General features: G+C 47.3%; 1 pseudogene; it reads left to right on the top strand.

The window, feature by feature from the left end:
* Nucleotides 1–27,627: 27,627 nt before the first annotated feature.
* LOC138663141 (zinc finger protein 585A-like) lies at nt 27,628–66,041 on the top strand (annotated as a pseudogene).
* Nucleotides 66,042–72,089: the final 6,048 nt, after the last annotated feature.

The following is a 72,089-nucleotide window of genomic DNA, read 5'->3' as shown; positions in this document are numbered from 1 at the left end:
GGCCGGCTATACTGTCATGATCCCAATGGCAGGGGATCACAAAAGGACAAGCACACAAAAAACAGAACAAGCTCTAGGGTGATGGAAACTGAGCTGACCGCGATCCTGAACCTAATTCACAACACTAGCAGTAGCCGGGGAACGTGCCCACGATGATTCTAGACGTCTCGCGCCAGCCGAAGGACTAGCTTCCCCTATTAGAAGAAACAAAGACCTCTCTTGCCCCCAGAGAAACACCCCACAGAAATAGCAGCCCCCCACATGTAATGACGGTGAAATGAGAGGAAAGCACATACGTAGTAATGAAAACAGATTCAGCAAAATGAGGCCCGCCAAAACCAGACAGCAGAGGACACAAAAGCGAACCGCGCGGTCAGCGAAAAACCCTACAAAAAACCATCCTGAAATTACCTGAACTCATGTGCCAACTCATGGAACATGAGGAGTAATATCAGCCCACTAGAGCAACCAGCAACAAGGAATCACATAACTGCAAGCTGGACTAAAACAAAAATAAAGCAAAACGTGGAACAGGAAAATCAAAAACTTAGCTTGTCCTGAAGATTACTGAAGCGGAAAGCAGAGGTAACAAGACACACTGATTACATTGATAGCCGGCGAGGAAATGACAAGAAAGCCAGGTTAAATAGGAAACTCCCATATCCTGATAGAACAGGTGGACACCAGAGACCGCAGAGAACACAAGTCACCCAGTACCATCTGTAACCACCAGAGGGAGCCCAAAAACAGAATCCACAACAGGTCCGTTAACGCTGCCATTAACCCTGTGTGAGCGCTGACTGGAGGGGAGTATGGAGGGGGCACTGACTGCAGGGGAGTAAGGAGCGGCCATTTCGCTGCCGGACTGTGCCTGTCGCAGATTGGTCTTGGCTGCGACCAATCAGCGACTTGGGTTATCCGTGACAGACAGACAGAAAGACGGAAGTGACCCTTAGACAATTACTGTATATAGTAGATTATAATACATTTTTATAACGCCATTTATTCCACGGTGCTTTACATGTGAAAGGGGCAGATATAGACAAGCACAATGAGCATGAGCAAAACAAGGCACACACAAGTACAGAAGGAGGACCCTGCCCACGAGGGCTCACAGTACACAGGGGATGAGTGAGGATAAAGTAGGAGGGGGTAGAGCTGGTCATGCGGCGGTTCAGCAGACTAAAGATCACTGCAGGTTGTAGGCTTGTCAGAAGAGGTGGGTCTTCAGGTTCTTTTTGAAGCTTTCCGTGGTAGGCGAAAGTCTGATGTGTTGGGAGAGTTCCAGAGTATGGGGAGGCATAGAAGTCTTGTATGCAGTTGTGGGAAGAAGAGATAATAGGGGAGTAGAGAGGGAGATCTTGAGAGGATCGAAGGTTGTGTGTGGATAAGTACCGGGAGACCATGTCACAGATGTATGGAGGAGACAAGGTTGTGGATAGCTTTGTATGTCATAGTTAGGGTTTTGAACTGAAGCCTCTGGACAATAGGAAGCCAGTGAAGGGCTTGGCAGACAGGAGAGGCTGGGGAATAACGGGGAGACAGGTGGATTAGTCGGGCAGCAAAGTGTAGGATGGATTGGAAAGGTGCCAGAGTCCTAGAGGGGAGGCCAGAGAGTAGGAGGTTGCAGTAATCAAGGCGGGAGATGATAAGGGTGTGCAGTAGCGTTTTTGTGATTTCATGGTCAAGGAATGCACGGATTCGGGAAATATTACTGAGTTTGAGTCAAAAGGAGGAGGCAAGGGCTTGGATATGAGGCTTGAAAGAGAGGGCAGAGTCGAGGATCACCCCGAGGCACCGAGCATGCGGGACTGGGGAAAGTGAGCAGCCATTGACATTGATGGATAGGTGTTGTGAATTCTGTGGCAGAGCTCCCTCCTGTGGTCACAAGTGGTACTTCGGCTGATTCTCTCTGTGAGCTTCCGTTGGTGGAGGAGAATGGTACTGCGGCTTCTGAGTTTCCTTCCTCAGGTGATGTGGTGAAGTTGTTAGGTGCTGCTCTATTTAACCCCACCTAGTGCTTTGATCCTGGCTTCCAGTCAATGTTCTAGTATTGGACTTGTTTCCTCCTGGATCGTTCCTGTGGCCTGCTGCTCTGCATAGCTAAGTTCTACTTTGCTATTTTGTTTGCTGTTTTTTCTGTCCAGCTTGTCTATTTGTTTGCTGGAAGCTCTGGGACGCAGAGGGTGTACCTCCGTGCCGTTAGTTCGGTACGGAGGGTCTTTTTGCCCCCTTTGCGTGGTTTTTGTAGGGTTTTGTGTTGACCGCAAAGTTACCTTTCCTATCCTCGCTCTGTTCAGAAAGTCGGGCCTCACTTTGCTAAATCTATTTCATCTTTACGTTTGTCTTTTCATCTTAACTCACAGTCATTATATGTGGGGGCTGCCTTTTCCTTTGGGGTATTTCTCTGAGGCAAGGTAGGCTTATTTTCTATCTTCAGGCTAGCTAGTTTCTCAGGCTGTGCCGAGTTGCATAGGGAGCGTTAGGCGCAATCCACGGCTGCCTCTAGTGTTGTTGGAGAGGATTAGGGATTGCGGTCTGCAGAGTTCCCACGTCTCAGAGCTCGTTCTATGTTTTTGGGTTATTGTCAGATCACTGTATGTGCTCTGACCTCCATGTCCATTGTGGTACTGAATTGCCTTATCATAACAGATAGGTCTCGAGGAGGGGCAGATTGAGATGGGGAAAGATGATGAATTCTGTTTTGTCCATGTTCAGTTTTTGAAAGCAAGCAGAAAAGAAAGCTGAAATAGCAGACATTGTGGGATTTTGGTAAGGATGTGAGGTCGGGTCCAGATCGGTAGATCTGCGTGTCATCGGCGTAGAGATGATACTGCAAACTGTGGGATTCTATGAGCTGTCACAGGCCAAAGGTGTAGATGGAGAAGAGCAGGGGCCCTAGGACTGAGCCTTGGGGAACACTGCCAGACAGGGGGCGAGGTGAGGAGGTGGTGTGGGAGAGGGAGACACTGAATGTTCGGTCTGTTAGATATAGTAACATAGTTAGTAAGGCTGAAAAAAGACATTTGTCCATCCAGTTCAGCCTATATTCCATCATAATAAATCCCCAGATCTACGTCCTTCTACAGAACCTAATAATTGTATGATACAATATTGTTCTGCTCCAGGAAGACATCCAGGCCTCTCTTGAACCCCTTGACTGAGTTCGCCATCACCACCTCCTCAGGCAAGCAATTCCAGATTCTCACTGCCCTAACAGTAAAGAATCCTCTTCTATGTTGGTGGAATAACCTTCTCTCCTCCAGACGCAAAGAATGCCCCCTTGTGCCCGTCACCTTCCTTGGTATAAACAGATCCTCAGCGAGATATTTGTATTGTCCCCTTATATACTTATACATGGTTATTAGATCGCCCCTCAGTCGTCTTTTTTCTAGACTAAATAATCCTAATTTCGCTAATCTATCTGGGTATTGTAGTTCTCCCATCCCCTTTATTAATTTTGTTGCCCTCCTTTGTACTCTCTCTAGTTCCATTATATCCTTCCTGAGCACCGGTGCCCAAAACTGGACACAGTACTCCATGTGCGGTCTAACTAGGGATTTGTACAGAGGCAGTATAATGCTCTCATCATGTGTATCCAGACCTCTTTTAATGCACCCCATGATCCTGTTTGCCTTGGCAGCTGCTGCCTGGCACTGGCTGCTCCAGGTAAGTTTATCATTAACTAGGATCCCCAAGTCCTTCTCCCTGTCAGATTTACCCAGTGGTTTCCCGTTCAGTGTGTAGTGGTGACATTGATTCCTTCTTCCCATGTGTATAACCTTACATTTATCATTGTTAAACCTCATCTGCCACCTTTCAGCCCAAGTTTCCAACTTATCCAGATCCATCTGTAGCAGAATACTATCTTCTCTTGTATTAACTGCTTTACATAGTTTTGTATCATCTGCAAATATCGATATTTTACTGTGTAAACCTTCTACCAGATCATTAATGAATATGTTGAAGAGAACAGGTCCCAATACTGACCCCTGTGGTACCCCACTGGTCACAGCGACCCAGTTAGAGACTATACCATTTATAACCACCCTCTGCTTTCTATCACTAAGCCAGTTACTAACCCATTTACACACATTTTCCCCCAGACCAAGCATTCTCATTTTGTGTACCAACCTCTTGTGCGGTACGGTATCAAACGCTTTGGAAAAATCGAGATATACCACGTCCAATGACTCACCGTGGTCCAGCCTATAGCTTACCTCTTCATAAAAACTGATTAGATTGGTTTGACAGGAGCGATTTCTCATAAACCCATGCTGATATGGAGTTAAACAGTTATTCTCATTGAGATAATCCAGAATAACATCCCTCAGAAACCCTTCAAATATTTTACCAACAATAGAGGTTAGACTTACTGGCCTATAATTTCCAGGTTCACTTTTAGAGCCCTTTTTGAATATTGGCACCACATTTGCTATGCGCCAGTCCTGCGGAACAGACCCTGTCGCTATAGAGTCCCTAAAAATAAGAAATAATGGTTTATCTATTACATTACTTAGTTCTCTTAGTACTCGTGGGTGTATGCCATCCGGACCCGGAGATTTATCTATTTTAATCCTATTTAGCCGGTTCCGCACCTCTTCTTGGGTTAGATTGGTGACCCTTAATATAGGGTTTTCATTGTTTCTTGGGATTTCACCTAGCATTTCATTTTCCGCCGTGAATACCGTGGAGAAGAAGGTGTTTAATATGTTAGCTTTTTCCTCGTCATCTACAACCATTCTTTCCTCACTATTTTTTAAGGGGCCTACATTTTCAGTTTTTATTCTTTTACTATTGATATAGTTGAAGAACAGTTTGGGATTAGTTTTACTCTCCTTAGCAATGTGCTTCTCTGTTTCCTTTTTGGCAGCTTTAATTAGTTTTTTAGATAAAGTATTTTTCTCCCTATAGTTTTTTAGAGCTTCAATGGTGCCATCCTGCTTTAGTAGTGCAAATGCTTTCTTTTTACTGTTAATTGCCTGTCTTACTTCTTTGTTTAGCCACATTGGGTTTTCCTATTTCTAGTCCTTTTATTCCCACAAGGTATAAACCGCTTACACTGCCTATTTAGGATGTTCTTAAACATTTCCCATTTATTATCTGTATTCTTATTTCTGAGGATATTGTCCCAGTCTACCAGATTAAGGGCATCTCTAAGCTGGTCAAACTTTGCCTTCCTAAAGTTCAGTGTTTTTGTGACTCCCTGACAAGTCCCCCTAGTGAAAGACAGGTGAAACTGTACAATATTGTGGTCGCTATTTCCTAGATGCCCAACCACCTGCAGATTTGTTATTCTGTCAGATCTATTAGATAGTATTAGGTCTAAAAGTGCTGCTCCTCTGGTTGGATTCTGCACCAATTGTGAAAGATAATTTTTCTTGGTTATTAGCAGAAACCTGTTGCCTTTATGGGTTTCACAGGTTTCTGTTTCCCAGTTAATATCCGGGTAGTTAAAGTCCCCCATAACCAGGACCTCATTATGGGTTGCAGCTTCATCTATCTGCTTTAGAAGTAGACTTTCCATGGTTTCTGTTATATTTGGGGGTTTGTAACAGACCCCAATGAGAATTTTGTTACCATTTTTCCCTCCATGAATTTCGACCCATATGGACTCGACATCCTCATTTCCTTCGCTAATATCCTCCCTTAAAGTGGACTTTAGACAAGACTTTACATAGAGACAAACCCCTCCTCTCCGATTTTTACGATCCTTTCTAAACAGACTGTAACCCTGTAAGTTAACTGCCCAGTCACAGCTTTCATCTAACCATGTCTCGGTTATTCCCACTATGTCAAAGTTACCTGTAGATATCTCTGCTTCTAGTTCTTCCATCTTGTTTGTCAGGCTTCTGGCGTTTGCGAGCATGCAGTTTAGAGGATTTTTTTTTGTTCCAATCTCCTCGCTGTGGATTGTTTTAGAAATGTTCTTACCTCCCTTCTGAGTATGTTTTCCTGGGTCTTCTTTGTTCAAGTCTAATGTTTTTCTTCCCGTCCCCTCTTCTTCTAGTTTAACGCCCTCCTGATGAGTGTAGCGAGTCTTCTGGCGAATGTGTGTTTCCCTGGTTTGTTGAGGTGTAGTCCGTCTCTGGCGAGGAGTCCATCGTACAAGTAATTCACACCGTGGTCCAGGAATCCGAATCCTTGTTGTCCCTGTTGATATGACAAGATCCAGGATAGAGCCAAGTCTGTGATGCCAATAGATGAAAGAATCTGTAGCAGGAGGGAATGGTCGATAGTATCGAAGGCAGAACACTGGTCTAGGAGAAGGAGGACAGTGTAGTGTCGCTTGCTCTTGGCAGTTAGTAGGTCGTTGGTGACTTTAGTTAGGGCAGTATCAGATGAGTGATGCGGTCGGAAGCCAGATTGTAACCGGACAAAGAGGGAGCAGGAGGAGAGGAAGGAGATGGAGATGCAGTTCAAGTAGTTTTGCGGCATAAGGGAGATGAGATATTGGGTGATAGCTAAACACAGAGGATGGGTCAAGGGAGGGCTTTTTGAGGATGGGTGTGATTGAGGCATGCTTGAAGGATGAGGGGAATTTGAGTGAGAGATTGAAGAGGTGTGTTAGGATTGGGATGAAGACTGTGGCGAGGTTAGGGATGAGGTGGGATGGGAGCGGGTCAAGCGAGCAAGTGTTGAGATGCGATCTTGACAGGAGGATGGAGAGCACATCTTCTGTCATGGAGAAGCTGGTTTTGGAGGAACAATGTTGAGCAGCTAAGAGGGGTATTGGGGGCTGCGGGCCAAAGTTTTCTCTGATCGTATCAATCTTCTGCTTAAAGAGGCAAAGTGTTCAGCAGAAATGAGGAGAGGGGGGAGGTGCTGGGGGACGTAGTAGAGAATTGAAAGTGTTGAAAAGCTGTTTAGGGTTGTGTGACAGGGAGAATATGAGAGATGAGAAGTTTGTGTGAGCGTGGACTTAAAGCTGGCAAGGGACTGCTTGTATGCAATGAAGTGCTCGGCAGAGCGGGATCGCTTCCATTTCTGCTCAGTGACCCTGGAAGCCCGCCTCAGTTCTGTGGTCAGGCTGGTCAGCCAGGGCTGCCTGTTGATTGTACGAGTTTTGCTATGCATGAGGGGGCAGCCGAGTCAAGTGTTGATGTCATTGTGGTGTTATAAAAAGTGATAGCAATATCTGTGTCATGAAGGGAAGCTGTCTGTTAGAGGGAGAAGGGACTCGGAGTGATTGTAAATTGAGGTGTTAGATTTCTGCGAGGGTGAGTGAGTTTGTGGAGTAGGCGTTGCACACTAGGAGAGGAGAGAGAAGAGAATGTCAGTAGGTTGTGGACAGACAGGGGGAGGGGTGAGTTAGTGAGATTGAGATTAGTAAGGGAACAGAGGCGGGTGGAGATAAGGTCCAGCGTCTTTGTGAGTGGCCACGGAGGACCATTGAGTGAGGACAAAGGAGGCAGTGAGTGATAGACATTTAGAGGCAGCTGGGGTGGAAGCATCAGTGGGGATGTTGAAGTAGACCATGATGATAGTGAGGATGTCAGCAGAAAGGAAATGAAATAGCCAGGTGGTGAAGTGGTCGAGAAAGGTGGAGATGGCTCGTTCTGGGGGGTGGCATATGAAGGCCAGCTGGAGGTTGGAGGGGAAGTAGATGCAGACGGAGCGCACTTCAAACAAGGGAAGAGTAGCAGAGGGTGGTAGTGGAATTGGGGTAAAGGAGCAGGTATCTGACAGGAGCAAGCCAACTCCTCCACCGCGTTTGTTGCTGGGGCGAGGGGTGTGAGAGGTGGAATCCGCCATTGGAAAGTGCAGCTGGAGAGGCTGAGTTAGAGGTAGTGAGCCAGGTTTCAGTGATGGCAAGGAAGGAGTGGGTATGAGGTTATCATCATTGAGAAAACATGTAGAGGATCGTGGTAGGGTGTTCAAAATGAGTGTGGGGATGTGTTGAGGAGGGCCAGGATTTGGGGATACGTCGCCAGCAACGAGGAGTAGCAGAACGAGCATTAGAAGGTGGGAGCAGGATAGGACATGATGAACTGTCTAGACTGGCCTCTATTCTGTAGTTTGGTGCTGAGGCGACTAGAATTGAGTTTTTCAAACTGTGAGCGGAGTTTTTCCTTGTAGCCTCTATTCTGTACAGTTCATTGCTGACATGACTAGAATGGAGTTGCTGGAGTGGTGTCCTCATAGAATCAAATCTAATCTAGACGGCTCATGACTGAAACTTCCAGAATGGAGTTAATTCCGGGAGCTCCTCCTAGATTCCAATCTTGTGGCATAGGAATTATAAATGTATGCATGTATGTATTGTCACTTTTTGTAAAAAAAATAATTACACACAGCACTGATTGTTCAGTTTTGCCGAATTTGACTTTTACTGTATTCCAACCAGTCCCAGCTCCGACATTTCTGGAGTGGGTGGAGCTAGACCAGCTGATAACCTCTGAAGGAGCATGCGACTTTTGCCATTTTTTTGTGTGCCTGATTTTGCCTATTGGGACTTTAAGAAAAGTAAACACCGAGTATGGATCACGCCAAGAAAAAAACGGATAACGGAGTATTTAGAATAGTTCACTTTTATTTATATGTAGTAAGCAATACATACATGCTAGCCACCTTAGGGAGAGACCCAAGTTGGGCTAAATGTAGCGGGACGAAAGAGACCGAAAAGCCCTCTACTTAAAGGAAATACATAGTGGATGCTTTCCTGAAACGGAAAGTACTTGCAAGCAGCATAATACAAAGAATAGCAGGTTTACCCAGACTCCTTTGCAGTAGGCGGAGCTATGCAAATCATCTCTTTCCACCCCAGTCTAATCCACAGCGCTTGGAACCGCCAAGTGTGCAATGCTGTGGATTAGTTTCTAAATTTACACAGCCAACCAATTCCTACCTGTGGACACGTGTTTCGGGTGTTTTGCTTCCAAATGAGGAAGTCTGGTGAAAGAGGCTGTGGGTTGTCGTTGCCAGCTGGTAATGATGGTGGTGGTGGAGCATCATCTGGTGGTAGTGGGAAAAGCAAAATAGCACCTAAGGCTGGAGGTGTTGAACCAGCGTCATCGTCTGGCTACACAAGTCCTCGAAGGCTCCCTTATCTGGAAGTAGGAAAACCGCTTTTAAAGCCGGAGCAGCAGGAAAAAGTTTTGGCTTTCCTTGCTGACTCAGACTCTAGCTCTTTTGCCTCCTCTTCAGAAAGTTCGAAATATAAAAGCAGCGAGTCGACAGTGGATGCTCCCGGTCAGGAACAAGTCGCTTCCTTGTGTCCTTCACCCAAAGCAAAAGTGAAGGATGCGTCAGGCGACACTACAGTTTACTCCATGGAGCTCTTTACACATACCGTGCATGGGTTAGAGAGGGAAATTGTTAACAGCCCATTACAAGATGAATCGGACGTGGAGTGCCCAGATGCACAGCCACAGCTAGATTATTATTGCTGTTCCATTGACTCAGATCACTACATTGCCCTCGCAGTATACTGAGCTAGAATCTGACCCTGATGAGACTATGGTGCCCCGTCCCTTACACGGTAACACAGAGGAAGGTGCACATGACATTGAAGAGGAGGTGATAGATGACCCAGTTGTTGACCCAGATTGGCAGCCATTGGGGGAACAGGGTGCCCCTGGCAGTAGCTCTGAAGCAGAGGATGATCCGCAGCAGCCATCTACATCACAACAGCTTTCATCTGGCAGGCCCGTATCTGGCCAAAAATGTTTGACAAAACCAAAAACACTTTTAGGGCAGCGTGGCCATCCGGTGAAAGTAGCACAGCGTGCAATGCCTGAACAGGTATTCGATATTAGGAAGAGTGCAGTGTGGGAATTTTTTAACCAAGATCCGAATGATCAGTGCAAAGTTATCTGTAAGAAATGCTCAAAGACCTTTAGCAGAGGGAAGAATGTCCAAAATTTAAATACAATGTGCATGCGTAGACATTTGAACAGCATGCACTTGCAAGCCTGGACTAACTACCAAACGTCCCGTACCGTTGGTGCACCCGCTCAGAATGAAGGTAGTCAGCAACGCTATATTGCTTCCCTCACTGTAAGCCCACCACTTAGGACACCACCAGCAGCAGCAAATGTGGAGGTATCATCGCAAGGCCAAAGCAGTCAGAGAATCACAAGGTTCTTAGTAGGAAACACTGTATGTAGGCCAACATCAAGAATACCATCACCAACCCTCTCTCAGTCTGCCATGTCCACCACCACCCCCGCTAGTTCCACCATATGCAGCTCTACAGTCCAGCTCACCCTACAAGAGACTCTCGTTAGGAAAAGGAAGTACTCATCCTCTCATCCGCGGACACAGGGTTTGAACGCCCATATTGCTAGACTAATCTCGTTAGAGACGATGCCCTACCGGTTGGCTGAAAGAGAAGCTTTCAAAGCCCTGATGGCCTACGCAGTACCATGCTATGACCTACACAGTCAACACTTCTTTGCGAGAAAAGCCATCCCAGCCCTCCACCAGCATGTCAAAGACCACATTGTCCATGCACTGAGGCAATCAGTCAGTAGAAAGGTGCACCTCAGAACAGATGCATGGACCAGTAGGCATGGCCAGGGATGTTACGTGTCCATCACGGCACACTGGGTTAATGTGGTGGATGAAGGGTCTACAGGGGACAGCCATAGTGGGCCTAGCCCACGGTCTAGGAAACAGTTGGCTGTAGGCGTTCGCCACCCCTCCTCCAGAAGCGAAAGCTCATCCACAGAGCGCAGTCGCACGACCACTCCATCCACAGCTGCCAGTGTTGCACACGAGGTGTCCCATTATGGAACAGCTAGTGGTAAGCGTCAGCAGGCTGTGTTGGAAATGAAGTGTTTGGGCAACAACAGACACACCACGGAAGTACTGGCCAAGTACTTGCAGCAAGAAACTCATTCATGGCTGGGCAGTGTACATCTTGAGGCAGGCAAGGTAGTCAGTGATAACTGTTGTGAATTCTGTGGCTGAATTCACTCCTGTGGTCACAAGTGGTACTGCAGCTTCTGAGCTTCCTCCCTCAGGTGTTCTGGTGAGCTCGTTAACTGCTTCATTACTTAACTCCGCCTGATGCTGCTATCCTTGCTCCTTGTCAATGTTTCAGTGTTGGATCTGAGCTTCTCCTGATTGTTCCTGTGACCTGCTGCTCTGTATAGCTAAGTGCTTTTTGCTTTTTTGTTGCTTTTTTTCTGTCCAGCTTGTCTTTTGTTTTGCTGGAAGCTCTGAGACGCAAAGGGTGTACCGCCGTGCTGTTAGTTCGGCACGGTGGGTTTTTTTTTTGCCCCCTTTGCGTGGTTTTGCTTTAGGGTTTTTTGTAGACTGCAAAGTTCGCTTTACTATCCTCGCTCTGTCCTAGAATATCGGGCCCCACTTTGCTGAATCTATTTCATCCCTACGTTTTGTCTTTTCATCTTACTCACAGTCATTATATGTGGGGGGCTGCCTTTTCCTTTGGGGAATTTCTCTGGGGCAAGTCAGGCCTATTTTTCTATCTTCAGGCTAGCTAGTTTCTTAGGCTGTGCCGAGTTGCCTAGGTAGTTGTTAGGCGCAATCCACAGCCGCTTTTAGTTGTGTTTAGGATAGGATCAGGTGTGCAGTCTACAGAGTTTCCACGTCTCAGAGCTCGTTCTTGTATTTTTGGGTATTTGTCAGATCACTGTGTGCGCTCTGATTGCTAAGCACACTGTGTTTCTGGATTGCCTTCATAACACCTGTCATTAGCAAACATAACTTTACAAGGAGCCAAACTAATGATTCTCAATAGAGGGAAAGAAAAAGTTCTGACATCATTTTTTTTTTTTTTCTGCTCTGTGTTCACTTTTTTGTTTTCCCCTAGACATTTGGGTGATTCTGGACACAGGTGTGGACATGGATATTCAGGGTCTGTGCTCTTCAATGGATAATCTCGTTATAAATGTACAAAAAAATTCAAGATACTATTGATCAGAAATCTATGTTAGAACCAAGAATTCCTATTCCTGATTTGTTTTTTGGAGATAGAACTAAGTTTCTAAGTTTCAAAAATAATTGTAAGCTATTTCTGGCCTTGAAACCTCATTCTTCTGGTAATCCTATTCAACAGGTTTTGATTATTATTTCTTTTTTGCGCGGCGACCCTCAAGACTGGGCATTTTCTCTTGCGCCAGGAGACCCTGCATTGAGTAGTGTCGATGCGTTTTTCCTGGCGCTCGGATTGCTGTACGATGAGCCTAATTCAGTGGATCAGGCTGAGAAGAATTTGCTGGCTTTGTGCCAGGGTCAGGATGATATAGAAGTATATTGTCAGAAATTTAGGAAATGGTCAGTACTCACTCAGTGGAATGAATCTGCGCTGGCAGCTTTGTTCAGAAAGGGTCTCTCTGAGGCTCTTAAGGATGTCATGGTGGGATTTCCTATGCCTGCTGGTTTGAATGAGTCTTTGTCTTTGGCCATTCAGATCGGTCGACGCTTGCGCGAGCGTAAATCTGTGCACCATTTGGCGGTACTGCCTGAGGTTAAACCTGAGCCTATGCAGTGCGATAGGACTATGACTAGAGTTGAACGGCAGGAATACAGACGTCTGAATGGTCTGTGTTTCTACTGTGGTGATTCCACTCATGCTATTTCTGATTGTCCTAAGCGCACTAAGCGGTCCGCTAGGTCTGCCGTCATTGGTACTGTACAGTCCAAATTCCTTCTGTCCATTACCTTGATATGCTCTTTGTCGTCGTTTTCTGTCATAGCGTTTGTGGATTCGGGCGCTGCCCTGAATCTGATGGATTTGGATTATGCTAAACGTTGTGGGTTTTTCTTGGAGCCTTTGCGGTGTCCTATTCCATTGAGAGGAATTGATGCTACACCTTTGGCCAAGAATAAACCTCAATACTGGGCCCAGCTGACCATGTGCATGGCTCCTGCACATCAGGAAGTTATTCGCTTTCTGGTGTTGCATAATCTGCATGATGTGGTCGTGTTGGGGTTGCCATGGCTACAAACCCATAATCCAGTATTGGATTGGAATTCCATGTCGGTATCCAGCTGGGGTTGTCAGGGGGTACATGGTGATGTTCCATTTTTGTCGATTTCGTCATCCACCCCTTCTGAGGTCCCAGAGTTCTTGTCTGATTATCAGGATGTATTTGAAGAGCCCAAGTCCGATGCTCTACCTCCGCATAGGGATTGTGATTGTGCTATCAATTTGATTCCTGGTAGTAAATTCCCTAAAGGTCGATTATTTAATTTATCCGTGCCCGAACACGCCGCTATGCGCAGTTATGTGAAGGAATCCCTGGAGAAGGGACATATTCGCCCATCGTCATCACCACTGGGAGCAGGGTTCTTCTTTGTAGCCAAGAAGGATGGTTCGCTGAGACCGTGTATTGATTACCGCCTTCTTAATAAGATCACTGTTAAATTTCAGTATCCCTTGCCATTGTTATCTGACTTGTTTGCTCGGATTAAGGGGGCTAGTTGGTTCACTAAGATAGATCTTCGTGGTGCGTATAATCTGGTGAGAATCAGGCAAGGAGATGAATGGAAAACTGCATTCAATACGCCCGAGGGTCATTTTGAGTATCTAGTGATGCCGTTCGGACTTGCCAATGCTCCATCTGTGTTTCAATCTTTTATGCATGACATCTTCCGTGAGTATCTGGATAAATTCCTGATTGTTTACTTGGATGACATTTTGATCTTCTCAGATGATTGGGAGTCTCATGTGAAGCAGGTCAGAATGGTTTTTCAGGTCCTGCGTGCTAACTCTTTGTTTGTGAAGGGATCAAAGTGTCTCTTCGGTGTGCAGAAAGTTTCATTTTTGGGGTTCATCTTTACCCCTTCTACTATCGAGATGGATCCAGTTAAGGTCCAAGCCATCCAGGATTGGATTCAGCCGACATCTCTGAAAAGTCTGCAAAAGTTCCTGGGCTTTGCTAATTTTTATCGTCGCTTCATCTGTAATTTTTCTAGCATTGCCAAACCATTGACCGATTTGACCAAGAAGGGTGCTGATTTGGTTAATTGGTCTTCTGCTGCTGTGGAAGCTTTTCAGGAGTTGAAGCGTCGTTTTTGTTCTGCCCCTGTGTTGTGTCAGCCAGATGTTTCTCTTCCGTTCCAGGTCGAGGTTGATGCTTCTGAGATTGGAGCAGGGGCAGTTTTGTCACAGAGAGGTTCTGATTGCTCAGTGATGAAACCATGTGCTTTCTTTTCCAGGAAGTTTTCGCCCGCTGAGCGAAATTATGATGTGGGCAATCGAGAGTTGCTGGCCATGAAGTGGGCATTCGAGGAGTGGCGTCATTGGCTTGAAGGAGCTAAGCATCGCGTTGTGGTATTGACTGATCATAAGAACTTGACTTATCTCGAGTCTGCCAAGCGCTTGAATCCTAGACAGGCTCGTTGGTCGTTATTTTTTGCCCGCTTCGACTTTGTGATTTCGTACCTTCCGGGCTCTAAAAATGTGAAGGCGGATGCTCTGTCTAGGAGTTTTGTGCCCGACTCTCCGGGTTTATCTGAGCCAGCGGGTATCCTCAAGGAAGGAGTCATTGTGTCTGCCATCTCCCCTGATTTGCGGCGGGTGCTGCAAAAATTTCAGGCGAATAAACCTGATCGTTGTCCAGCAGAGAAACTGTTCGTCCCTGATAGGTGGACTAATAAACTTATCTCTGAACTTCATTGTTCGGTGTTGGCTGGTCATCCTGGAATCTTTGGTACCAGAGAGTTAGTGGCTAGATCCTTCTGGTGGCCATCTCTGTCACGGGATGTACGTACTTTTGTGCAGTCCTGTGGGATTTGTGCTAGGGCTAAGCCCTGCTGTTCTCGTGCCAGTGGGTTGCTTTTGCCCTTGCCGGTCCCAAAGAGGCCTTGGACACATATTTCGATGGATTTCATTTCTGACCTTCCCGTTTCTCAAAAGATGTCAGTCATTTGGGTGGTCTGTGATCGCTTTTCTAAAATGGTCCATCTGGTGCCCTTGGCTAAATTGCCTTCCTCCTCTGATTTGGTACCTTTGTTCTTTCAGCATGTGGTTCGGTTGCATGGCATTCCTGAGAATATTGTTTCTGACAGAGGTTCCCAGTTTGTTTCAAGGTTCTGGCGAGCCTTTTGTGGTAGGATGGGCATTGACCTATCCTTTTCCTCGGCTTTCCATCCTCAGACTAATGGCCAGACCGAACGAACCAATCAGACCTTGGAAACATATCTGAGATGTTTTGTTTCTGCAGACCAGGATGATTGGGTGTCCTTTTTGCCGTTGGCTGAGTTCGCCCTTAATAATCGGGCCAGCTCGGCTACCTTGGTTTCTCCATTTTTTTGCAATTCTGGGTTCCATCCTCGTTTCTCTTCAGGACAGGTTGAGTCTTCGGACTGTCCTGGTGTGGATTCTGTGGTGGATAGGTTGCAGCAGATCTGGACTCAGGTAGTGGACAATTTGATCTTGTCCCAGGAGAAAGCTCAACTTTTCGCTAATCGCAGACGCCGTGTGGGTCCCCGACTTCGTGTTGGGGATCTGGTTTGGTTATCTTCTCGTCATATTCCTATGAAGGTTTCCTCTCCTTAATTTAAACCTCGTTTTATTGGTCCGTATAGGATTTCTGAGGTTCTCAATCCTGTGTCTTTTCGTTTGACCCTCCCAGACTCCTTTTCCATACATAATGTATTCCATAGGTCGTTGTTGCGGAGATACGTGGCACCTATGGTTCCATCTGTTGAGCCTCCTGCCCCGGTTTTGGTGGAGGGGGAATTGGAGTATATTGTGGAGAAGATTTTGGATTCTCGTGTTTCTAGACGGAAACTCCAGTATCTGGTTAAATGGAAGGGTTATGCTCAGGAAGATAATTCCTGGGTTTTTGCCTCTGATGTTCATGCTTCCGATCTTGTTCGTGCCTTTCATGCGGCTCATCCTGGTCGGCCTGGGGGCTCTGGTGAGGGTTCGGTGACCCCTCCTCAAGGGGGGGGTACTGTTGTGAATTCTGTGGCTGAATTCACTCCTGTGGTCACAAGTGGTACTGCAGCTTCTGAGCTTCCTCCCTCAGGTGTTCTGGTGAGCTCGTTAACTGCTTCATTACTTAACTCCGCCTGATGCTGCTATCCTTGCTCCTTGTCAATGTTTCAGTGTTGGATCTGAGCTTCTCCTGATTGTTCCTGTGACCTGCTGCTCTGTATAGCTAAGTGCTTTTTTCTTTTTTGTTGCTTTTTTTCTGTCCAGCTTGTCTTTTGTTTTGCTGGAAGCTCTGAGACGCAAGGGGTGTACCACCGTGCCGTTAGTTCGGCACGGTGGGTTTTTTTTTGCCCCCTTTGCGTGGTTTTGCTTTAGGGTTTTTTGTAGACTGCAAAGTTCGCTTTACTATCCTCGCTCTGTCCTAGAATATCGGGCCCCACTTTGCTGAATCTATTTCATCCCTACGTTTTGTCTTTTCATCTTACTCACAGTCATTATATGTGGGGGGCTGCCTTTTCCTTTGGGGAATTTCTCTGGGGCAAGTCAGGCCTATTTTTCTATCTTCAGGCTAGCTAGTTTCTTAGGCTGTGCCGAGTTGCCTAGGTAGTTGTTAGGCGCAATCCACAGCCGCTTTTAGCTGTGTTTAGGATAGGATCAGTGTGCAGTCTACAGAGTTTCCACGTCTCAGAGCTCGTTCTTGTATTTTTGGGTATTTGTCAGATCACTGTGTGCGCTCTGATCGCTAAGCACACTGTGTTTCTGGATTGCCTTCATAACACCTGTCATTAGCAAACATAACAGATAACGGAAGGAATTTCATGGCTGCCATAGCCATTTCAGAACTGAAACACATACCTTGCCTGGCTCACACCTTGAACCTGGTGGTGCAGTGCTTCCTGAAAAATTATCCGGAGTTACCAGCCCTGCTCCTGAAGGTGCGAAGACTTAGCTCGCACATCCGCCGGTCGCCCGTACACTCCAGCCGTATGCTGAACCATCAGTGATCGCTGAAGCTTCCCCAGCACCGCCTAATAATCGACGTTGCAACAAGGTGGAACTCCACACTGCACATGCTTCAGAGGCTGTGCGAACAGAGGCGTGCTGTCATTTATTTGTGGGAGGATACACATACACGGGCAGGCAGTTGGATGGCAGACATGGAGTTGTCTGGTGTGCAGTAGCCAAAGCTACAAGACATCTGTCAAGTCCTTCAGTGTTTTGAGGAATGCACATGGCTGGTAAGTGCAGACGACGCCATCATAAGCATGAGCATTCCACTAATGCGTCTGCTGATGCAAAGTTTGACGCACATTAAAGAGCAGGCGTCTGCAGCCGAGGAAGGAAGCCTTGATGACAGTCAGCCACTGTCTGCTCAGGAAACTCTCCTGGACGAGGTGGCGGACGAAGAGGAGGATGATGATGATGAGTATTTATGGGAGGATGCTTCTCAGGGGGCAATAGAAACTGGTGGCGTTGCAAGGTCAGGTACAGGGTTTTTGCGGGAGACAAGTGATGTTGATTTGCAAGAAAGGCTACGTTCACATTTGCGTTGTTGGGCGCAGCGTTGTCGATGCATACCGACGCATGCGTCATGCGCCCCTATCTTTAACATGGGGGGCGCATAGACATGCGCCGGTATGCGTTGTACTGCATTTTACGACGCATGCGTCATATAGATGCACAAGACAGGGCGCAGAGGACGCTACTTGTAGCGTTTTCCCTGCACCGAAATTCCTGATCTGTAAGATCTTATGACAATGCATGCGTCACAAAACGCTGCGTTGTGTACATGCGTTGTTGGTTGTGTCGCCGACGCTGCGCCCAACAACACAAGCAGTGAATTGACACCTGGAACATTAGCCCACATGGCTGACTATGCCTTGCGTATCCTAAAAAGGGACCCCCGCATTATCAAAATGATGACCAATGACGATTACTGGATCCACGATATAAAGGGAAATTACAAAATATCATGCCACATGAGAACCTTGAGCAAATATTGGCCGCCAAACAAGCAACTCTTGTAGACCATTTGGTTCAGGCATTCCCAGCACACAGCAGCGGTGATGGTTCTCACACGAGCTGTAGGGGGCAACATGGCAGAGGTGCACACATCAGAAATGGCGTTGGACAGACGGGTTTTATGACCAGGTTGTGGAGTGATTTCGCAATGACCGCAGACACGACAGGTACTGCTGCATCGATTTAAAGTGACAGGAGACTGCATTTGTCCAGTATGGTTACAAACTATTTTTCCTCCCTTATCGATGTTCTCCCTCACAGGTCTTTCCCCTTTGATTACTGGGCATCTAAAATAGACACCTGGCCTGAATTGGCAGAATATGCATTACATGAACTCGCTTGCCCAGCTGCTAATGTGCTACCAGAAAGAGTCTTCAGTGCTGCTGGTTCAATACTGACTGAAAAAAGGACTCGTCTAGCTACCCAGAATGTTGATGATCTAACCTTCATAAAAATGAACCAATCATGGATTTCAAATTATTTTGCCCCACCTTCTCCTGCTGACACGTAGCTTGCCTGAAAAATGTCTTGCTTTTGGCCTCCTCTTACTGACTGCTCCAATTCCTCCATTTGCAGCTGCTGAAAGTCCACCATAAGCCATTTTTATACCTCCCTAAATGGGCTGACTCCCCCCACAGGGCCGTGGTCAGCACCTGGCGCAAGCACCCGTGCGAGGTCCGTTTACCTGGACAGGTGGGTGCGCCCACTCTTGGGCGACGGCACTGGCACAGGGTCCCTCATAGTACAATGAAGTGTCGCTGACAGTGGTGGTGCACAACCAACATCAGACACACTGTTGTAATATGAGGGGCCCTGTGCCAGTACCGCCGCTCACGAGAGTGTTCCCCCCAGCTCGAAAAGTGCTCTACCACTTGCAATACTTACCTCTCCCTGCTCCACTTCTGTGTAGTCTGTGCAGTTAAATCCTTCAATGGCACTGCCAATACAAATTTGTTGAAATGATAGAGGATAGTTAAAATATACAGGGGCCCTGGCCTCCATTTAGACCAGTTAATACTTTGCGCCTACTACCACTGTCTGCTACTCAGCAGAGGAGCCCACCTCCGTACCTAGCTATGACGCCTGTTTAGTCCTGTTACCAATTTTGAACTGCATTTAGCCTACTTTTTTATTTTGGGCCTACTTTGTCTGCGCCATTCAATACAGCTGTCCTCCACAGAACAAAGCTATGCCACCTGTGTACTCCTGTTACCATTTTTGAACTGCATTTTGCCTTTTTTTTTATTTAAGGCCTACTAAGTCTGACTGTGCCACTCCTTACAATTGTCCTCCACTGAACTAAGCTATGTCGCCTGTGTACTCCCGTTACCAATTTTGAACTGCATTTAGCCTTTTTTATTTTAGGCCTACTAAGTCTGTCTGCGCCACTCAATACAGCTGTCCTCCACTGAACTGTCAGCCTCTCATTACAGCTGAACAAAGCAATGCCGCCTGTTTAGTCCTGTTACAGATTTTGTACTGCATTTAGCCTACTTTTTTGGGCCTGTGTCTGGCCCTCATTAAAGTTGTCCTCCGCTGAGCAAAGCAATGCCACCTGTTTAGTCCTGTTGCCAATTTTGAACTGGATTTAGCCTACTTTCTTATTTGGGCCTATATCTGTTTCCTCCTCGTCCTGCCCATTGGCCAGCCACTGCTAGATGAGTCTGCTGGTACATTGACAAAGACCACAACATTCCCCTTGCACTCTACACAGCCAGAATCTGACCCTGCTGAAAGTCAGGTTCCCCTTCCCGCATACTATACCACCTTACACGGGGACAAAGAGGAAGGTGCAGATGAAAGTGCAGATTCCTTCATCAGGTGTGGGGGGGGGGCATACTTGTTGGCACTGGCACAGGGCCCCTCATAGTACACAAAAGTGTATCTGACAGTGGGAGGTGCCGCCCGTCAAACACACTGCCGTACTATGAGGGGCCCTGTGCCAGTGCCAACTAGTGGGCCCCCCTGCTTGCTCTGGATCACAGCACTTGCAAAGTTAAAATACTTACCTCTCCCTGCTCCACCGCCGTGACGTATTCCGCGCTTCCTGGGCCCACGAACATCTTGAGCCAGCCCTACCCCCACAACTTTAGCCAAATGACCCCGTTTTCAATGCCTAATTATTATTATAAAGTAAATTAAGATTGACAAGCTTCAGTAATAAGAATTGATGTTTTTGGCATTAAAATGGGCACTGTAGGTGTTTTCCTGTCCTCCACTCACTGCCGACTTTGATTCCCCATTGACTTGGCTTGGGTTTCATGTTTCGATCGGCCCCCGACTTTTCGAAATAATCGGCCGATTTCACCCGACCTGACTTTTGACAAAGTAAGGTTCCGCAAAACCCGACTCGATCCTAAAAAAGTAAAAGTAGCTGAACTCTAGTGGAAACCCCCCACAAGTGACACCATTTTGGAAACTAGACCCCTTACGGAACTTATTTTGATGTGTGGTGAGCACTTTGAGCCCCCAAGTGCTTCACAGAAGTTTATAACGTAGAGGCGTGAAAATAAAAAATCGTATTTTTTTACACAAAAATGATCTTTTCGCCCACAAATTCTTATTTTAACAAGGGTAACAGGAGAAATTAGACCACGAAAGTGGTTGTGCAATTTTTCCTGAGTACGTCGATACCCTATATGTGGGGGTAAACCGCTGTTTGGGTGCACGGCGTCGCTTGGAAGAGGAGCACCGTTTGACTTTTTCAATGCAGAATTGCAGAGCTCCTGATGTATCTAAACAGTAGAAACCCCCCACAAGTGACCCCATTTTGGAAACTAGACCCCCAAAGAGCTTATCTAGATGTGTGGAGAGCACTATTAAGCCCAAAGTATTTCACTACAGTTTATAACGCAGAGCCGTGAAAATAGAAAATCTTTTTTCCCCACAAAAGTAATTTTAGTCTATTTTTTTTCTTCACAAGGGTATCAGGAGAAATTAGACCCCCAAAGTTGTTGTGCAATTTTTCCTGAGTACACTTATTATTATTATACATTTTTATAGCGCCATTTATTCCATGGCGCTTTACATGTGAATACGGGGCAATTATATAGACAAATACATTAAACATGAGCAGATAACACGGCACACGAATACATAAGGAGGGAGGACCCTGCCCGCGAGGGCTCACAGTCTGCAGGGGGTGGGTGAGGATACACTAGGAGAGGGAAGAGCTGGCTGTGCGGCTGTTCAGTAGGTTGAGGATCACTGCAGGCTGTAGGCTTGTCGGAAGAGATGAGTCTTCAGGTTCTTTTTGAAGGTTTCTATGGTAGGCGAGAGTCTGATGTGTTGGGGTAGAGAGTTCCAGAGTATGGGGGAAGAACGGGAGAATTCTTGGATGCGGTTATGGGAAGATGAGAGGGGAGTAGAGAAGGAGGTCTTGGGAGGATCGGAGGTTGCGTGTAGGTAGGTACCCGGAGACCATGTCACAGATGTATGGAGGAGACAGGTTGTGGATGGCTTTGTATGTCAGTGTGAGGGTTTTGAACTGGAGTCTCTGGGCGATAGGAAGCCAGTGAAGGGCTTGACACAGGGGAGAGGCTGGGGAATAGCGGCGGGACAGGTGGATTAGTCGGGCAGCAGAGTGTAGGATGGATTGGAGTGGTGCCAGAGTGCTAGAGGGGAGTCCAGAGAGTAGGAGGTTGCAGTAGTCGAGGCGGGAGATAAGGGCATGCACTAGCGTTTTTGCAGTGTTGCGGTCAAGGAAAGCACGGATCCAGGAAATATTTTTGAGTTTGAGACGACAGGAGGAGGCAAGGGCTTGGATATGTGGCTTGAAAGAGAGGGCAGAGTCGAGGATCACCCCGAGGCACCAGGCGTGTGGGACTGGGGATAGTGAGCAGCCATTGACATTGATGGATAGGTCTGGTGGAGGGGTAGAGTGAGATGGGGGAAAGATGATGAATTCTGTTTTGTCCATGTTCAGTTGTAGAAAGCGAGCAGAAAAGAAGGCTGAAATGGCAGACAGTGCGGGATTTTGGTAAGCAAGGAGGAGAGGTCAGGTCCGGAGAGGTAGATCTGCGTGTCATCAGCGTAAAGATGGTACTGCAAACCGTGGGATTCTATGAGCTGTCCCAGGCCAAAAGTGTAGATGGAGAAGAGTAGGGGTCCTAGAACAGAGCCTTGAGGAACACCGACTGACAAGGGGCAAAGTGAGGAGGTGGTGTGGGGGAGGGAGACACTGAATGTTCGGTCTGTCAGATATGACGAGATCCAGGAAAGGGCCAAGTCTGTGATGCCAAGAGATGAGAGGATTTGTAGCAAAAGGGAGTGGTCTACAGTGTCAAAGGCGGAAGACAGGCCCAGGAGAAGGAGGACAGAGTAGTGTTGCTTGCTCCTGGCAGTTAGTAGGTCATTGGTGACTTTAGTTAGGGCAGTTTCAGTTGAGTGATGGGAACGGAAGCCGGATTGTAACCGATCAAAGAGGGAGCAGGAGGAGAAGTGGGAGGACAGTTCAAGATGGACGTGTTGCTCCAGCAATTTGGAGGCATAAGGGAGAAGAGATATCGGGCGATAGCTAGACACAGAGGATGGGTCGAGGGAGGGCTTTTTGAGGATGGGTGTGATCTTGGCATGCTTGAAGGATGAGGGAAAGACACCTGTTGTGAGTGAGAGGTTGAAGAGGTGCGTTAGGGTTGGGATGAAGACCGTGGAAAGGTTAGGGATGAGGTGGGATGGGAGCGGGTCAAGCGTGCAGGTGGTGAGGTGTGATCTTGAAAGGAGGGTGGAGAGCTGATCTTCTGTCATGGTGGAGAAGCTGGTTTTTAAGGAGCAGGGTTGAGGAGCTAAGAGGGGTAGTGGGTGTATGCCCCATGTTTGGGTAAACCACTGTTTGGGCGCACATCGGAGCTCGGAAGGGAGGGAGCACCATTTGACTTTTTGAATGCAAGATTGGCTGGAATCAATGGTGGCGCCATGTCGCGTTTGGAGAGCCCCTGATGTGCCTAAACAGTGGAAACCCGTCAATTCTAACTCCAACACTAACCCCAACACACCCGTAACCCTAATCCCAAACCTAACACACCCCTAACCCTAATACCAACCATAACCCTAACACACCCCTAACCCTAACCACAAGCCTAACCCTAACTCCAACCCTAACTCTAGTTCCAATCCTAACCCTAAGTGCCCACATTGCGGATCCGCACAGTTTTTGAAAAATCCGCAGGCAAAACGCACTGCATTTTACTTGTGGATTTACAATGTTTTCTGTGCGCCTTTCACCTGCAGATTCCTATTGACGAACAGGTGTAAAACGCTGCGGAATCCGCACAATGAATTGACATGCTGCGGAACATACAACGCAGTGTTTCTGCCCGGTATTTTCTTTATTTTATCATTTTGCCTACCTATGGGGGTGATAAAGGGGGGGGGGGGGGGGGGTTACTTATAATTTTTTTTATTTTGATCACTGTGATAGGTTGTATCACAGTGATCAAAATGTACCTGGAATGAATCTGCCGGCCGATTCGGTGGGCGCACTGCACATGTGCCTGCCCTTTTGGAAGATGGCGGCGCCCATGGAGAAGACGGACGGACACCCAGAGGGACACCGGGACTTGGTAAGTATTGGGGGGTGGAAACGGACTGCGGGAGGGCGCAGGCAGAGAGAAGACTGATGGCGGCGGATCGCCGCTGTCAGTCAGTGGAGGGGGCAGGCAGATCGGGGTCTCCAGCCGTGGCCGATAATATTGCAGCATCGGCCATGGCTGGATTGTAATATTTCACCAATTTTCAGTTAACCCTTTCACCCGATCTGCAGGAACGCGATCCTGCTATGACGCCACATAGGCGTCATAGGTCGGATTGGCACAGGTCGGATTAACTCTCTATGTACCATTTTATTATGTTCATTACTAAGCACCGGGCTTGGTATTATCTATATATCTATCTATAGATTTATCTATTATCTATGTGTGTGTAAACATTATTCTTCAATGGAGTATATAAAGGAAAAGGTTGAACAAGAAATGACATCACAATTCTTTTTTTTTTTTGGTTAAATAATAGATCTTTATTAAAATGCACACAAAGCCACATGAAAATCAGCATCAAATCTGCACAGATTTTTCTGCCAAGAGATGCAGAATCTGCACAGAAAATTCCACAGGCAGATATGCAACGTGTGCACATACCTACAAACCCCATGCCCCCTCACAACAGCCACAAGGCACCCTGGATGCCCCTCTACATACCCCATCACACCAGCCCCCTGGACGCCCCTCTACATATCCATGCCCCCTCACAACAGCCACAAGGCGCCCTGGATACCCCTCTACATACCCCATGCCCCCTCACACCAGCCCCCTGGATGCCCCTCTACATACCCCATGCCCCCTCACACCAGCCACAAGGCACCCTGGATGCCCCTCTAAATACCCCATGCCTCCTCACAACAGCCACAAGGCACCCTGGATGCCCCTCTACATACCCCATGCCTCCTCACAACAGCCACAAGGCACCCTGGATGCCACTCTACATACCCCATGCCCCCTGGACGCCCCTCTACATATCCCATGCCCCCTCACACCAGCCCCCTGGATGCCCCTCTACATACCCCATGCCTCCTCACAACAGCCACAAGGCACCCTGGATGCCCCTCTACATACCCCATGCCCCCTGGACGCCCCTCTACATATCCCATGCCCCCTCACAACAGCCACAAGGCGCCCTGGATACCCCTCTACATACCCCATGCCCCCTCACACCAGCCCCCTGGATGCCCCTCTACATACCCCATGCCCCCTCACACCAGCCCCCTGGATGCCCCTCTACATACCCCATGCCTCCTCACAACAGCCACAAGGCACCCTGGATGCTCCTCTACATACCCCATGCCCCCTCACACCAGCCCCCTGGATGCCCCTCTACATACCCTATGCCCCCTCACACCATCCACACAGCACCCTGGATGCCCCATGCCCCCTCTACATACCCCATGCCTCCTCACAACAGCCCCCTGGATGCCCCTCTACAAGACCCATCACACCAACCCCCTGGATGCCCCTCTACATACCCCATGCTTTCTCACAGCAAATTACAACCTCAGAGCACTCAAACTGATTCCTGCATCCACATTCCCTTGTACAAGGCTCCATGGTGCCGCCCGAGTCCTCTCCTCACACAGCTCCATGGTGCGGCCCCACAGTCCTCTCCTCACACTGCACCATGCTGCGGCCCCTCGGTCCTCTCTTCACACGGCTCCATAGTGCAGCCCCTCGGTCCTCTTCTCACAATGCTCCATGCTGCAGCCCCTCGGTCCTCTACACATGGCTCCACGCTGCGGCCCCTCAGTCCTCTCCTCACAAGGCTCCATAGTGCAGCCCCTCGATACTCTCCTCACACGGCTCCACGCTGCAGCCCCCCGGTCCTCTCCTCACACGGCTCCACGCTGCAGCCCCCCGGTCCTCTCACACGGCTCCACGCTGCAGCCCCCCGGTCCTCTCCTCACACGGCTCCACGCTGCAGCCCCCCGGTCCTCTCCTCACACGGCTCCACGCTGCAGCCCCCCGGTCCTCTCCTCACACGGCTCCACGCTGCAGCCCCCCGGTCCTCTCCTCACACGGCTCCACGCTGCAGCCCCCCGGTCCTCTCCTCACACGGCTCCACGCTGCAGCCCCCCGGACCTCTCCTCACACGGCTCAACGCTGCAGCCCCCCAGTCCTCTCCTCACACGGCTCCACGCTCGTCCCCCGGTCCTCTCCTCACACTGCTCCACACTGCAGCCCCTCGGTCCTCTCCTCACACGGCTCCACACTGCAGCCCCTCGGTCCTCTCCTCACACGGCTCCACACTGCAGCCCCTCGGTCCTCTCCTCACACGGCTCCACACTGCAGCCCCTCGGTCCTCTCCTCACACGGCTCCATGCTGCGGCCCCCCGGTCCTCTCCACACTGCTCCATGCTGCAGCCCCCCGGTCCTCTCCTCACACGGCTCCACGCTGCAGCCCCCCGGTCCTCTCCTCACACGGCTCCATGCTGCGGCCCCCCGATCCTCTCCTCACTGCAGCCCCTCGGTCCTCTCCTCACACGGCTCCACGCTGCAGCCCCCCGGTCCTCTCCTCACACGGCTCCACGCTGCAGCCCCCCGGTCCTCTCCTCACACTGCGGCCCCTCGGTCCTCTCCTCACACGGCTCCACACTGCGGCCCCCCCCCCCATCCTCTCCTCACACGGCTCCACGCTGCAGCCCCCCGGTCCTCTCCTCACACGGCTCCATGCTGCAGCCCCTCGGTCCTCTCCTCACATGGCTCCATGCTGCGGCCCCCCGGTCCTCTCCTCACACGGCTCCACGCTGCGGCCCCCCGGTCCTCTCCTCACACGGCTCCACGCTGCAGCCCCCCGGTCCTCTCCTCACACGGCTCCACGCTGCAGCCCCTCGGTCCTCTCCTCACACGGCTCCACGCTGCAGCCCCCCGATCCTCTCCTCACACGGCTCCACGCTGCAGCCCCTCGGTCCTCTCCTCACACGGCTCCACGCTGCAGCCCCCCGGTCCTCTCCTCACACGGCTCCACGCTGCAGCCCCTCGGTCCTCTCCTCAGACGGCTCCACACTGCAGCCCCTCGGTCCTCTCCACACTGCAGCCCCCCCGATCCTCTCCTCACACGGCTCCATGCTGCGGCCCCTCAGTCCTCTCCTCACACGGCTCCACGCTGCAGCCCCTCGGTCCTCTCCTCACACGGCTCCACACTGCAGTCCCTCGGTCCTCTCCTCACACGGCTCCATGCTTCAGCCCCCCAGTCCTCTCCTCACTGCAGCCCCCCGGTCCTCTCCTCACATGGCTCCACACTGCAGCCCCTCGGTCCTCTCCTCACACGGCTCCACACTGCAGCCCCTCGGTCCTCTCCACACTGCAGCCCCCCCCCCCGGTCCTCTCCTCACACGGCTCCATCCATGCTGCGGCCCCCCAGTCCTCTCCTCACTGCAGCCCCTCGGTCCTCTCCTCACACGGCTCCACACTGCAACCCCTCGGTCCTCTCCACACTGCAGCCCCTCGGTCCTCTCCTCACACGGCTCCACACTGCAGCCCCTCGGTCCTCTCCTCACACGGCTCCACACTGCAGCCCCTCGGTCCTCTCCACACTACAGCCCCCTCCTCACACAGCTCCACGCTGCAGCCCCTCAGTCCTCTCCTCACACGGCTCCACACTGCAGCCCCCCGGTCCTCTCCTCACACGGCTCCACACTGCAGCCCCTCGGTCCTCTCCTCACGCGGCTCCACACTGCAGCCCCTCGGTCCTCTCCTCACACGGCTCCACACTGCAGCCCCTCGGTCCTCTCCTCACACGGCTCCACACTGCAGCCCCCTCGGTCCTCTCCTCACACGGCTCCACACTGCAGCCCCTCGGTCCTCTCCTCACACGGCTCCACACTGCAGCCCCTCGGTCCTCTCCTCACACGGCTCCACACTGCAGCCCCTCGGTCCTCTCCTCACACGGCTCCACACTGCAGCCACTCGGTCCTCTCCTCACACGGCTCCACACTGCAGCCCCTCGGTCCTCTCCTCACACGGCTCCACACTGCAGCCCCCTCGGTCCTCTCCTCACACGGCTCCACACTGCAGCCCCTCGGTCCTCTCACCTCCATGCTGCGGCCCCCCCGGTCCTCTCCACACTGCTCCATGGTTCAGCCTCTCATTTCCCTCGTCTCTTCTCCAGCACCAGCTTCCTCCCTTGCTATCGGCTCGTCAATAAAGGAGGCCCCGCCCCTTCCGGTGACATCAGGACTTCAAGGAATCACTCCTCCCCCTCAAGAAATCAACTCCAATCTAGATGCTACCGCCACATATGTGGAGTGCGGCTCTGCAGGTGGAGGTAAGTGGAGATTCCCCATTACTGAGCGCGGGGGACATTAACCCCTTCTGCTTTAAGACTCTTTTGGTGTCGTTGTCACCACTTTATAAGAATCATAACATTTTTGTTCGGTTTCCTGTAATAGATACATACGACCCAACTATGGAGGACAGGAAGTGAGGGAACAGATTGTTCTCCTAGTACAGGGCCCCTTTCCTGGCCCCCACACAGTGTAATGCCCCTTATGCAGTTTATTTGATGCCCCCATTATGCCCCTGTAATCAGGTGACCGGATACAACACACCGACAAACACAAGGCGGAAGTAACCAATATAATTATTTATTTCCTGATAATGGGAATTGTGATCACTATGGCAACAGTGAATAATGCAGAACAGGGTGATTACGAGGTGAAATATACAATATTAGATATACAATGAATTCTCCGCCTCACTCTCACTGTAATATCAGCCTCTAACCACATGTTATTTTAGTTACTGACAAGGGTGATTTTCCTGACTCCTATAGTCGCCAACACTCTACTCTGTGAACACCGGCCATAGCGGGGTCTCCGCCTTCTCCTGTTAGGCCATAAGACACGTAACGGCAGCGTCTTTTCAATGACATGATCATACTGGCACCATGGTATACCCTGATGAGCACAACGAAACGCGCCAGGAAAAAGAAGGAAAGTTTCCACCGCTGAACCTCGATAAAGGGTTGCGTGATTGACTCGATCCACGCTGGTGAGATCTTTCTGAGTTACAAAGTATGCCAGTTATTCATGTCGCGGTAATCCCCTCCTGATAAGGAGAGAGGTGGGAGGTTCACTCTTGAGAATATGCACTAACAGAGTACGATGCTGTATCAATAGGTGACACCACCCCGGGACTGTTTTCTGCTGGTATAGTTGACCCCGATATCCTGCAAATTGTCAGCCTGTTTGGATACATGGCTATAGGAGAGGGTCTTCTTTGTGGCAAGTAGATGGCCTCGATGATCTTTCACAGGGACCCATCTGATATTAGTCATACACACTGATATTAGTACAGGAGGTCCAGGTGAATTATATATTTATTCATGGACTATATAGCCTGCCAACTGAGTTTTCTTTTTTAGACTACCGTAATTATATGATGTGGAGGTCGCAATATGTGGGCGAGACTACACGTGTAAGACTGTCGGCCTAAGTCCGATCCTTCAAGGATAGAGTCTAAAAATCTGTATATGTTTTCTGACTCTAATATAAAAAAACGGATCGTTAGACAAAAATAGGGGCTTCTTGGATAGAAAACTACCATACTCTTTGATTTGCACTCCACAACGATTTAGTGTTGTTTGTGGCAGGCATAGTCTGGACTCCAGGTCTTGACCAGCGAAGGTCTGGTTCTCGGGCCTTTGCTGGCATTGAATGGAGTCTGGACTCGTCTGGTGCCGCCTGGGTTCTGCCGCCACAACCAGCTGCCTCGGGCACTTTACCGTGGCCTGGTACCTCAGATTCTTCCCTGGCACCCCATTGTTTTCTTTGGCGTCAAATCTGTTCTGACTTTGGGGCTATGGTCTTCATAGTAACAGGAAACTACATCATCAAGGTCACCTGACCTTGTGTACCTTCTAGAATCTTTCTTCCTGAAACTCTCCCTCTTCCCATTGATTCCGCAGGGTCCCTTCCTGATGACAGATGGCAGTATTTTTGTACAAATGCCACACAGCCCTGAGGATTTGTTCTTCTTATGACACACCTTTTTACACCCCTTATGCAGTATATATTATGCCCCTCACACAGTATAAAGTTTCCACAGTACTAACATCTCTCACACAAAAGATATTTCCACAATTCCGCCATACCCCCATACATAGTATAATCTTCTCATAGTATAATCTCACAGTCCCACCATTCTCTCCACACAGTATGATGTTTCCATAGTACCATCATCCCACCACACACAGTATAATGTTCCCACAGTACCACCATCCTCCTACATAGTATAATGTTCCCACAATAGCAGGTTCGCACACACACAGTATAATATTCCCACAGTACCGCCATCCCCCTACATAGTAAAATGTTCCCACAATATCTGGTTCCCATACACAGAGGATAATGTTTCCCCAGGACTGATATCCCCCTCACACACAGTATAATGTTCCCACAGTACCGCCATCCCCCTACATAGTAAAATGTTCCCACAATATCTGGTTCCCATACACAGAGGATAATGTTTCCCCAGGACTGATATCCCCCTCACACACAGTATAATGTTCCCACAGTACCGCCATCCCCCTACATAGTAAAATGTTCCCACAATAGCGGGTTCCCATATACAGAGGATAATGTTTCCCCAGAACTGGTATCCCCCTCACACACAGATAATCAGCCACAGCTTAGAATAACCAACTGTTGCACAACTCTCAGGGTAAACAGTATATAGCAGCTAGAAGAGTTTTTCCCATTTGTTAAAACATAACCTTTACTAGTTACATTTAAAATGGACAAACTAAACACATACAATTAAAAAAAAAGTGCTTATGACAAAAACTGTGCTCTAATAAAAAACTGGCTTGATCTCACCAATTATGGATGAAAGGGTCCCCACCCTGGTTATGTGGCGTCCAGGGAGGGTCCACTGTGGCAGAATGGGGTAGAGGATATGGGGACCTTTTCCCTAAACCCCTGTCATGCCCCAGCAGTAACTCCTGTCCTCACAAGGACAGGCCCCGAGTGAGCCCCACTATGGACACCCCCAACAGGAATAGAAAATACAGATGCCTCCCTACCACAGTTTTCGTCATGAGCACTTTTTTTTGGTATTGTATGTGTTTAGTTTGTCCATTTTAAATTTAACTAGTAAAGGTTATGTTTTAACAATTGGGAAAACTCTTCTAGCTGCTATATACCCCCTCACACACAGTATAATGTTCTCACAGTACTGCCTTCCCCCACTTTCTAACATTCCCACACTACTGCCCCGTACATGCACAATATGGTACCATCCACCCCACCAACAGCCTCACAGCTAATTAAGAAATACTCACTTAAGGTACCGTCACACTCAGCAACTTTACAACGAGAACAAAAACGATCCGTGACGTTGCAGCGTCCTGGATAGCGATCTCGTTGTGTTTGACACACAGCAGTGATCTGGATCCTGCTGTGACATCGCTGGTCGGAGCTAGATGTCCAGAACTTTATTTGGTCGTCAGGTCGGCGTGATTCATCATGTTTGACAGCAAAAGCAACGATGCCAGCAACGTTTTACATGGAGCTAACAACCAGCGAGAATGATAAGTGAGTCGCCGTTACGCAACTGGATCACTCCTGCATCGTTCTGGAGTTGCTGTGTTTGACATCTCTACAGCGACCTAAACAGCGACGCTGCAGCGATCGGCTCGTTGTCTATATCGCTGCAGCGTCGCTGAGTGTGACGGTACCTTTAGCCTCTTTCATGGTGCAGATACTAATGAACCCAGGATCTATGAGATGTTTACCATATAATAGTTGGATAAGCAGGAGTGTCTCATCCATAAAGGTAGCCCACTCGATCGCTATTACAGTGGGTACGGAAAGCATTGAAACCCCATTAAATTTTTCACTCTTTGTTTCATTGCAGCCATTTCGTAAATTTAAAAATGTTCATTTTTTTCTCACTAATAATGTACACTCTGCACCCCATCTTGACTGATAAAAAAAAAACAGAAATGTAGAAATTTTTGAAAATGTATTAAAAAAGAAAAACTGAAATATCACATGGTCATAAGTATTCAGACCCTCTGCTCAGTATTGAGTAGAAGCACCTTTTGAGCTAGTACAGCCATGAATCTTCTTGGGAATGATGCAACAAGTTTTTCACACCTGGATTTGGGGATCCTCAGCCATTCTTCCTTGCAGATCCTCTCCAGTTCCGTCAGGTTGGATGGTGAATGTTGGTGGACAGCCATTTTCAGGTCTCTCCAGAGATGCTCAATTGGGTTTAGGTCAGGGCTCTGGCTGGGCCAGTCAAGAATGGTCACAGAGTTGTTCTGAAGCCACTCCTTTGTTATTTTAGCTGTGTACTTGGGGTCATTGTCTTGTTGGAAGGTGAACCTTCGGCCAAGTCTTAGGTTGTTTCATTCAACTTTAGTCTACTGTGTATGGGGGTGTAAGATGGCCACTGGATGAGTCCTTGAGGAGAGATATCTGTCATTGCGGCTATTAGATGTGGTGATGTGAGCTCGGAAGCACGCTCCAACACATATAGTGCTGAGAGAGTTATTAAGCCATTCCATGGCTGGGTTTTACGAGCAGTCATAAGAGATGGGTCGCAATGACTGATCGCATATTCCAACCCCAGGGGTGCAGTTTGGCAGATAAAATGGAGGCCGAGCCTCTCATTCAGTGTCTGGAGCTGAATGTGTGGATCTCCTGTGTGTTGGTCTGTGCTAAAGAATCGGACACTATCCTGAGCAGGCGGACCCGCTGTATGTTGTATGGACTTTTTACTTTACGTTTTCACTTTGTGCCAGAAAAGGCTGTTCTTTTGTTTTGCTATCCTGAGCGGTTTACGAAGTTTAAATAAACTTGCCTGGACGTTGCAGCAATGCCACTGTCTGTGCCGACCTCAACCGCAGCCGAGTGAGTACAAACCTCTACAATTGGTGCTAGAAGAACGGGCACGAATCCCGAGGGGCAGATACCGCATGTCCTGGGTGAAACCAACTGCGGGAGCAAAAGCCGACAACACGGAGGAGTCAGTAAATTAACTGGTGCAGGCTAATCCTCAGTAGCAACAGATGTGGCAGCAGCCTCCGGAGCAGGGGGCGGAGGTCCTGGCACCATATTTAACGTGGGAACCACAGAAGGTTTATTATGACTTGGTGTTGTAGGACGAAAAGAGTACAACAGGTTAAAAGCTGAGATCTTGGCACGCTTAGGAGTGACTCTGACTGTCAGGGCGCAGCGGGTGGATTAGTCGGCCTATCGCAGTGACAAACCTCCCCGATCCCAAATATTTGACCTCCTATACCTGGTCCAAAAATGGTTGCAACCTGAATCCTCCTTCATCAGCACAGATGGTGGAAAAGGTTGTCATGGACAGGTAAATACACTCCCTACCAAGGCCGGTGCAATCCTGGGATGCCCAGGGAGATCCCCGTAATGCCGATGACCTAGCGAGTCTGGTGCAGAGATACCAGGCAGTCAAGAGTTACTTGGGGAAGGTCATGATACTATTGGGCTGCCTGATCATACACACTGTTGTTACCAGTGATGTTAACTCCAAACAGGACGTATTTATCATAATAGTAATATGTACTTGTCATTTTGGCTCAAACTGCTTGAATTTTTACATCATTTTAACAATACAAATTAAAATGTATTTGTTTTAAAATATACTTTCTGCAATGTAGCCGCTTTTCCCTACAAAATGCTATATGTAAGGCTGTGATATTGCAGTATCACCTACCTATTTAACATATATACAGCAATATCTCCTATATATTGTAGTTATAGCAGTCACAATATCACTTATATCATGTATAGAGACTGGTGTATCTATATACATGTTATAGTGGATACTGTGACTGCTATAACTACAATATATATGTGATACAGCTGTATATATGTTACATAGGTGATACTGCGAATATACACACCAGTCACAGTATCACCTATATTATATGTATATACAGCAGAGTCGCAGTATCACCTATATAATGTATATGCAGTCTATATACATTATATAGGTGGTACTGCGAGTGCTGTATATACAGTACATAAAACAAAGTTTCCATATTGGAACTCACCCAGGTCCCTGAGATGGGTGAGGATGTAATGTTAAGGTGGGGCGTGCAGAGGAGCGGATCCCTGGCTGGGACTGGTGGTGAGTATAGCAGTAACCAAAAAAGATGCTCTGACACTGGTACTGGCCAGCGTCAGACAGAAGAGCCCCGCGCGCGCTGAGGCGGCCCTTTCAAACTTGTACTGAAGGCCCTGTGTGCACACTCTGACAGAGGCGGCCGCCATGCGTGCATGTGCTGACAAGCGCCGCCGCAACCCTTGTCAGCGAGTGCAAGCGACAGAGCACGCGCACACAGGGCCTCTATTAAGGCATTTTAAAGGGCCGGCAGCCCACTTTGTATTACAGAGCTGCCTGCAAATCGGGCATCTACCCGGCTAGGCAGATTAGCAATCCAGGCCTGGGCCCGATGCCCTTATGGCGGCCTTGTCTACAGTGCATGTTGGGAAGGGGTTAACTTTTTAAAATCTATTAAATAATTAATTTAAAAAAAGTGACAAGGGGTCCCCGCTATTTTTAAATACCACCCAAGGTAAAGAAGACAGCTGGGGCTGATATTATCAGGCTGGGAAGGTCGATTAATATTAGCCCCATTCCATCCTAAAAATACCAGCTTGCAGCAGCACCAGAATTGGTGCATCACAATAAATGTACCAATTCTGGCATTTTACCTGGCTCGTTAGGGGTGCATATGCAATCTGGGTAATATGTTTGAGGGTTGATGTTAGCTATGTAGTGTAGTTAACAAAAATGGAAGGGACACCACATAATTTTTTAAAATTATTTATTTATTTAGTAACCAGCAGTGACCTTGGAGTCTGATATGCATCCAGGCGTCTTCACCATTCCATTTGAGCACTGATTCCATCCATTTCGGTGATTTTCCTGCCCCCCACATCCCTCGTGTTAGGGTCTACTGGTAAAATGCTTCTCATTGATTTCCATTATACTTGGTACTCAAGTCTGAACTTACAACCTGCTTGATTCGATTAATGGGCACTCAAGCATTTTAGTGGTCGCTCATCACTAGTGAATACAATTAATAACACTTCAGTGAAATTACAGGAATATGTGGCAGATACTTGATGGATCTTCGGCTTTCTGGATCGGTTTCTCCTGTAGGTCCTAGTAAACACTCCAAGAGAAGATCCTGTCAGAACCATGATTTAAGATTCATCAGGTTTCGGTACAAGCAGAGTTTCATGGAGACAGCATGGAAAGGGAGTAGAAGTGTGAAAACGCACCTGTTGCCACGTTCTGCGGTCGGACGCCTTTTTTAAGCATGTGTCATATCTCTTGGGTGTTCCTTATATAGTGATTATAACATGACAAGAAGATCCCGAATGTCAGATCCAATACACATATGTGACATAAAGATAATAAATGACACAAGAAACAACAAGGAAAAGGGAAAGAAAGAAACAACCACTGCACCTCCATAGAGTGACAGGATCATAACTTATTAATACGAGAAATATATTGCACAGGGGATATCGCAGCAAGTTCCCTGGAAACACAGAATTAGAAATGATTCTTTCTCCGCAGTTTCTATAGGACTTAATACATTCCTGAGTCCGGAGAGTAATAGAAATACGGCAGAAAACAGAGGAAGAAAGTTCAGAGAAGAAGCTTCATAGAAAGACATTGAAGTTACAGACGCCATTTAACCCTTTGGGAGAAAGTGATTCCAGCACTTTACCGATTAAATCCCACCAGAACTGTAGCAGGTAAAGACCCCAATATCCACAGGTGTCCCTTCTAATTGGGGGGAAACTATCACCTCTAATAATTCTCGGACATTTCTGACAAACACGGAAAAGTGCCCCTTTATGGAGGTGACAGAAAGTCTGTTTAGTCCCTTTAGCTTCATAGTATCAGCTCTAATCCAATGGCGAGAGAGCGATTTACCCTGAAGAGTCACAGATTGTGGGGTTGGTATAAAATGTTATATTTGGGGGGTTCGTGTTGTCTCCTTATAAGAATCACAATGGTTTTGTTCCTTTTCCACTCATAGATATAAACGACCCAACTATGAAAGACGGGAACAAGAAACATATTTTCTCCTTCGCCACATTGGGGGTCACAGGACCATGGGTGTTATGCTGCTATCACTAGGAGGCTGACACTAAGTTGAGACAAAAAGAGTTGCTCCTCCCCTGCAGTATACACCCTCATGCTGGCTTCCAGAGACCCAGTTCAAGCTTAGTGTCCATAGGAGGCACACTGGATTTAACGTTTTTTACCGGACGAAGGGACAACGGAACCTTTCAAGGCTCCGATCTCCCCGAACCAACAACAGGCGAGTACGGGAGTTTTACCTCTCCGTATCCTTTCCTGTGATGTGGGATGCCACTGCCTGAACTCATTTTTTTGGGGCGACGGGCCCCTTCTAGGGCACCGATCTCCCCCCCCCCCCCTTACAGACGAGCACATGGAGTGTCCTCCATGTATCCTCTTCTGCAGCCAGGCCTATTGCCGGACATTCTGCCGTGCCCACCAGGTTTTACCCTCGGCTGTTCAGAGGCTCTCTACTTTGTGGCATCCGTGCAGCCCCCACTGCATCACCACTGAGAAAGCGGATGATGGAAGGAGGCGGACGGTTCCTATCCACCCCCCTCTTATGGGGATGGTGGATAGAGGCTTCCCCAACCCTGCATCGTCCTAACCACCCCGGGCATAGCTAACCTGCTGCGAGCTGCTCCAAATTCCCCTCCATACCGGGTAAGTGCCACATGGGGGGGGTAGGTCTTTCTGGCGGTTCCGGAGGGCTCATCTGTCAGGATTCCCGCAGGGCTGCTAGGGGCGTTTTCCGGCAGTCCGCAGCCGGGCTGAGGCCATAAATTTAGTCCCCGGCTTCGGCCTAGCGTGGGCCGCATCCTGATAGGCCCCGCCCACCACTCGCATCATCTTGCGGCTCCGCCCCCGGACCTGGCGCTTCTCGCTCTCTGTGAGATTACCCTCACAACCCCTGGCGGCCATCTTTTTTCCTCTGCATGCCACAGCTCCATCAGGCCTGCACGTGCCAGCGCTTTTTCTTCTGGACGCCGGTCTTCTCTTCTATCAGCGCCACCTCATCTCTTTGCGGGACCCAGGATCCAGGTAATGAGACCGCGTTAGGTGCTTCCCTGCAGCATTACCCTCGCTTTCAATCCAGCAGCGTTTCTTGTTACTTATGTTAGGGTAGATCAGGTCGCAGTCAAGGGCCAAAAAGACGACCAAGGTGCATACTATCTTTTTTACTGCGTGTACCACCTGCCAGGCTCCACTCCCTGCCTCAAAGCTCCCCTCTCTGCTCACCCTGCGATGCCCAATGTAACCAGGAACCCTCCACCGCCACCGACCTTAGTCTATCTAGCCCTCCTGAGTGGGCCGCATCACTGTCACAGTCCATGGATTCTTTAGCCAGAGCGATTAAATCCCTTCATGACCCCTCTGGGGAGCGGGGCGCTCTTTTTCCTGGGTTAAGAGATCCCTCCATAACAAGGGAATCGTCGGCTAGCAGGGGCTGCTCTCACCGGAAGGAGGAACGGTCATCCAAAAAACGGATTCGAACTACCTCTCCTTAGCATTCACCACGCCATTCAGCCTCTGGTAGCTTCACTTCTCGCTCACCCTCTCCAGGGGCTTGTAGCGATCACGACTCTGAGTATGAGTCTGATGCATCCTTAGATCCGGATTCTCCGGAGTTTAGATCTACTGTTGACTCCCTCATCGAGGCAGTCAATCATGCGCTAAAAGTGGATGATGACCCTAATTCGGCCCCGGACCATTCGGCTTCCTTTACGAGAACCAAACGTTCTCATAAGGTGTTCACCTCTCATCCAGATTTCCTGGATATAGTCCGGCAACACAGGGAGTGACGGATAAGTGCTTTACGGGCAAAAAGGCCCTGGAATCGAAGTATCCCTTTTCCGCAGAAAAGGGATACTTTTTCTTGTTAAAGATTGAACGGAACCTCCACTAGTAGATCCTCCGGTATCGCGCTTGGCTACCAAAATGCTCTTATCCGTACCTGATGGGGCTTCAATTAAAAATACCACAGAACGCCAGTTAGATTCCCTGGCTCGCTCAGTGTATGAAGCCTCAGGTTCCTCTCTATTTCCTTCCTTCGCTGCGGCTTGGGTCACCAAAGCAATGGTTTTCTGGGCAGATGCCCTTGCAAAATCTATTCAGGAACAGGATCTTCCGTCTGAGGCGGCAGGTCTTGCCAAACAAATTGCCATGGCTGGAGATTATATGTGTAACCATCTTTAGATGTAGCGGACTGTGCGGACAGCAACTGTGGCTTCAAACGCCATCACCATTAGGAGAGCTATTTGGCTTAGAGAGTGGCGTGCAGATTCCTCCTCAAAAAAGTCTCTGATTTCCCTTCCCTTTCAGAGCGGACGTCTCTTTGGAGAAAAATTAGACCAGCTTATTTCTCATGCTACAGGGGGGAAGAGCAAGTTCCTCCCGCAGCACAGGCCTAAAGCTGCCTTTCAGCTCCAACAATATTTTCATTTTCGGCCCTTTCGCAGTAGCCCATTCTGATCCAACTCCACAGCCTCGTCCAGATCAGAACGTTCTCCACACACAGAGACTCTCGACCTTCATACAGGCCGAATCGGTGCACCCTATATTGGACCTGAAGCTCCTAATTAAGTACGTAGAGGTTCGGCACTTCAGGATGGAGTCCCTCCGGTCAGTCATTTCCTCAATGGAGACAGGGAAGTTCCTAGCATCAATAGACATCAAAGATGCTTATCTTCATATCCCAGTCTTCCCACCACATCAAAGGTTTCTCCGTTTCGCCATCCAAGATGACCATTTTCAATTCACGGCCTTACCCTTCGGCCTTGCCACTGCGTCCAGGGTATTCACAAAGATCATGGCAGCTGTCATGGCCATTCTTCACTCCCGAGGAGTGGTCGTGTTGCCATACTTAGACGCCCTACTGATAAAAGGTCCATCTTATCAGGTCTGCGAGGCAAGCGTCCGCATTACCTTGGATTCTCTTTCGCGCCTGGGCTGGTTAATCAACTTGGACAAGTCCTCCCCCGTTCCTGCCTGACAGATCTCTTTCCTAGGCATCATCCTGGATACGTCAAAGGGGCTGGTCTTGCTCCCTCGATCCAAGGCCCAAGAGCTTCAGCAGGGAGCTCGGACGCTCTGTCGTCCTCGTCCGCAGTCCATTCAGTTTGCCATGAAGATCCTGGGGAAAATGGTGGCCGCAATAGAAGCGGTTCGCCCCTTACAACAGGCTCTGCTGGACAATTGGGACAGGAGTCCCTTATCCCTCGATCGGCCATGTCCTCTGTCTCCACGGATCAGGCAAGCCCTCAAATGGTGGACTCTGGGATCATCTCTCTTCCAGGGAAGGTCTTTTCTCCCGATCCGCTGGCTGGTGGTAACTACCGACGCCAGTCTCCTCGGTTGGGGAGCGGTGTCTCGACACCACACTGCCCAGGGGCGTTAGACAATTAGGGAGTCGAGACTACCCATAAACATCTTGGAGATTCGAGCGATCAGACTTGCCCTGAGACGTTTTCACTTCCTGCTCGCGGGTCACCCAATTCAAATTCAATCGGACAACGTCACAGCGGTGGCGTACATAAACCATCAGGGGGTACCCACAGCAGGGCGGCGTTGCAAGAGGTCTCCCACATTCGCCGTTGGGCCGAGGCCAACCACTCCACCATTTCCGCAGTGCACATTCCAGGCGTCGAGAACTGGGCGGTGGATTTTCTCAGCCATCAGGGTCTTGCCTCGGGGGAGTGGGAACTCCATCCAGAGGTTTTCCGGCAAATCTGCCTTCACTTGGGAACTCCGGACGTGGATCTGATGGCGTCCAGACTGAACGCCAAAGTTCCCAATTTCATAGCAAGTTTTCGGGATTGGGGTGGACGCACTGATATTCCCATGGCATCGGTTCCAACTCCCGTACGTGTTTCCTCCGCTTCCCTTACTGCCGTAAGTGATCCGAAAAATCAAGACGGAGGGGGTTCCGGTGATTCTTGTCGCCCCGGACTGGCCATGTCGCGCATGGTACGTGGAGCTCGTTCAACTCGTATCCGACGTCCCCTGGCGGTTACCAGACCGCCCAGATCTGCTTCGCCAAGCGCCGATCTACCACCAGAGCTTAGGGGCCTTACGTTTAACGGCGTGGCTGTTGACACCTGGATTCTAACTCAAGCTGGTTTCTCCCAGCAGGTCATTCCCACCATGATAAGCGCTTGCAAAGCGTCTTCTGCTTGCATTTATCACCGCACCTGGAAAACCTTCTTCTCATGGTGCATGCTCCGTGGTCGCCCTCCGCTTGTTTTCTCAATTCCTTCCATCTTGGATTTTCTCCAGTCCGGCTTGGATTCCGGCCTGGGGCTCAGTTCCCTCAAGGGTCAGATCTCAGCGTTATCTGTGTTGTTCCAACGTAAGATTGCTGCCAACTTGCAAGTCAGGACCTTCATTCAAGGGGTCTCCCACATGGTACCCCTCTACAGAATGCCGTTAGACCTGGGATCTCATTTTGGTTTTGAGTGTTCTTCAGGAATCTCCGTTTGAACCTCTGCAGGATGTCCCGGTCACTGTCCTCTACTGGAAGGTGGCCTTCAGAGTTGGCCGCACTATCCTGCCGGGCGCCTTTCCTTTCCTTCCACCAGGACAAAGTAGTCCTACGCCCATCTCCGTCCTTTCTCCCTAAGGTGGTTTCATCTTTCCACCTTAATGAAGATATCATTCTTCCCTTCTTCTGCCCACAGCCGAAACATAGGGTCAAAAAGGCCCTTCACACCCTGGACGTTGTACGGGCCCTTAGGAGGTACATTTCTAAAACTGCTCCTTTCCGCAAATCAGACTCCCTCTTTGTGCTCCCGAAGGGTCACAGAAAGGGTTTAGCCGCGTCTAAGGCCATGATAGCCAGATGGATCCATTCAGCTATTCAAGAATCCTATCGGGTCAGGGGCAGTCCTATCCCGGCGGGGATTAGAGCACACTCTACTCGGTCGATGGGTGCTTCCTGGGCCATCCGGCACCAGGCAACAGCGGAGCAGGTTTGCAAGGCCGCAACATGGTCTAGCCTGCATACTTTCACAAGGCACTACAATGTCCACATTCAATCTTCTGGGGATGCGGCCCTTGGCAGACGTATTCTGCAGGCGGCTGTCGCACATTTATAGTCAGATGGTACACGGAGTTACTTGGTTGTTTTGTTTCCCATCCAGGGACTGCTTTGGGACATCCCATGGTCCTGTGTCCCCCAATGTGGCGAAGGAGAAATAGGGATTTTTGTGTTTACGGTGAGTACACAAAAATCCTTATACTCTCACAGTACGGGACCCTTTCTTGGCCTGCACGCTGTATTATGTTCCCGCAGCATCAATATCCTCCATACATTATGATAGTACAAGATGCCCCAAACAATATGCTACCACTAGATAATAAATCCTAAATTATCCCCATTGTTGATGCCATATGTTGCCCCTTTCTTGAATCCCATGCACAGAATTATGTTCCCACAGTACATCAATTCACATTTGGGTGTTTTCAAGTAATAGATGAAAGTCTATGAGAAATTACTAAAAAAAACTATAATATCCAGAAAAAAAACACGTTACTTGTTGTTCTTACAAGCAAAAAAATCATTTCTAAAAGTATAAAAGCCTCAAACTTCTGTGTGTGAATCTAAAGTGATAGAAGATTACAGTGCGGGGAAGACGGGAAACCTTCATATAGACGGCCGGTGGTGATGGAGTCAGTGACGGACTCTGGACAAATATGTTTCTAGAGCCATAGTAGAAGATGAAGATGTCGTCCTCATCATGAAGTAGTTATTTCTCCTGTCGCGTGTAATGAATATCTCCTGCAGTATTGCTGATGCCGATTCCAGTGTTGGTAAATGAGACGAGAATTAGCGTTATGGAAGATGAGTCTATGAGAAACGTATTCAGCTGCCGACTCCGAGGAAGAAACTGTTTGTTGTCTGTGGTCTAAATATATAGGTTTTATTAGTAGATGTAAAGACAAAAACTAAATAGCATTGCTGCTTGGGTCCCCGCCAGTCTCTGTATTTCCTTCTATTTCCTTCTTAGTTCCAACTATCTTATGATTCCTACAGCCAATCATAATAAGTCCATCATAATAAGTCAAATGACAGCGCCTCAAACAATGGTGAAAAGCAAGTCTCACATTTTATTCTGCCTCCTTTTCACCATTGTTTGAGGCGCTGTCATTTGACTTATTATGATGGAATGTACTCTCGGATGGACTCCCTGATTATGACGTGCGCCTCTTTGTCTTAATAGGCTTGGAAATTTTTTCAGGGTGCGGGTTAACCCCTCATATTTTGATATTCTACAGCCAATCAGTCGCCGAAGCAGTGAGTAACATAGCCAGTGATTGGCAACATGGAGAAAATGTTATTCAACTTATGTTCCAGTCCATACAAGACTAGAGAATACAGCATCTACATGTTCTATCTCCTGATATGTTTCCCTTATTATCTCCAGTAATTGTGTTATTACACAGGATTTTTATGATGTTACATCGGCTCATCTTCTCATTCAGGTCTCTACAATATCGGATCCTCTCAGTGAAGATCTTCTATAGAACTCATCAAAGATGGATATGGACAGAGACAAGATGGCGGAGAGGATATTACACCTCACCCTAGAGATCCTCTTTTGTCTTACTGGAGAGGTGAGAGATTGTGATGAAGTCACATTACATCATTCTTATCTATGGGAATAACAGATGGAGAGAACTGGAGAGGTGAGGACTCTGGAAATGTCTGTAGTGAGATTTATTAATGTGTCTCTCCATAACCAGGATTACATAGTAGTGAAGACCTCTAGTGAGCGCTGTCAGGACCCTGTGTCTGAGGGATGGGGAAGACCCCTGAGCCCAATCACGGGGCTTCCACCTCACCCCCTGATACATGAGGACATCAATGACAAGAAGATCCTAGAACTCACCTACAAGATGATTGAGCTGCTGACTGGAGAGGTGACACTGCTGGGAATGCTGGGACATTATACAGTAACACTATGAAGGGATCTGGGGATGACGGTATCATTGTATGTGTCAGGTTCCTATAAGGTCTCAGGATGTCGCCGTCTATTTCTCCATGGAGGAGTGGGAGTATTTAGAAGAACACAGAGATATGTACAAGGATCTCATAATGGAGGGTCCACAGCCCCTCATATCACCAGGTAATAGAAAAGACTAAATACAAACAACCTATACATATCTGTATGAATTAATTCCCAGTATGTATTTCATCTAGTTCTATCCAATAAGAGGACAACACCAGAGAGATGTCCTCATCCTCTTCTTCCACAGGACTGTAAACAAGAAGATCCCAATGTTCCTCAGGATCATCAGGTAGATGGAGAGAAGGTGTCATGAGATCTCCCCTATGATGTGTAGACGGCTGTGAAGGTCTTGTGCTCAGTCTTGTTTTATGCACCAGTATTATATGTTTTATACTTGTGTAATGAGAACGGTGGAGATGGCAGGATTAGAGCTGATCATAGATGTGACTTCTCCATCTGTCTGTGACTTTTACAATATTTGTTTCAGGGTGAAGATCTGACCCATATTAATACTACAGAGACATATGTGAGGGGTGATGAGCGGTGTAAAGAGGAGATTCCTACATATGACTACCCAGGTGAGTAGTGACCACTAAATGCAGAGAAGTCACAGATTCTTCTCAGTCACCGGCTGTGGCTGCTTTATCGGTGGTGTAGTCTGGCCTTATCACAATTGTGTGATCACCATTTTGCCTCTAGACCATCACATTCTCCTCCATCCAAAACTGTTCAAATGACTTTGGGCATTAAAAGCTCTTTTCCATAGAAGGTATAGCCTGGAGGATCCACCTACCCCCTGAGATTAGGAGAAACTGACCGTAACCTGCCCTGATCTGTAAACTACAAAGCCAAATGACAGCGTATTTCGAATGTACTGACAAGTTAGAAAATCACTTGAAGAAAATATTATGCTGGGCCTGTAAGAGAAAGTGTATGGTAATGATCTTGGCTTCTTAGATTTCTGATATCTTATTGGTTGAATCTTCCTTCTCTCCCTTCTGTGCTGCTGAATGTGCTCATATGGTCCCTACAAGACCAGGTCCAGTCTTTCTGGTTAAACTTCACTTTTATAATCAACAACATTAAATGTGCAGTGAGACCAAGCAAAAAGCTAGACTGTAGTCCTCTGTTCTGTCCTGATGCTGATGCACACTGTCCTGAAAAAGTAGATCACTATGAACAACGCAGTTCCAACCAAAAGCGCTATATACTCCTCGTACATCTGGATCCGGGTCCTCACTAGACTCTGAATATGCAAGGTCTATTCCTGTATCCACTCCGGGTTTAATAAGATAATATTCGTGTGTGACATTATCTTTCCACCTATATTCGTGCGTGACATTATCTTTCCACCTTGGCATATACCATCGACCAGGGGCTGGCTGGCAAATTTTAGCCTGGGGGGCAAGCACACAGCAGTGGCCCATGAGTAGCGGCCCATCCTTAAAGGGGTTGTCGGATCTTATGCTACATGTCAACAGTCACTATGTATGAATCCTCATATCGTGCGCACTGTGCGCTGTGAAGATTCTCTGGTGCCGGTGCCGGGAAGCGGTGGTCTTGTGACCACAAGCATGCAATATATATATTCCCAGCCACAGTCCGACTAGACTCTTTCTGGCCTTGTTCAATACAGTTGCATTAGGCCATGCAAGCTTAGTCAGCATGTGACCGCAAGTCACACAGCTGCCGAATAAGCACAGCACTGCGAACAATGTGTGGATTCACAAGTCTGCAGTCACATAGAAAGACACAGAGTGAATGCACCAATGACACATGCACAGCCCCACTGTATAATGACACACACGCACATAGTAAATATAGCAAAAACTGACTGAACAGCAATCTAGTCTGAACTGGTGCATAACCAAAAAAGTCATATAGCAAATAGATTAATGGCTGCACTCAAAATGAATCTGTGCTAGAGCAAGGAAATGTGCAATACATGAAATGGGAATAGCATAATGGCTTGTGAAATATATGAAAAAACACATGAGATTCTTAGCACAAGATTTGGCCAAAAGTTGTGAGCCCATCCACAAATCGTCAAAGTAATCTCAGAACGGATGGGTACCTGAGCTGACTGCCTAGTGTGAACACTTACCTATGGCTAATAACATGGTAAAGCCTGCTTATATAGGAAGCTCAGAACCAACTGTGTTTGGATGTAATTAAAATCACAGCATGGTGAAGGGCGGGGCGTTCAAGTCAGAAAAAATAGTACATAGTAAATATAGGAAAACTGACTGAACAGCAATCTAGTCTGAACTGGTGCATAACCAAAAAAGTCATATAGCAAATATATTAATGGCTGCACTCAAAATTAATCTGTGCTAGAGCAAGGTAATGTGCAATACATGAAGTGCCATAGGTAAGTGTTCACACTAGGCAGTCAGCTCAGGTACCCATCCGTTCTGAGATTACCTTGACGATTGGTGGATGGGCTCACAACTTTTGGCCAAATCTTGTGCTAAGAATCTCATGTGTTTTTTCATATATTTCACAAGCCATTATGCTATTCCCATTTCATGTATTGCACATTTCCTTGCTCTAGCACAGATTAATTTTGAGTGCAGCCATTAATCTATTTGCGACACACACGCACAGCCCCACTGTATAATGACACACACACACCACAGTCCTTGAAATGCGCTAGCAGTAAAACACTTTGCCCAATACTCGCTTCCCTCCTCTCCCCTTGTCAGGCCATGTAATCTTCTGCTCATATGTGGATCACTGCTCACCATTCCCACTGTTCGCTGCCCATACCGTACCTCCATAATGGCACCATACAAAACTTCCATAACACCACCATAGAGTACCTCCTTAACATCACCATACAGAACCTTCAAACAGGGCTTCCACTAGGAATTTTGGGGCCCCATACTGGCCAAATTTTCGGGACCCATTGAGACTCTGCCCAGGCGCTCCAACCCCAGCCTCGCCTCCACCCCTCAAACTGTCCACAGTCCCACTGCTCTCTCTTGGAAAAACTCCACTTCTCACCAATCACACATTAAGGCTATGTGCACACGTAAGAAAAGAGGTGCAGAATTTTCTGCACAAAATCCGCATCTCCTGGCAGAATCTGCAGCCGCGGATTTGCTGCAGTTTTTATGCGGATTTAGTGCGGTTTTTGTGCGGAATTGATGCGGATTTTGTGCGGACTTTCTGCAGTTTTTCCCAATGTGGATTTCTATCATGGAGGGGTGAAGAAACGCTGCAGATCCGCACAAAAGAAGTAACATGCACTTCTTTGAAATCCGCAGCAATTCCGCACTGATTTTTCCGCACCATCTGCACAGCTTTTTTTTTTTTTACATTGATTTACATTGTACTGTAAATCACAGTGCGGATCTGCAGCGTTTTTGCGCGGAAAAAAACGCTGCGGATGCGCACTAATCCGCATCGTGTGCACACAGCCTAACAGTTCCCATCACCAGATCACACATATAGCCAGCAGCTTTTCTTTTGGCCAAAAGATTGCCACTGCGACAAGGTAGACTCATTTGGCCAGGCCTTACTCTATTGTAACCTATTAAACATTTGTTAAAATATGCAATACTATTTAGGCATATTTTTATTTATTTTTAAATTTTTTAAATGACCAATAATGTCACATCCAAAGGGACAAATACCACCGTACCATGACCAGACACCATATTACCACCACAGTGACCCAACAATATCACATACAAGGGACAAATACAACCGCACCATGTCCAGACCACATATTACCACCAAATGGTGACCAATTATACCACATACAAGGAACAAATACTGCCACACCATGTCCAGATCACATATTACCACCACATTGACCGACTAATATCACATACAAGGGACAAACACCATCGCAACATATCAAGATCACATATTACCACCACATGTGACCAATAATACCACATACAGGGAACAAATACCGCCACACCATGACCAGTCCACATATTACCACCACAGTTACCGAATAATAGCACATACAAGAGACAAATACTGCAACACCATGACCGGACCACATATTACCACCACATAGTGACTGAATACTACAATACTGATCATTAATGAAAAAAACAACACAATACTATCACCAAAAGTGCCACTATGCACAGGAGATCTGTACTTAGTATGCAGTGTCTGTGTACAGGTAATACAGGGATCACCAGTGACAATATACACAGGAGCTCTGTATACAGTGTCAGTGTATACAGTGTCAGTGTACAGGTAATACAGGGATCACCAGTGACAATATACACAGGAGCTCTGTATATAGTGTCAGTGTAAATGTAATACAGTGATCACTGGTGATATTGTACACAGGACCTCTGTATATATTGCCAGTGTACAGGTAATACAGTGATCATTGGTGACATTGATTGTACATAGGAACTCTGTATATAGTGTATAGTGTCAGTGTACAAGTAACACACTGACTCACCAGTGACGTCTCTAGGTGAAGTCCTTCAGCTTTGCTTTTCATCCTCAACCAGCACAGACCGCCATCACATCTTCCAGCCAGGATGGGTCTCTGCAGGAAATAACACAGTTATCTAGAGCTCTGCTTACAGGACACATTACTTAATTTTTTCCCAACTTTTACACTGCACCAGATGAAGAAAAAAGGGCTCTGCACAGCAACAGGACTGCCCCCTCATTTAAAACAGTATCCTCAAAAATAAAATAAATACATCACTGCAGTAATAATATCCCTTAATTAGCCCCTATGGTAATAATATCCCCCATCCTGGCCCCGTGTATCTCATTCTGGCTCCAGCCATATGTTCTCCCATTCTGCCCTCATTAGGATCCATTCTGCCCCCATATGATCTCCACATCCTGCCCCATCTGTCCCATGATCCTGCCCCCTCTGTCCCATAATCCTGCCCCATCTGTCCCATCCTACCACCCCATCTGGCTCCATCGTATCCATCCTACCCCATGATCCTGCACCATGTGTCTCCATCCTGCACCATGATCCTGCCCAATCTGCCTCTATCCTGTCCCATCTGTCTCCATATTCCTGCCCTATTTGTCTCCATCCTGCCCTCATGTCTCCCATGCCCCCGTGTCTCACATTCTGCCCCCTGTGTCTCCATCCTGCCCCATGTCTCCATCCTGCCCCGTGTTGTTTCCATTCCTGCCCCGTGTTGTTTCCATTCCTGCCCCGTGTTGTTTCCATTCCTGCTCCTTGTGTTGTTTCCATTCCTGCCCCCTGTGTTGTTTCCATTCCTGCTCCCTGTGTTGTTTCCATTCCTGTTTCCAATAATCTGGCAAAAATATGAGTTATTCAATGGGTTGTCAAACACATCCTGGGATATGAGATAAATTACATAAGAAAATATGGGAGTACTTCCCAGAACTTTCCATATGTCAGTGTGACCTAGTCCAAAAGTTGACGTTCTCAGGAAGAATTGGGCTGAAAACAGAATTATGGAAACAATATGTCCTTGACCAATTTCTGGGAATTGTAAGAAAAACCATCAGGCCATAAAAATATCGGCATGTAGACAGATGATAACTAAAACATAGGCCAGTCTATCTATAGAATCGTCTAAGGTCCACTTCCGTCTGTTTGTCTGTCACGGAAATCCCACGTCGCTGATTGGTCACGGGCGGCTGCCGTGACCAATCAGCGACAGGCTTAGCCGGCCGCGAATTCGCCCCTCCCTACTCTCCTCCAGTCAGTGCCCCCTCCCTACTCCCCTCCAGTCAGTGTCAGTGTGTCGCCCCATCCTGGACCAATTTTTTACTATTGATGCTGCCTATGCAGCATTAATAGTAAAAAGATATAATGTTAAAAATAATAATTAAAAAAAATCGTGCTATTCTCACTTTCCGGCGGCCACCGAAGCTGTCCTGCTCTTCACGATGCGGCCAGCAGCTTCCGTTCCCAGTGAAGCATTGCGAAATTACCCAGATGACTTAGCGGTCTTGCGAGACCGCTATGTCATCTGGGTAATTTTGCAATGCATCACTGGTAACGGAAGCTGCCGGCCGCATCGCGAGGAGTGAGACAGCTTCGGTGGACGCCGGAAGGTGAGTATATAACTTTTTTTTTTTTTAATTCTTTTTTTTTTAACAGGGATATGGTGCCCACACTGCTATATACTACGTGGGCTGTTTTATAGACTACGTGGGCTGTTACATACTGCGTGAGCTGTTCTATATACTACGTGGGCTGTGCTATATACTACGTGTTATATACTACGTGGCTGCTATATACTACGTGGCTGTGCTATATACTACTTGGCTGTCAGTATATTGCACAGCCACGTAGTATATAATACAGACAGCCAAGTAGTATATAGCACAGCCACGTAGTATATAATACAATGTGGGCTGTGTTATATACTACGTGGCTGCTATATACTACGTGGCTGTGCGATATACTACGTGACTGCTATATACTACATGGCTGCTATATACTATATGGCTGTGCTATATGCTATGTGGGCTGTGTTATATACTACGTGGCTGTGTTATATACTACGTGGCTGTGCTATATACTACGTGACTGCTATATACTACATGGCTGCTATACACTATATGGCTGTGCTATATACTACGTGGCCTGTGTTATATACTACATGGCTGCTATATACTATGTTGCTGTGCTATATACTACGTGGGCTGTGATATACTATGTGGCTGTGCTATATACTACATGGCTGCTATATACTACGTGGCTGTGCTATATACTACGTGGCCTGTGTTACTTACTACGTGGCTGCTTTATACTACGTGGCTGCTGTATAGTATTTGGCTGTGCTATATACTACGCGGCTGTGCTATATACTACGTGGGCTGTGTCATATGCTACGTGGCTGTGCTATATACTATGTGGCTGTGCTATATACTACGTCGGCTGTGTTATATACTACGTGTCTGTGCTATATATTATGTGGCTATACTATATCCTACACCCCGAACCCCGACATCCTGCGCCCCGAACCCCTGACATCCAGCACCCGAACCCCCACATCCAGTGACCAATCAGTGACAGATGCAGTCCAGCCGCGAATTGATGCGGGATTTGAACAACACTTCGCTGATTGGTCGCGCCCAGCCGCGACCAATGAGCGATATTGGCGTGGGATTTAAACACCACTTCGGTGATTGGTCGCGGCCGGCCGGCCGCGACCAATCAGCGACAGGCACAGTCTGGCTGCGAATTGGCGTGGGATTTGAACCACGCTTCGCTGATCGGCCAGCCAGGCGCGACCAATCAGCGATATTGGTGCGGAATTTAACCCCTACTCACAGCGCGATGTACATACATACATACATACATACATATTCTAGAATACCCGGGCCACCATCTAGTATTGCATAATACTTTTTCTTCTGTTTTATTCAGAACAGAAATTAACCACTTCTTTCACAGTATGAATCTCTGTACATTAACAACAGAGTTTGTCTTTATCATGATTTTTCAATTTCTTTTAAAGCCGACTAATTTCAAGAAGGATTGTGATAAAATACATATAAAACATTACACCTGTGCCATGATATATCGCTAATCTGTGTGGGGCTGATGGCTGTAATATACATTTATTCATGGATTCACTCCACATCATAAATTACATTATGCTTTCAATCCTCAAGAATTCTGATTACTGCACAATCTCTCCTGAAATGGGGAGCACATATACTTTCTCTACTCTTCTGGCCAGGACTCCTATGGTCCACCACAAATGAGTGCAACTCTGGTTTAGTGTTGTTGCTTTCCCTTCATACATACGCTGTTGTTGAGGATGTATCATAGACCAAAAAAAGGGGTTTTTTTATCTGTTCATTTGTATGATAGTTTGATTGTGGTGGGATCGGCCTGCCTCAGTTATCTGAGTCTGTAACTCCATGGTAGTCCTTAAAAAGAGGTCTCCATTGTCTCTTCCAAATGCTTGAGATCTAAATTTATCACACATCAGCTCTGCATTATTATTAATAGTTCTATTTAAGAGTATATTTCTTGTTGAAACTCTGATAGAAAATATTACTCTTTACGATAGTTTATATTGCTAAGAGACAGCAAGCCCCATACTCTAACTACCCCAAAGAGGTTTTACCATTAGTTACTAATTTTTTCTATACTTAAAAAAGACTGTCCAGCTTGATCATTTCAGTAGATGTGCTATTGTCTATAGTCACAGTTTTGCCTATCATCCTTTAACTTCTTTAACCCCTCTACATCTGGAGTTACACACATACTCGTTGGCTTGGGCTATGTTCTTACTTGCTTTTCTATAGTATGAGATGGCAAGAATAATAGTCAGGTAGTCTGGCCACACCTGGGAGGGCAGTGAAAATACAAAGTCAGTAAACAGGCCGGGTGTCAGAACCAGCTACCAGACGGGCACTCACTGGCAACAGCGCAGGAGGCTAGCCTGGATGTCTGGTGCCAGGGACAGCCTGTGGCACCGATGAGCTGTGAACGAGAGCGGTAGCAGCAGTGCTGCAGAGGCTAGCCGTTCTCCAGAGCAGGCAGACAGGACCTGAGATCATGTGACCGCGTGTCAGAGGGGGTAGGCGGAGCCTAGTATCGCTGTTTGGGCCTGCAGTGGCTCTGGGAGAAAGTGTAAAGGTACCGTCACACTAGACGATATCGCTAGCGATCCGTGGCGTTGCAGCGTCCTGGCTAGCGATATCGTACAGTGTGACACGCAGCAGCGATCAGGCCCCTGCTGTGATATCGCTGGTCGGGGAAGAAAGTCCAGAACTTTGTTTCGTCGCTGGATCTCCCGCTGACATCGCTGAATCGGCGTGTGTGACGCCGATTCAGCGATGTCTTCGCTGGTAACCAGGGTAAACATCGGGTTACTAAGCGCGGCCCTGCGCTTAGTAACCCGATGTTTACCCTGGTTACCGGGGACCTCGGGATCGTTGGTCGCTGGAGAGCTGTCTGTGTGACAGCTCTCCAGCGGCCAAACAGCGATGCTGCAGCGATCCGGATCGTTGTCGGTATCGCTGCAGCGTCGCTTAGTGTGACGGTACCTTAAGAAGGAGAGGAAACCTCCAAGGATGTTAAAAGGGATGACAGGAAAAAACGTAGTCACACAAGCCAAGGTCATGCACAGAGAGGTCGGCGTAGTACACAGGGGCAGTCAGAAGAATAGTCAGGACGTAGCAAGAGATCACAAAACAGAACGGGCAATAGATGGCGCAGAAATAGCAGGCAGGAATCACAACAGGGAAGGGACCAGATCAGAAACCAAACAGACAAACAATAGTACATGCACAAAGCAGAGGCACACCAGGGTCAGACACACTCAGCCAAGGGTCAGAGTATAAACGATTGACCTCACAGTGAGGCTATAAAAAGCCTCCCAGGACCCAGAAAGAGGCCATCCGAGTTACCCCTGCAACTACCTGACACGAGAGCACATTAAACCATGACATTAGGGTCACAAGCTGGGAGCTGAATACAGAAGACTGAACCAGAGGAGAACAAACTTGTATCTCGTAGCTTCTGGCAATATGATTCGAGCTTTAGTAGGGTGCGGTGCTTTCCAATTGGTTGAAGTAGGGAGCAGATTATTTTAACTGGAAAGCGTACACAACCAAACTGCCAGAATGCATGGTACTACAGGTCGCAGGCACCTTAATCTTAGTGGCTGCACAGATTATGCACCCGTCATAGCAACTAGTTCTGATGTCTCCTCTATTACCAGCGCCGCCTGCAGAATGAATAAGCAGACGACATAGAAGCAGATGGGACACAGCATTTGTAAAAGGCCTAATATGACAAAGCATCAGAAAACCAAAGCAGTAGAAATTCCCATAAAGTGACTCCATTATGGACAATCTAACCCTCAGTGACTTAATCTTTAGGAGTAGTGACAATTCTGACTCCACAGCCACTTTCTGTTAATTAGCACACAAATTTTTGGGCTGAAAGTGCTCCTCTCGGCTTATACTCAAGTTACTGTCGGCGGCAGAGTCGGCGGGTGAGGAGAAGAGAGGATTGTCGCATACTCACCTAGTCCCGGCGCTCCTGACGCTGCCCCTGCCTGTCACACTGTCTTCGGGTGCCGCAGCTCTTCCCCTATTCAGCGGTCACGTGGGACCGCTCATTAAACTTATGAATATGGACTCCACTCCCATAGGGGTGGAGCCGCATATTCATTCCTCTAATGAGCGGTGCCAGTGACCGCTGACAGAGGAAGAGCTGCGGCACCCGAAGACAGTGTGACAGGCAGGGGCAGCGTCAGGAGCGCCGGGACTAGATGAGTACTACATATTTACCTGTCCACCCGCCGGGCGCTGCTCCGTCTTCCCGTCCTCTTGCACTGACTGTTCAGGTCAGAGGGCGCGATGACGTATAATCTGCGCGCCGCCCTCTGCCTGAACAGTCAGTGCGGAGAGACACCGAGACGAGACGCTGAGGAGCTGCAAGCAAGAGCGGTGAGTATGTGTTTTTTTATTTTATTGCAGCAGCAGCGTTATATATGGCACAGCTTTATACGGAGCATCTATGGGGCAATAATGAACTGTGCCGAGCATATATGGCACAGCTTTATAATGAACATCTATGGGGCCATAATGAACGGTGCAGAGCATTCTATATGGCACAGCTTTATAAGGAGCATCTATGGGGCCATAATGAACGGTGCAGAGCATATATGGCACAGCTTTATAAGGAGCATCTATGGGGCCATAATGAACGGTGCAGAGCATTCTATATGGCACAGCTTTATAACGAGCATCTATGGGGCCATAATGAACGGTGCAGAGCATATATGGCACAGCTTTATAAGGAGCATCTATGGGGCCATAATGAACGGTGCAGAGCATTCTATATGGCACAGCTTTATATGGAGCATCTATGGGGCCATAATGAACGGTGCAGAGCATTCTATATGGCACAGCTTTATAAGGAGCATCTATGGGGCCATAATGAACGGTGTAGAGCATATATGGCACAGCTTTATAAGGAGCATCTATGGGGCCATAATGAACGGTGCAGAGCATTCTATATGGCACAGCTTTATACGGAGCATCTATGGGGCCAAACTGAACGGTGCAGAGCATTCTATATGGCACAGCTTTATAACGAGCATCTATGGGGCCATAATGAACGGTGCAGAGCATTCTATATGGCACAGCTTTATAACGAGCATCTATGGGGCCATAATGAACGGTGCAGAGCATATATGGCACAGCTTTATAAGGAGCATCTATGGGGCCATAATGAATGGTGCAGAACATTATATATGGCACAGCTTTATATGGAGCATCTATGGGGCAATAATGAACGGTGCAGAGCATATATGGCACAGCTTTATAAGGAGCATCTATGGGGCCATAATGAATGGTGCAGAACATTATATATGGCACAGCTTTATATGGAGCATCTATGGGGCCATAATGAACGTTGCAGAGCATTCTATATGGCACAGCTTTATATGGAGCATCTATGGGGCAATAATCAACGGTATGGAGCATTATATACAGTGCCTACAAGTAGTATTCAACCCCCTGCAGATTTAGCATGTTTACACATTTGGAATTAACTTGGCATTGTGACATTTGGACTGTAGATCAGCCTGGAAGTGTGAAATGCACTGCAGCAAAAAAGAATGTTATTTCTTTTTTCTTTTTTTTTTTTAAATTGTGAAAAGTCTTTTCAGAGGGTCATTTATTATTCAACCCCTCAACCCACCAGAATTCTGTTTGGTTCCCCTAAAGTATTAAGAAGTAGTTCAGGCACAAAGAACAATGAGCTTCACATGTTTGGATTAATTATCTCTTATTCCAGCCTTTTCTGACTATTTAAGACCCTCCCCAAACTTGTGAACAGCACTCATACATGGTCAACATGGGAAAGACAAAGGAGCATTCCAAGGCTATCAGAGACAAGATCGTGGAGGGTCACAAGGCTGGCAAGGGGTACAAAACCCTTTCCAATGAGTTGGGCCTACCTGTCTCCACTGTTGGGAGCATCATCCGGAAGTGGAAGGCTTATGGAACTACTGTTAGCTTTCCACGGCCTGGACAGCCTTTGAAAGTTTCCTCCCGTGCCGAGGCCAGGCTTGTCCGAAGAGTCAAGGCTAACCCAAGGACAACAAGGAAGGAGCTCCGGGAAGATCTCATGGCAGTGGGGACATTGGTTTCAGTTAATACCATAAGTAACGTACTCCACCGCAATGGTCTCCGTTCCAGACGAGCCCGTAAGGTACCTTTACTTTCAAAGCGTCATGTCAAGGCTCGTCTACAGTTTGCTCATGATCACTTGGAGGACTCTGAGACTGACTGGTTCAAGGTTCTCTGGTCTGATGAGACCAAGATCGAGATCTTTGGTGCCAACCACACACGTGACGTTTGTAGACTGGATGGCACTGCATACGACCCCAAGAATACCATCCCTACAGTCAAGCATGGTGGTGGCAGCATCATGCTGTGGGGCTGTTTCTCAGCCAAGGGGCCTGGCCATCTGGTCCGCATCCATGGGAAGATGGATAGCACGGCCTACCTGGAGATTTTGGCCAAGAACCTCCGCTCCTCCATCAAGGATCTTAAGATGGGTCGTCATTTCATCTTCCAACAAGACAACGACCCAAAGCACACAGCCAAGAAAATCAAGGCTTGGTTCAAGAGGCAAAAAATCAAGGTGTTGCAGTGGCCTAGTCAGTCTCCTGACCTTAACCCAATTGAAAACTTGTGGAAGGAGCTCAAGATTAAAGTCCACATGAGACACCCAAAGAATCTAGATAACTTGGAGAAGATCTGCATGGAGGAGTGGGCCAAGATAACTCCAGAGACCTGTGCCGGCCTGATCAGGTCTTATAAAAGACGATTATTAGCTGTAATTGCAAACAAAGGTTATTCCACAAAACATTAAACCTAGGGGTTGAATAATAATTAACCCACACTTTTATGTTTAAAATTTATAAAAATTTAACTGAGCAACAAAACTTTTTGGTTTGTAAGATTTATGCATCTGTTAATAAATCCTGCTCTTGTTTGAAGTTTGAAGGCTCTAACTTATTTGCATCTTATTAAACCTGCTAAATCTGCAGGGGGTTGAATACTACTTGTAGGAACTGTATGGCACAGCTTTTATATGGAACCTCCTTTGGGGCAATAATGAACGGTAGGGAGCATCTATTTTTATTTTTGAAATTCACCGGTAGCTGCTGCATTTCCCACCCTAGGCTTATACTCGAGTCAATAAGTTTTCCCAGTTTTTTGTGGCAAAATTAGGGGGGTCGGCTTATAATCGGGTCAGCTTATTCTCGAGTATATGCGGTAAGTGGGTTCTTCTCACTATAGTAATGTCAACTGCATTAAAATGGTAAAACTCCGGCACACGATAGATACATTTTTAACGTTTTATTGTGCTGAAACAAGAAAATCCACAATTTCGGATAATAGACCCATATGAATACAGATGTGTTTAAATCAAACGTTTAGGCGTGAATCTGCCTTTCTCAAGATGTATCTGTTTTTACAGGGTCAGGGTCCCCGGGTGACGGAGTAAGGTGTCCATGTGCCATGTGGACACCAATGCACATGGACACCTTACTCCACCACTCGGGGAACCTGAACCTGTAAAAACAGAGGTATCTTGAGAAAGGCAGATTCGCGCTGAAATGTTGATGATTTTAACACATCTGTATTCATATAGGCCTATTTTCCAAAATTGTGGATTTTCTTGTTTTAGCACAATAAAATGTTTGATAAATTTTTATCGTGTGTCGGAGTTCTGCCATTTTGATCTATTGACATTTTACTCCAGAGCAGCCATTCAACTGTGAGCACCCCATTTCTTGACTGTAAATGCCAAATACATTGATTCTAAATGTGGTTTGGGCACACTGCAAGACTCGGAAGAGAGGGGGAATTTGACTTTGGGAGAGCGGATTTTGCTGGATTGGTGTCACGATCCATTTTTGGATTTGTGACAGATCTGGTTTCCCTCAGATTAAAAATTTTTCCTTTGAGGTTATTGGGGGTTAATGCAGTTTCCCCGGTGGCCTGCTGGTGTAATTGCATTGCTGCTGGGTCAGCTGATGTGGGTGGTGACCACTCCCGCCTTCCTTGAAGAGGTCACCTGATGCATCAGCTGACTGTCGGTGTTAGTTCATTCTGCAGAGACCTTGCTGGGAGAAGGAGCTTTCTGGGAGCAGTGATTCTACAGCTATGTTCGGCTTATCTGTTTTGAAAGGTAATTCAGTACCACAATGGACATAGAGGTCAGCGCACATACAGTGACCTGGCAATAACCCAAAAAACAAGAACGAGCTCTGAGACGTGGGAACTCTGTTGACCACAATCCCTAATCCTCTCCAACCACACTAAAGGCAGCCGTGGATTGCGCCTAACGCTGCCTATGCAACTCGGCACGGCCTGAGAAACTAGCTAGCCTGAAGATAGAAAATAAGCCTACCTTGCCTCAGAGAAATACCCCAAAGGAAAAGGCAGCCCCCACATATAATGACTGTGAGTAAAGATGAAAAGACAAACGTAGAGATGAAATAGATTTAGCAAAGTGAGGCCCAACTTTCTGAACAGAGCGAGGATAGGAAAGGTAACTTTGCGGTCAACACAAAACCCTACAAAAACCACGCAAAGGGGGCAAAAAGACCCTCCGTACCGAACTAACGGCACGGAGGTACACCCTCTGCGTCCCAGAGCTTCCAGCAAGCAGAAAAAACAAATTGCAAGCTGGACAGAAAAAAACAGCAAACAAATAGCAAAGAGGAACTTAGCTATGCAGAGCAGCAGGCCACAGGAACGATCCAGGAGGAAACAGGTCCAATACTAGAACATTGACTGGAAGCCAGGATCAAAGCACTAGGTGGAGTTAAATAGAGAAGCACCTAACGACTTCACCACATCACCTGAGGAAGGAAACTCAGAAGCCGCAGTACCACTTTCCTCCACCAACGGAAGCTCACAGAGAGAACCAGCCGAAGTACCACTTGTGACCACAGGAGGGACCTCTGCCACAGAATTCACAACAGTACCCCCCCCCTTGAGGAGGGATCACCGAACCCTCACCAGAGCTCCCAGGACGACCAGGATGAGCCATATGAAAGGCACGAACAAGATCGGGAGCATGGACATCAGAGGCAAAGACCCAGGAATTATCTTCCTGAGCATAACCCTTCCACTTAACCAGATACTGGAGTTTCCGCCTTGAAACACAAGAATCCAAAATCTTCTCCACAATATACTCCAACTCCCCCTCCACCAAAACCGGGGCAGGAGGATCAACAGATGGAACCATAGGTGCCACGTATCTCCGCAACAATGACCTATGGAATACGTTATGTATGGAAAATGAATCTGGAAGGGTCAGACGAAAAGACACAGTATTAAGAACCTCAGAAATCCTATACGGACCAATAAAACGAGGTTTAAACTTAGGGGAGGAAACCTTCATAGGAATATGACGAGAAGATAACCAAACCAAGTCCCCAACCCGAAGTCTGGGACCCACACAGCGTCTGCGATTAGCGAAACGTTGAGCCTTCTCCTGGGACAAAGTCAAATTGTCCACCACATGAGTCCAAATCTGCTGCAACCTGTCCACCACAGTATCCACACCAGGACAGTCCGAAGACTCAACCTGCCCTGAAGAGAAACGAGGATGGAACCCAGAGTTGCAGAAAAACTGTGAAACCAAGGTAGCCGAGCTGGCCCGATTATTAAGGGCGAACTCAGCCAAAGGCAAAAAGGACACCCAGTCATCCTGATCAGCAGAAACAAAGCATCTCAGATATGTTTCCAAGGTCTGATTGGTTCGTTCGGTCTGGCCATTAGTCTGAGGATGGAAAGCCGAGGAAAAGGATAGGTCAATGCCCATCCTACCACAAAAGGCTCGCCAAAACCTCGAAACAAACTGGGAACCTCTGTCAGAAATGATATTCTCCGGAATGCCATGCAAACGAACCACATGCTGGAAAAACAATGGCACCAAATCAGAGGAGGAAGGCAATTTAGACAAGGGTACCAAATGGACCATCTTAAAGAAGCGATCACAGACCACCCAAATGACTGACATCTTTTGAGAGACGGGAAGATCTGAAATAAAATCCATAGAGATATGTGTCCAAGGCCTCTTTGGGACCGGCAAGGACAAAAGCAACCCACTGGCACGAGAACAGCAGGGCTTAGCCCGAGCACAAATCCCACAGGACTGCACAAAAGTACGCACATCCCGCGACAGAGATGGCCACCAAAAGGATCTAGCCACCAACTCTCTGGTACCAAAGATTCCAGGATGACCAGCCAACACCGAACAATGAACCTCAAAGATAACTTTATTCGTCCACCTATCAGGGACAAACAGTTTCTCCGCTGGGCAACGATCAGGTTTATTAGCCTGAAATTTTTGCAGCACCCGCCGCAAATCAGGGGAGATGGCAGACACAATTACTCCCTCTTTGAGGATACCCGCCGGCTCAGATACACCCGGACAGTCGGGCACAAAACTCCTAGACAGAGCATCCGCCTTCACATTTTTAGAGCCCGGAAGGTATGAAATCACAAAGTCAAAACGGGCAAAAAACAACGACCAACGAGCTTGTCTAGAATTCAACCGCTTGGCGGACTCGAGATAAGTCAAGTTCTTATGATCAGTCAAGACCACCACGTGATGCTTAGCTCCTTCAAGCCAATGACACCACTCCTCGAATGCCCACTTCATGGCCAGCAACTCTCGATTGCCTACATCATAATTACGCTCAGCAGGCGAAAACTTCCTGGAAAAGAAGGCGCATGGATTCATCACCGAGCAATCAGAACTTCTCTGCGACAAAACAGCCCCTGCTCCAATCTCAGAAGCATCAACCTGGAACGGAAGCGAAACATCTGGTTGACACAACACAGGGGCAGAAGAAAAACGACGCTTCAACTCTTGAAAAGCTTCCACCGCAGCAGAAGACCAATTGACCAAATCAGCACCTTTCTTGGTCAAATCGGTCAATGGTTTAGCAATACTAGAAAAATTGCAGATGAAGCGACGATAAAAATTAGCAAAGCCCAGGAACTTTTGCAGACTTTTCAGAGATGTCGGCTGAGTCCAATTATGGATGGCTTGGACCTTAACAGGATCCATCTCGATAGTAGAAGGGGAAAAGATGAACCCCAAAAATGAAACCTTCTGAACACCAAAGAGACACTTTGATCCCTTCACAAACAAAGAATTAGCACGCAGGACCTGAAACACCGTTCTGACCTGCTTCACATGAGACTCCCAATCATCCGAGAAGATCAAAATGTCATCTAAGTACACAATCAGGAATTTATCCAGGTACTCTCGGAAGATGTCATGCATAAAGGACTGAAACACTGATGGAGCATTGGCAAGTCCGAATGGCATTACTAGATACTCAAAATGGCCCTCGGGCGTATTAAATGCAGTTTTCCACTCATCGCCTCGCTTAATACGCACAAGATTATACGCACCACGAAGATCTATCTTGGTGAACCAACTAGCCCCCTTAATCCGAGCAAACAAATCAGATAACAATGGCAAGGGGTACTGAAATTTAACCGTGATCTTATTTAGAAGGCGGTAATCTATACAAGGTCTCAGTGAACCATCCTTCTTGGCTACAAAAAAGAACCCTGCTCCCAATGGCGATGATGACGGGCGAATATGCCCCTTCTCCAAAGACTCCTTCACATAACTCCGCATAGCGGCGTGCTCAGGCACAGATAAATTAAACAGTCGACCTTTTGGGAATTTACTACCAGGAATCAAATCGATAGCACAATCACAATCCCTATGCGGAGGTAGGGTATCGGACTTGGGCTCATCAAATAAATCCCGGTAATTAGACAAGAACTCGGGAACCTCAGAAGGGGTGGATGACGAAATAGTCAGAAATGGGACATCACCATGTACCCCCTGACAACCCCAGCTGGACACAGATATGGATTTCCAATCTAAAACTGGATTATGGACTTGTAGCCATGGCAACCCCAACACGACCACATCATGCAGATTATGCAACACCAGAAAGCGAATAACCTCCTGATGTGCAGGAGCCATGCACATGGTCAGCTGGGTCCAGTACTGAGGCTTATTCTTGGCCAAAGGCGTAGCATCAATTCCTCTCAGTGGAATAGGACACTGCAAGGACTCCAAGAAAAACCCACAACGCCTAGCATACTCCAAGTCCATCAAATTCAGAGCAGCGCCTGAGTCCACAAATGCCATGACAGAATACGATGACAAAGAGCAGATCAAGGTAACGGACAGAAGAAATTTTGACTGTACCGTACCAATGGTGGCAGACCTAGCGAACCGCTTAGTGCGCTTAGGACAATCAGAGATAGCATGAGTGGAATCACCACAGTAGAAACACAGCCCATTCAGAAGTCTGTGTTCTTGCCGTTCAACTCTGGTCAAAGTCCTATCGCACTGCATAGGCTCAGGTTTAAGCTCAGGTAATACCGCCAAATGGTGCACAGATTTACGCTCGCGCAAGCGTCGACCGATCTGAATGGCCAAAGACAGACTCATTCAGACTAGCAGGCATAGGAAATCCCACCATGACATCTTTAAGGGCTTCAGAGAGACCTTTTCTGAAAATAGCTGTGAGCGCACCTTCATTCCACTGAGTGAGTACGGACCACTTTCTAAATTTCTGACAATATACCTCTATTTCATCCTGACCCTGACACAGAGCCAGCAAATTCTTCTCTGCCTGATCCACAGAATTAGGCTCATCGTACAGCAATCCGAGCGCCAGGAATATGCATCGATATTACTTAATGCAGGATCCCCTGGCGCAAGGGAAAATGCCCAGTCCTGAGGATCGCCACGCAAAAAAGAAATAACGATCCTAACTTGTTGAACTGGGTCACCAGAGGAGCGAGGTTTCAAAGCCAGAAATAGTTTACAATTATTTTTGAAACTCAGAAATTTAGTTCTATCTCCAAAAAACAAATCAGGAATAGGGATTCTCGGTTCTAACATAGAATTCTGAACCACAAAGTCTTGAATACTTTGCACTCTTGCCGTGAGCTGATCCACACATGAAGACAGACCTTTAATGTCCATCACTACACCTGTGTCCTGAACCACCCAAATGTCTAGGGGGAAAAAAAAGGCAAAACACAGTGCAAAGAAAAAAAAATGGTCTCAGAACTTCTTTTTTCCCTCTATTGAGAATCATTAGTACTTTGGCTTCCAGTACTGTTATGAAAGGTAATTCAGTACCACAATGGACATAGAGGTCAGCGCACATACAGTGACCTGGCAATAACCCAAAAAACAAGAACGAGCTCTGAGACGTGGGAACTCTGTTGACCGCAATCCCTAATCCTCTCCAACCACACTAAAGGCAGCCGTGGATTGCGCCTAACGCTGCCTATGCAACTCGGCACGGCCTGAGAAACTAGCTAGCCTGAAGATAGAAAATAAGCCTACCTTGCCTCAGAGAAATACCCCAAAGGAAAAGGCAGCCCCCACATATAATGACTGTGAGTAAAGATGAAAAGACAAACGTAGAGATGAAATAGATTTAGCAAAGTGAGGCCCAACTTTCTGAACAGAGCGAGGATAGGAAAGGTAACTTTGCGGTCAACACAAAACCCTACAAAAACCACGCAAAGGGGGCAAAAAGACCCTCCGTACCGAACTAACGGCACGGAGGTACACCCTCTGCGTCCCAGAGCTTCCAGCAAGCAGAAAAAACAAATTGCAAGCTGGACAGAAAAAAACAGCAAACAAATAGCAAAGAGGAACTTAGCTATGCAGAGCAGCAGGCCACAGGAACGATCCAGGAGGAAACAGGTCCAATACTAGAACATTGACTGGAAGCCAGGATCAAAGCACTAGGTGGAGTTAAATAGAGAAGCACCTAACGACTTCACCACATCACCTGAGGAAGGAAACTCAGAAGCCGCAGTACCACTTTCCTCCACCAACGGAAGCTCACAGAGAGAACCAGCCGAAGTACCACTTGTGACCACAGGAGGGAGCTCTGCCACAGAATTCACAACACTTATCTGTGTCGTTATCTTGCTGTGCGGTGTTTTGCAGCAGAAAGCTAAGTGTGGTATTTTTAATACCCTGTAGCTTTCAGTGTCTGTCTTGTCTTACCTTTTGTTGCCTTAGTGCAGCGGTGGTTCTCACTTGCCAGTGTTCTCAGTTGCCAATTCCCTACTTAGGGATAGGAGCAGGGCAAGTAAGGGATTAGTTATCCTGCTGGGCGACAGGGTGTCACACCACTTCGGTTGCTTCGTGACATTTGGTTTATGGAAGCCATGTTGCTTTTCAAGAGCATTTAAGCCAGTAATAATGTAGAAACCTCTGTTTTTCCATTGACAGATGATGGACCTTGTTTTTTTGTAAGATGAGTAGAACTCTTTATTGGTAATATTTTTTTTCTACATAACATTGTTTGGTGGCTTTTTATTCCATATTTCGGAGGCAGAATGAACAAACAGTTGAACATCACGCTCTACTTGTTCATCCTATGTGATTTTCTATTAGACTGAGAACTGTGATTTTCTTGGTGAATAATTCAAATTTTTTACATAACTTGCCATTTTTACTGACAGTTTAAATATAAATGTTCAAAAATATTAAGTTTGGGGATATTTAACTGAAAAATAATTGGTTTTATTCTTAGCAGATGACTGTACCAGGAGATCAGAGGGACAGATGAAATCTTCAATTTTTAAATCAGATGATCTTGAGATCACACTAGATACAATTGAAGTGAATGCCATTACTCCAGATATACCATCATCCTTTCACAGAAAAGATCTGTTATCTGATCCTTTGAAACAGGTTCTGTCTTGTGATTCCTTACCGACTACTAAGGAAAATCAAATTCGCAAAATAAGCATTAAACGAAATGCTCCTAAATCAAAGAAGCCGTTTTCACCTTCAGAGTATGGAAATAGCTTTCCCCTTGAAAAGTCTCTTTTTAAACATCGAACAATTCACACAGCAGACAACAGATTTTCTTGTTCCAAATGTGGGAAATGTTTTAACCAGAAATCAGATTTTGTTATACACCAGAGAAGTCACACAGGGGAGAAGCCTTTTTCATGTTCAGAATGTGGGAAATGTTTTAACAAAAAATCACATGTTGTTATACACCACAGAACTCACACAGGGGAGAAGCCTTTTTCCTGTTCAGAATGTGGGAAATGTTTTAACCATAAATCAGATTTGCTTAAGCACCAGAGAATTCACACAGGGGAAAAGCCTTTTTTCTGTTCAGAATGTGGAAAATGTTTTAAGCAGAAATCAGATGTTGTTATACACCACAGAACTCACACGGGGGAGAAACCTTTTTCCTGTTCAGAATGTGGGAAATGTTTTAACCGGAAAGCGCATCTTGAAAACCACCGGAGAACTCACACAGGGGAGAAGCCTTTTTCCTGTTCAGAATGTGGGAAATGTTTTAACCGGAAAGCGCATCTTGATTACCATCAGAGAACCCACACAGGGGAGAAGCCTTTTTCCTGTTCAGAATGTGGGAAATGTTTTAAGCAGAAATCAGATGTTGTTATACACCACAGAACTCACACGGGGGAGAAATCTTTTTCCTGTTCAGAATGTGGGAAATGTTTTAACCGTAAAACGCATCTGGCTAGCCACCAGAGAACTCACACAGGGGAGAAGCCTTTTTCCTGTTCAGAATGTGGGAAATGTTTTAACCGGAAAGCGCATCTTGATTACCATCAGAGAACCCACACAGGGGAGAAGCCTTTTTCCTGTTCAGAATGTGGGAAATGTTTTAACCAGAAATCAGATTTGCTTAAGCACCAGAGAATTCACACAGGGGAGAAGCCTTTTTCATGTTCAGAATGAGGGAAATGTTTTATCCGGAAAGCGCATCTTGAAAACCACCGGAGAACTCACACAGGGGAGAAGCCTTTTTCCTGTTCAGAATGTGGGAAATGTTTTAACCAGAAATCAGAATGTGTTACACACCAGAGAATTCACACAGGGGAGAAGCCTTTTTCCTGTTCAGAATGTGGGAAATGTTTTAACCAGAAATCAGATTTTGTTATACACCACAGAACTCACAAAGGGGAGAAGCCTTTTTCCTGTTCAGAATGTGGGAAATGTTTTAACCATAAATCAGATTTGCTTAAGCAGCAGAGAATTCACACAGGGGAGAAGCCTTTTTCATGTTCAGAATGTGGGAAATGTTTTAACCAGAAAGCGCATCTTGAAAACCACCGGAGAAGTCACACAGGGGAGAAGCCTTTTTCCTGTTCAGAATGTGGGAAATGTTTTAACCGTAAAACGCATCTGGCTAGCCACCAGAGAACTCACACAGGGGAGAAGCCTTTTTCCTGTTCAGAATGTGGGAAATGTTTTAACCATAAATCAGATTTGCTTAAGCACCAGAGAATTCACACAGGGGAGAAGCCTTTTTCATGTTCAGAATGTGGGAAATGTTTTAACCGGAAAGCGCATCTTGAAAACCACCAGAGAACTCACACAGGGGAGAAGCCTTTTTCCTGTTCAGAATGTGGGAAATGTTTTAACCAGAAATCAGAATTTGTTACACACCACAGAACTCACACAGGGGAGAAGCCTTTTTCCTGTTCAGAATGTGGGAAATGTTTTAACCGGAAAGCGCATCTTGATTACCACCAGAGAACCCACACAGGGGAGAAGCCCTTTTCCTGTTCAGAATGTGGAAAATGTTTTAACCATAAATCAGATTTGCTTAAGCACCAGAGAATTCACACAGGGCAGAAGCCTTTTTCATGTTCTTAATGTGGGAAATCTTTTAAACTGAAATGATATTTTCTTAAAGTGGTTGTTATCATGTTTGGCTTTGTTAAAATAAAAAAAACATATTCTCAATCGCGTTCCCAGGGCTCATATGAGGTTGTTACATCACACGAGCCCTAATCAGCCCCAGCTTCACTGTCCCCGCCCTCAGACATATTGAACATCAACAGGAAGCCAGGGCTGCAGCTTCTCTTTGACTTCCTCTTATTGTTCGATTTGTGTGAAGGTGAGAACAGTGAAGCTAGAGCTAACTGGACGCAGGGCTCACTTGACATAATAACCTGAGCCCCCAAAACGCAAGTGCTGACACCGCTGGATCTGCGCCAGCATGGGAGGTTTATAGAATTTTTTTATTTTAACAGGACCAAACATGAGGAATTAGAAGTCAAAATCCCACACAGTGTAGAAGACATTATCATACCTAGAGTGTGAAAAATGAACTACTGGAAAATAGTATTGTGTTGACCATCAAAAATAACTCAGAGAAACAATATACGTTATTGACAAATTGTGCAAAAACATAGAACAGCCAGACGTATTATTGAATGAGAAAGGGAAATTATTTTAGCACTTAACATATTTCTTGGACTATAAGACACACTTTTCCATTACGTCCATCCAGACAGCACGATAGAGGTAGTCCTTCCTTGACCTCTAGCGGAACAGGATTGCAGAAAGGTTAAACGGCCTCCTCCCTCCTCTACCCTCCAGTATTTTCCTTTCCCTACAGGTGATGGTTGTATGGAAGGTTGCTCCTAGAGTGAAAATAGTCCATACAACATCCACAGGCTAAGGGCTCCTTTTCACTTGCGAGACATACGGCCATGTCTCACAGGTTAAAACCCTCCTCTGGCGCCGGCAATTGGGAGCGGAGCATGCGGCTGCATAGCAACACATGGAGCTGCACGCTCTGCTCCCAAGTGCCGGTGCCAGAGGAGGGTTTTAACCTGCGAGACACGGCCGTATGTCTCGCAAGTGAAAAGGGGCCCTTAGGGGGATCTCTGTTACGTGTTACGGAACCACTCAGCACCCACAATATGTTGTGCAGTTATATGTATGTATAATAGGTTCCATGGGAGATGCATGTCCCTAATGCATCAGCCCACAGGCTGCGCCCCTGGGCAGAGGGGACATAATATTTCCCTTTTGTCCGCCCCCCCCCCCCCACCTTTATAATTCCCACAGTAAATATCGGCAGGCTCCGGCCACCTGCGGCTATTGTAATGTATGTCTGGCCTGGTGCTTAAAGTCTTGCAGAAAGCCATCGATGTCTTCCTCTGCCTCCCCCAACTGTCGGAAGGCATTATACTGGATCTTTTTGTGGCTTACTGTTGAAGGTACCTGGTTGAAGGCCAGAGCTCCCCCTGCTCGCTGACTCTCCTCTCTCCGCTTTGCCATCTCTATCTTGGCCAGCTCCACTTTTGTCCGCTCTGCCATCTACATCTTGGCTAGCTATATCCTGGTCTGCTTTTCTTCAGATCAGTACGCGCATCAGCCATCACCTATCGTATGATCTCTATTGCAGGGTTTGGGCCATAGAACGCCAGTCTGTTCTTTACCTCCCTCTGGAATTCCGTCTCCTCCACGTTCACATTGGGGGGCGCTGCACTGTCGTGTTCCATGATGGCTGCTATCAAATCCGCTTTTGGTTTGTTGCTGGTGATCAACCCTCGGGCTTCCACCAGATCTTTTAATTTAGTCCTCTTTAACTTCTGGTAGTTGTTTTCCATTCATTCCTTTCCTCCTGTAGAAGGGGTATCATATCCTGCTGTCTGCCACCAGTGTAACGGGGTCTACCAAGTTGGGGTACCTCTTTCAGTACCACCCCATGTTTCAGGAGGTCCACTCTGCTTTGGCTGGAGTCTGAATGAAGGACGCTGGCTGGAATTCCTTAGTTACATGGGCGCATATAAAAGATCACTGCTTCTCCACGTATTTCCAGTCTGACAACACTTTACTCACAGGACACAGAATATATCACACAGATACAGAGGGCAGGCTAATAGAAAAGCGGCAGGCCAGACATACATTACAATAGCCGCAGGTGGCCGGAGCCAGACGATATTTACTGTGGGAATTACAAAGGTGGGGGGCGGACAAAAGGGGAATATTGTGTCCCCTCTGACCAGGGGCGCAGCCTGTGGGCTGATGCATTAGGGACATGCATCTCCCATGGAACCTATTATACATACATATAACTGCACAACATATTCTGGGTGCTGAGTGGTTCCGTAACACGTAACAGCCGTGTCTCGCAGGTTAAAACCCTCCTCTGGCGCCGGCACTTGGGAGCGGAGCGTGCAGCTCCAAGTTCCGGCGCCAGAGGAGGGTTTTAACCTGCGAGACACGGCCGTATGTCTCGCAAGTGAAAAGGAGCCCTTAGGGGGATCTCGGCCTTCCCTTCCCCCGTCAAGCAATCTGTGGCCGACACCTCTTTGAGTGGAGGTCCCTCAGCCATCAGTCGCTGTGCCAGTACGGACTCAGTGGGATTGGAAGGTCTCGGCCTTCTCTTCCCCCTGTCAAGTGGTCCATGGCTGACACCTCTCTGAGAGAGGTCCCTCAGCCAGCAGTCAGCCTGTGCATCATTGGCAGTAATGCAGCATTCCTGATGTGACACAGCTTCCCTCCATGGTGGGCTCTCGGCATTACCAGCTCCCCCTGTTTTTCTATCGGGTGTGGAGCCAGCATACGTCTGGCTGATGCTGGTCTCATGCATCTGTGCCGAAGCTGGGCCTAGACCCTCATGTGCTGAGGTTTGATTTCACATATATGCAGCTAAGCCTTGGACCTCTGTTGTGAGTTCTGTTTTTGGGCTCCCTCTGGTGGTTACTGATGGTACTGGGTGATTTGTGTTCTGCTGTCTCTGGTGTCCACCTGTTCTATTAGGATTTGGGAGTTTCCTATTTAACCGGGCTTTCTTGTCATTTCCCCGCCGGCTATCAAGGTTATCAGAGTGTTTTGTTACCTCAGCTTCTGGCTTCAGTAATCTTCAGGACAAGCTAAGTTTTTGATTTTCTTGTTCCACGTTTTGCTTTATTTTTGTCTTGTCCAGCTTGCATATAATTGTTTCTTTGCTGCTGGTTGCTCTAGTGGGCTGTAATTGCTCCTCATGTTCCATGAGTTGGAACATGAGTTCAAGTAATTGCAGGATGGTTTTTTGAAGGGTTTTTTGCTGACCGCGCAGTTTACTTTTGTATCCTCTGCTATCTAGTTTTAGCGGGCCTCATTTTGCTGAATCTGTTTTCATACTGTGTATGTGCCTTCCTCTCATTTCACCGTCATTATATGTGGGGGGCTGCTATTTCTGTGGGGTATTTCTCTGGAGGCAAGAGAGGTCTGTGTTTCTTCTAATAGGGGAAGTTAGATCTTCGGCTGGTGCGAGACGTCTAGGATCAACGTAGGCACGTTCCCCGGCTATTGTTATTTGTGTGTTCAGGTTTAGGGTCGCGGTCAGCTCAGGTTCCATCACCCTAGAGCTCGTTGGTGCTTGTCCTTTTGTGATTCCCTGCCATTGGAATCATGACAGACCTCTAGGCTATAGTACGGCCATATGTCCAGGCTACATCGCATGATTTGACTTCAGTTAGTTGCATGTCATGTCTGCACAGGGCCTTATGATAGGGCTTCAGAGTGACTTTTGTGAAGCAAGTTTTCCATTTTTTTGTTTAATAAACCAGTGCTTCACTGTTCTTTGCAACTTAACTACTCCATCCATAGGAGAGCACATGGTGTTAATGCAGCACATTATCTCCATGAAGACTGCCCTCCAGCTGCGGCTCATTAATTAGCTTCTTCAGGTGCTAAAGCACAGGGGACTTTAGTACAAAATGTGTTTTGCTTTTTTGTCATTAATCTGTCTTTAATGTTTAATTCATTGTTTTGATTTCTAAAACTTTATTATTCATTTGTACGTATGCATACTTATATATTTCTTTTTTATTTATAACTATTTGACTTGTAATAAACTTGTTTGACAGCTATGAGTTGAATTTTCATTTCTATAATTCTTAAGCGCGGGGTGACATTAGTGGAGAGTAACTGCAGTTGGATCTGTATCAGGCTGAGTTTAAACATTGCAGGATATTGGGGAAACTATCTGTAGGGACGTCCTCACCAGTAGACCGGACCCGCACTTCCATGTAGCCCATACAGTCGGACTAGTTGTATGTTTTTTTTGTTGTTTTTTTTTTTTAAATCCATAATTGTTTTTTCTTTAAAAGACATAAGCTGTTTTTCTCTGAGGGTTTCACTGCTGCTGCCACCACTGATGGGACAGGCTGTGACATATTTTCCAGAGGAATAATGTATCCCTGGAATGTTAGGCAATATTCACATTTTTATTTTTTTGTACTAATGGTTTACAAAATTCTAACGACTTGTGACAGAGCTGGAATGAATATGTCGCATTTGCCAGATGGCCAGTCCGGCCCTGGGTGAGAGCAGAAAACATTGGATGCCATACGAACCCTCAGTGCGACATTTATAAAGATACAATTCTGTAATATGGAAAACTGAAAATGGTCCTGTAAGATGAATAAACCTGGGCGAGCACAGCAATGAGAAGTGAGAACAAATCATCCCGTTCTGCTGGATGAGAGTGGGAGTGCTTTCTGTATCCACTGCTGTAAGCCTCCTCCTATACTGAGCCTAATAAAGACCAGAGGAGATGCCCAAGATGCCGGCTACAATCATTGTTACACTTCTCCTTTTAAAAGGGTGTCAACCACTGATGATTCCCAAATTTTAATATTTTACTAATTTTTTTTTTTTAAAGAAAAATTTAGACAATTACCGTATACTGTTTATTTACCACCCTTGTGCAGCATGCCGTAACAACCTGATGCACGCTGCCAGTAATGAAGCATGGTTCAGTGTGCCCTAATTCAGCCTCTTCTCTACTGGGAATTATTGTTGGGGGGGTGACATGAGGAGAGCATCAAATGAAGGATGTGGTGGAGGTGTGCCTGCTTCAAGATGCATGTAAAGAAGCTGCGGAGACACCATCACGTGTTTCTCGACGCAAGCAGTGAATAGCCAGGCCTTTCCCCGGGAAGGAACAACCACGGGAAGGGCAGCATCCTATGAAGGAAAGCCACCTATGCCAAGCATGGTATCCATCCACAGACAGCTGTTTCGGGGTTTTTGCCCCTCATCAGTGTGGAGTAGGAATCTGGCTATTAGCAGCAGTGCCTAGTAAAAAGGCTATAAAGGCACAGATGATTGGCCTAGGGGAGACCAAAACATCCAACACCGCGGAGACAACATCACGTGTTTCTCAACGCAGTGATTCCAGAACACTGCCCCCATCCCTTATGGGAAATATGCAGATGCATGTAAAGAAGCTGCGGAGACACCATCACGTGTTTCTCGACGCAAGCAGTGAATAGCCAGGCCTTTCCCCGGGAAGGAACAACCACGGGAAGGGCAGCATCCTATGAAGGAAAGCCACCTATGCCAAGCATGGTATCCATCCACAGACAGCTGTTTCGGGGTTATTGCCAGATTCCTACTCCACACTGATGAGGGGCAAAAACCCCGAAACAGCTGTCTGTGGATGGATACCATGCTTGGCATAGGTGGCTTTCCTTCATAGGATGCTGCCCTTCCCGTGGTTGTTCCTTCCCGGGGAAAGGCCTGGCTATTCACTGCTTGCGTCGAGAAACACGTGATGGTGTCTCCACGGTGTTGGATGTTTTGGTCTCCCCGAGGCCAATCATCTGTGCCTTTATTGCTTCAAGGAGATGACATAGTTGATCTGTGCCCGTTACGTGTCTACATGAAACACGTTCCTCTGGTGCATGCAGTCCATGGGATGTTGTGCACCATATCCTAGGCACGAGCACTGCTGGATGGATAGTGAGGCAAGAACATGTGCAGACAGTGTTAGATTGGATGGCCTCCAGTTCCTTCCACTGGGTCCACTGCTGAAAGCGCAGAGTTTTCAACTGAGGACCTTGGGCATCTTTCTACCACCTCACCCCCTTGCAAATCGGCCAAGAAGTATCAGCCCAAAGTCATGAAGCAGTCTCTTCTGATTTTTTTGTTTACATTTTATTAACCTGAGCACCACCTGCATCTGAGTTCTAAATACGAGCTGCCTACCCACAAAGACAGGATGTGACAGCACCACCACCAGCAGTGTCACCAAGCATCTCCACCCTGTCCCATGGAAGTGTTCATCTCTCCATCACCCAAACCCCATAGAGAAAGAGGAAATACCGCACTACCCGCCCACAGGCCCTGGTCCTGAATAACAGCATTTACTAATTCCTGGCCTTTGAAACGCTGCCACTCCAGCTGATGGAGAAATACCCATTTTAAAAAAATGGTGGTGGCTGTTGGGAAGTATGTGGTTCCCATCCACCACTAATGTTTCAAGTTGGCCATCCCTGCCCAGCACACACGTTGCAACCAAAATCAGGTGTGCACTGTGCAACGCCATCAGTGGCAAGGTGCAGATAATTACTGATATGTAGACCAGTAAGCATGGGCAGGGACGTTACATCTTCCTTTTTCTGCACTCTGGGTAAATGTGGCAGCTGGGACAGAGGAGGAAGGCGTTCTAGCACATGTCCTACATCTATTGTTGGACATTGCTCTGCCCATGTGGCCTCCTACTCCGCTTACTCCATCACCTAGCAGTAAGACTTGCACCAGCAACTTCAACACAGCCAGGGGGAAAAGACAGTAGGCAGTTCACAAACTCATCATTTTGGGGGACAAGTTCCATACTGTGTAAGAGCTGTGGACAGTGATGAAACCAGAGACTGATGAGTGGTTGGTGCCGCTGGACCCAAATCCAGGCCTGGTGGTGTGCAATAAAGGGTGAAATCTGGTAGCAGCTCTAGGCCTAGCTGGTTTGACCA

Source organism: Ranitomeya imitator, chromosome 2 (assembly GCF_032444005.1).
Source record: "Ranitomeya imitator isolate aRanImi1 chromosome 2, aRanImi1.pri, whole genome shotgun sequence".
NCBI lineage: Eukaryota > Metazoa > Chordata > Amphibia > Anura > Dendrobatidae > Ranitomeya > Ranitomeya imitator.
The sequence above is the reverse complement of the archived record's forward strand: the minus strand, read 5'-3'. Positions and strand labels throughout refer to the sequence as shown.